At 49.0% G+C, this 71,062-nt stretch overlaps 2 protein-coding genes across 2 annotated transcripts; one reads left to right on the forward strand and one right to left on the reverse strand.

Moving 5' to 3' along the window:
• Positions 1–5,914: 5,914 nt before the first annotated feature.
• On the forward strand, positions 5,915–20,183 carry LOC308502035 (cytokine receptor common subunit beta-like). Its single transcript, XM_081059249.1, has 14 exons — positions 5,915–6,082; positions 6,732–6,922; positions 7,865–7,988; positions 9,828–10,018; positions 10,542–10,693; positions 10,779–10,947; positions 11,580–11,718; positions 11,883–12,040; positions 13,082–13,221; positions 14,161–14,320; positions 15,408–15,498; positions 15,702–15,759; positions 16,552–16,655; positions 17,274–20,183. Exons 2-14 carry the CDS (start codon positions 6,847–6,849, stop codon positions 18,046–18,048), a joined length of 2,337 nt encoding a protein of 778 aa, XP_080915375.1. The 5' UTR covers positions 5,915–6,082; positions 6,732–6,846; the 3' UTR covers positions 18,049–20,183.
• A 2,723-nt stretch (positions 20,184–22,906) lies between these two features.
• LOC308501803 (cytokine receptor common subunit beta-like) lies at positions 22,907–39,828 on the reverse strand (the record flags this gene model as incomplete). Its single annotated transcript, XM_081058875.1, has 13 exons — positions 22,907–26,250; positions 26,869–26,972; positions 27,765–27,822; positions 28,026–28,116; positions 29,202–29,361; positions 30,299–30,438; positions 31,502–31,659; positions 31,824–31,962; positions 32,550–32,718; positions 32,804–32,955; positions 36,000–36,190; positions 38,687–38,810; positions 39,753–39,828. 13 exons carry the CDS (start codon positions 39,826–39,828, stop codon positions 25,122–25,124), a joined length of 2,691 nt encoding a protein of 896 aa, XP_080915001.1. The 3' UTR covers positions 22,907–25,121.
• Between the last annotated feature and the right edge of the window lie 31,234 nt (positions 39,829–71,062).

Consider the following 71,062-nt stretch of genomic DNA (forward strand, 5'->3'; position numbering starts at 1 on the left):
CCTCTCCTCCTCCATGCCCTTCTTCCCACCAGGAAAAAGGCACAGAAAAAGGCAGGTACCAATGTCTGAATTCGGAGCAGCAGGACTCAGGGTGCCCATCCTTGTGGTCTACACACTACACTGAGCTCCACATAGCACCAGGTGAGGGTCCCCAATTCGTGTACCCAGTCCTGGGCCTGGCTGGATAGAATCTGAGAGAGAAAGGAGGGGGCGTGGGCTCTAGAGTCTCTGTCCTCAAGGAGTGACTCATTCGTTCATTCATTCGTTCATTCATTCATTCCACACAGTCCTGAGTACCACCTCAGTGCCAGGGCATGTGTAGACAACCAAAGAAAGAGATGTTAACAGGTTGGGGGTGAACATGAAAACTGAGGACCGTGTGGGAATGTGCAGGGCAGAAGAGGAACTAAGAGGAATAAATGTAATTTCAGCTAACCCCGATTGCGGCTTATCACGTGGCAGGCATCATCTCATTGGATTCCTTCCAAACCTTCCTGAGGTTTGTAGATGACCATCTCCAAGTAACAAGTGAGGAGCTTGAGGCTTGGAGAAGCAACGTGCAGGCAGTTTTCATAACCTCACTGTCTGAGTTTGCTCGGGCTGACATAACAAAATACGCTGGACTGTGTGGCTAAAACAGTAGAAATTCATTTTCTCATAGTCCTGGAGTTTGCAAGCCCCAGATGAAGGTGCTGGCCGATTCAGTTCCTGGTGAGATGTCTTCCTGGCTTGTAGACAGCCACCTTTTCCTTGTGTCCTCATGTAGTGGACAGAAGGGTAGGAGGAGGGAGAGAGGAAGGAAGCGGCGGAAGAAACGAGAGAGAGAGAGAGAGAGAGAGAGAGAGAGAGAGAGAGAGAGAGAGAGAGTTTATTGCCTATTCTTATAAAGACACTAATCCTATGGGATGAGGACAACACCTTTATGACCTCATTTAACTTTAATTACCTCCGTAAGGCCCTATCCTCAATACATTGGAGGGTTAGAGTTTCACCATATAAATTTTGGGGGTCATGATTCAGTCTATAGCAACACTCACATGTGACTGTGAGCAGGAGAGGAGGTGGGGGTCCAGCCCAGGTCCACGTGGCTCCCAGCTCTCACCTGCTCTGGTTATTGCAGCCACCTCCCCCTGCACCCCGTGTGGCTTTGGCGTCAGGGAAGGATGCGTGGAGGAACTTTGCACTTGAGCTAACAGAGGATGCGTAGAAGTTTACAGGACACAAAGTGGGATAGAAGTACTTCCGGCAAAAGGAATATTTGCAAAATCATATCTTGGTGTCCACAGTTCTAAGAAGCTGGGTGATCTTGTGGAGTCACTTGTGCAGAAACAGGCCTGGGCATCACTTCCGCTTTCTGCTTCTCCATTTCCTAAAGAAACATAAATAAAAAGCATGAGAAACTTGCTGCCATCTGGAGACTCCAGCAGAAGGTTGGTCTGTGTGCCTGGCATTTGGGGGCAGGCTGATGGGTGAGATGGGCAGCAGGAGAAGGTGGGGAGACTGGGACGGAAGGGACAGAGAGAGTCTGGGGGTGTTGAGTGGGCAGGTGTGTTCTGGGGACTTGGGGAGGTAAGGGCTTGGCCTCTCAGTCAGGTATTGGAATGAGTGTTTGGAGGAGACAGCGCAGGAGTCAGATATTTGTGTTCTGTCCCTTGCTTTGCCACTAAGGTGTTGCTGACGGGAAAATAGTCCCTCTTAACTTTAGGTTTCCGTTTCCCCATCTTTAATTAATTAACGAACGAACGAACTAATTGATTAATTGGATCCACAGGTTCTGTCTCCCCATCTTTAGAACAGAAGCATTGGAGCTGACAATCTCTGAGAGCCCTTCCAGCTCTGACATACAGATTTAGAAGTGTGTGTTTGTGTGTATGGAGGTAGCTGTGTATACTGGGGGGTGTAGAACAGAGAAGAGGGATGCAGAAGGTGGAATTTCGAGACATGCTCTGTTTAGGCTCAGAGCTCAATGTGGCTTCATGAGCTCAATTTAGGAGTAGGGCAAGGTCATCCCTTGCCCAGAGTTTTATCAGGGCACTGACTCTCTTTGACTACCACCCATTCCTTTCTCCCAAATGTAGTATATTGACCTTGTATCCTCTACCTTTGCTAAGTTCACTTGGTTGTCATAGCTTTTTTTTATTTTTTGTAGATTCCTCAAAATTATCTGTGTACATAAGTATCATCTGTGAATAAAGATAGTTTTACTTTTTCCTCCTTAATATGTATCCATTTTACTTATTTTTCTTGATTTATTGCATTGGCTAAGCTCTCCAGCAAAATGTTTAATAGCAGTGGTGAGAATGGACATGCTTGCCTTGCTACTGATCTTAGGAGGAGGAATTGTAGCCTTTTCATAGATGCCCTTTATCAGGTTGATGAAATTATTTTGTAATCTTACTATCATTGTAGATTTGTCTGTTTCTCATTTCAGTTCTGTCAGCTTTTCCTTCATGTATTTAACGTTTTCTAATGAAGAGCATACTTATTTTGGTATTGTTATGTTTTCTTGGTGAATTGACCCCTTTAGCATTAGGGGTCAATTCATATTAAGAAATTTATTTATCTCACAAATATGTATTGAGCATTGCTCTAGGTACTTGAGATGTATCAGTGAAAAGAGAAAATAAAACATTCTTGGCCCTTACAGAACATGGGGAGGAGAGGAAGGTGATGGAAAGAAATGGAGCTAGTGGGGAGGAAGAAACAACAAATGCAAAAAAAAAAAGAAAACTATATTGTATAGTGTGTTAGACAATAATATGTACTATGAGGTGTAAGGGACACCAGAATTTGGGGGAAGGTGGAAGTGGGTCACCTTGCTGGCAGGCTTTTTTGGAATTTTGTCAAACGCTTTTTTGTGTGTATTAAGATCATGTCATTTTTCTCCTTTAATCTGTTAATATAGCAAATTACATTGGCTGCTTTTCAAATGACAAATCAACCTTGCATATCTGGTATAAACCCCATGTCGTAATGGTGTATTATCTTCCTTATATATTGTCAAATTCAACTTGATAATATTCTGTTAAGGATTTTTGTGTCTGTGTTGATAAGTATTGGTCTGTAATTTCATTTTCGTGTAGTATCTTTATCTGGTTTTGCTAAAAGGGTATTAATGACTTTATAAAATCAGTTGGGAAGTACTCCCTCCTCCAAGTTTGTGTAGAATTGGCATTATTTATTAGAACTTAGCAGTGAAGCTATCTGGGCCTGGCATTTTCTTTGTGACAGTGTTTTGAATTATAAATCCAACATTTTAAATAGATATAGGCTTATACAAATTTTATAATTCTTCTTGATTTAGTTTTGGTAATTTGTGTCTTTTAAGAATATTTTCCACTTTATCTAAGTTGACAAAAATAATGGCTTAAAGTTGCTCATCATATTCTCTTATTATTCTTTTAATCTGTAGTGATGCCTCTGTTTCTTTCCCAACAGTGGTAATTTGTGTCTTCTCTCTCTTTCTTTTTTTTCTTTTAGCCTAGCTAGACGTTTATAAACTTTATTGATTGAAAACAGCAAACAGCATCTGAATTGTCTCTAATTATTCTTCTATTTCACTGATTTCTGTTCTTATTTCCACCTTTTACTTATTTGTGTGTGATTTGCTCTTTTTCTCTTGCTTCTTAAGTTGGAAGTTTAGATTATTGATTTTAACTTTCTTCTTCTGTGACATAATTATTTAAAGACATGTTTCCCTCTAAGTGTTGCTTTAACTGCATCTTACACATTTTGATATATTGCCTTTCTTTTTCATTCAGTTATAAATATTTCTGATTTTCCTTGTGATGCTTTCTTTGACCCAAGAGTTATTTAGGAAAGTCTAATTTCTAAATATTTGGGGATTTTCCAGGTATTTATCTCTAATTATTATTGACCTCTGATTTGATTAGAAGACACTATGTATGATTCTAACTCAAGTTTATTAAGTTTAGTTTTTTGATATAGAATATAATATATCTTGGTGAATGGCTTGAGAAAAACATTTATTCTTTTCTCGATGGGTGGAGTATTTAGTAAATGTCAATTAGATCCAGTTTGTTGATAGCATTGTTTTAGTCTTATATATTTTAACTCATTGTTTTATTAATTATTGAGAGAAGAGTTGAAACCTCCACCTATCATTGTAGATTTATCTGTTTCTCATTTCAGTTCTGTCAGCTTTTCCTTCATGTATTTAAAGTTTTCTAATGAAGAGCATACTTATTTTGGTATTGTTGTGTTTTCTTGGTGAATTGACCCCTTTAGCATTAGGAAATATCACTCATATTAAGAAATTTATTTATCTCACAAATATGTATTGAGCATTGCTCTAGGTCCTTGAGATGTATCAGTGAAAAGAGAAGATAAAACAGTCTTGGCCCTTACAGAACATGGGGAGGAGAGGAAGGTGATGGAAAGAAATGGAGCTAGTGGGGAGGAAGAAACAACAAATGCAAAAAAAAAAAAAAGAAAACTATATTGTATAGTGTGTTAGACAATAATGTGTACTATAAGGTGTAAGGGACACCAGAATTTGGGGGAAGGTGGAAGTAGGTCAAGGCATGTTTCATTGAGGAGGTGCTTTTTGAGCAGAGACTTGAAAGAGGCAAGGCAATTAGGCATGTGGCTATCTAAAGGAAGAACATTCCATTCAGGGGGAACAGCCAGTGCAAAGACTCTGAGGAAAGAGCATGCCTGGAGTGTTTGAGGACTACCCAGAAGGCCAGTGGGACTAGAGCACAGTGGCTTAGAAGGGGAGTAGTAGGAAAGGAGATCAAAGAGGCAATAGGGGGCTAGATTTTATAAGCCACTGGAAAGACTTTGCTTTTACTCTAACTGTGACAGGGGAAACATTGGCTAGTTTTTATTGGCATCTGCTTATGGCTTCCATGAATAGAGGATGAGGGGAGGCGAGGATGGAAACAGGGAAATCTCAGGAGGCTTTCTCACAATGCTAGATGAGATATGATGGTGACTTGGGCCACCGTGTTGGCAGTGAGGGTGGTAAGAAGTGGTTGCTGGAGTGGGCAAAATCCTAATACGAGTAGGCATAAAGACAGAATGGATGGAGAGAAAGAGGGGTGCTGAGTGCAAAAAATCTGAAGGAGTTTTACTGCAAAGAAGACAAGAGAAATAAGATGGAAGATGGTAGGAGGAAGGTGGACCAAGAAAAAGTGTTCTTTTAAAGAAGGAAGAAATTACAGCGTGTGGTAGCTCATGGCAGTAATCCAATAGTGAGGCTCAAACTGAAGCTCTAGGAGAGAGAGAGGAGGGAGAATTTGTGGAGCCATGGCATTGAGTCAGGAAGCCTGGATGGATCCTGTGTATTAGCTGGGGAAGGTGGGGTGGGGTGGGGTGGCGGCTTTGGAGGGCAGTATGGAGCGTGCTTTGAGGGCAGCAGGTAAGGGAAGTGTATAGGTACAGGTGCTCATGACGGGAATCTGTGGGGCGGGATCTTTTGTTTGTTCCTGATCAATTTTCCCAGTGAGGGAGAAAGCAGGTGGAGGCTGAGAGTGGGAACAGGTACAGTGGGATTTTAGGTATAAGGGGAATAGAGAAGGTGTGAAATCACCTCCTAGGAGAAGCGGAATGGAGAGAGCCAATGGCCTGGGGAAATGTCATGTGGGGTTTGGCAGCACTTCATAACCAGGAACTTAAAGTGAGACTGGTTGGAGTGGTTGGTTCAGCTGTGCAGGGGCAGCTGCGTGAAGAGTTAGTCAGTCAAGATTGCAGGTTTGCCTAGATGGAGAGAAAGGGGGAGAGAGTTGAGGATAGATGCTGATGGTGTACAAAAAGGACCATTTTCTGTACCTACACCTTGCCCCCTAGCAAACTCCATCTCAACGGGTCCTCCTTCCTCCCCTCTTCCTGAGGTAGGAGATAACTTTTACACCGAATTCTATATTAATCTTTCCCTAGTTTTTCCTTATAGGTCTACCATGTATTGCTAAACAAGACGTTATTAATCTAAGTCTGGAAAACTGACAGGCAACCACAAACCTAACTGATCAGGGAAGGACTGTTCTCCTTCTGTCGGGAAGAAGCTCCCAGGAGAAGCAGAGTCGTCCCTGGGTCAGGGACCAGCTCCAGCGTCCTCCAGGTTTGTAAGAGATTTTGCGGAGCACTTAGTTCTCGTGCGGGGGTCCGAACGCCTCTGTGTGGGTGTGTGTTTATGTGTTTTGTAGGTTTTAGAAATTTTCAGGAAGAAAAGAAGCCAAGACACCTGAACTGCTCTTTTCATAGCATATCAGGGAAGGCAAAAGGCTCAGCCTCCTGCAGAGGAAAGGGAAGAGACAGGACGAAATGGGCAGGAGACACGGAGTCCATGGTGTTGGCTGAGTGTGGCCCAGTGGGTGCGTGTGTGTACACGTGTGTGTGTGCACGCTTGTCCTTAAGACCAGGGAGATGAAAGTCTCCATCTGTTGGAGGTAGTTCCCCAAAACTTATCCACCAGAAACACTTAAAGAACTTTATGCAAAGCACACGGGCATCATCCCCATAGCAGACTTTGGGAACACGCAGAATTCACTCCAAAACCCTGATGACCGCTATAAAGCTGCAGGTCAGGAGACCCCCCAGGCATGGAGAAGGTGCTAACCCAGGGCCCCGGGTGAGGACACAGCAGGGACTGGAGAACAGGGCTCCTGTCTCTCTGGCATCAGAGCCTTCACTCCCTCACCACTGGCTGTACCCATGGGCATGGAGAGAAAGGTGGGTGGCCTGACCCTCTTCCATATCTACCCCTTCAGGCATTGAAGAAGGAGCAGCAGTGGGTGGGAGACCACAAGGGCTGGTGAGATAGGCCTGGCCCCTGGCCTACAGCCAGAACCCTCTGCCGGCCTTGCTCGTCCAGCTGACCCGGACATGGCGCTGACCCCACGGCTGCCCCCCGTAGCCCTGCTGGCCCTGTGCTGGGGGCTCAGTGTGGCAGGGGCCCAAGGTGAGCCCGACTGCTCTCTCCCCTTTCCTCCCCTTCCCTACCCACTCCTTACTGCTGGGCCCCTTGGGCCAGGCCACCCCATCCCCAAAATGTCCCCCAGGAAGCTCCCAGACCCCGGCAGCTCTGGCCTTGCCTCCCTCCCCTCCTTTCCTCATTTCTTCTCTCTCCCTGCTCTTTCCTGGCACCCCATGTCCTCCTCCCACACTCCTGCTCATTCTTCTCAGGCCTCCTATACAGTCCTTGTCCTCTGTGTCCCTTCCTGCCCACATTTCTCAGCGTGGCATCCAAAGCCTTTGCCCTCCAGGCCGGCCCTTCCCGCCTTTTCTCTGCCCCTCCTGCTCCCTCAGACGCTGCTCCTCTGACACTGACCGTGACCAGTTCCCACCTCCCGGGGGCCCTTGGCCTGGGAGTCTCTCCCTGCTTCAGCCCCAGCGACCCCTTCGTGCTTGGAGGCCCAGCAGGGATGCTCCTGAGGCCCATGAGCCCCCTCCCCAAGGGCTCCCAGAGAACGTGACTTCTCTGATCACCATGGGAACCATGGTGATGGTTCCCTTTCCCAACCCTCAGGCCTGGCAGCTGACCAAGGACCAGGGTGGGGCGGTCCTAGAGCAGGGCTCTGCCCATCGACTCTTAGGGGTACATTGGTGCCTCTCCTCCCGGGCTGCGCCTGGGGCACATCCCTGTCCTGGGGTGGCAGGGCCCCTGTTCCAGGAGCAGGCACAGCAGGGACTCAGGAAACATACTGTGAATCAGCTGGAACAGTGTGTGTCTCTCCAGACGGAGGGTCCACAGCCAGCACCCTCACGCCCTCAGGCCCCTAACCCGCCGGCAGCCTCTAAAGGAGTCTGGGAGATTCCTCCCCAGTGCCAGGCACCCAGGGGTGGTGACAAGGGGCACCTGGAGGGGAGAGGTGTGACCCCCTTCCTGCCTCTCCCGGGTCAGGGACTGTCCCGATGCAGACGCTGCGTTGCCATAACGACTACACCAGCCACATCACCTGTAGCTGGGCGGCCACCCAGGATGCCCAGCGGCTCATCAACGTGACCCTCCACCGCAGGCTCAATGAGTGAGTGACCCTCCAGGAGGGAGCCCAGGGGCCGGAGGGCAGGGAGGGCATTGCTGTGTGGGGCTGTGCTGGGTGGGGGCTGCATGGAGGACGGAGGAGGGGGACCCTGCCAAGGGGCTCCTGCTCCGTCAGGTGACCTGCCAGGCCCGGTGCTACTCTGTTTCCCTGAAAATGAGACTTAGCCAGAAAATCAGCTCTAATGCGTCTTTTGGAGCAAAAATTAATATAAGACCAGTATTATGTTGTTCTGTTACATTACGTTACGTTACCCTTATAGTAATATAAGACCGGGTCTTATAGTAATTCTTGCTCCAAAAGACGCGTTAGAACTGATCGTCCTCCTAGGTCTTATTTTCGGGGAAACACAGTAGCATGTGATGCCGGGGCTTCCGGGAAGAGCATGTGCGTTAATGTGATTGATGATGGTGATAATCGCCCCTTATTTGGTCACAACTTCACAAAATCGCCCCACACAAGTCCATCTTAGGTCAACCTCACTGAGAGGTGGGCAGGGAGGGGATAAGATGCCCAGTTCACAGATGAGGAAACCGTGACCTTGGAGCTGAGGTCCTTCTCCGGCCACACAGTGGCTAGCGTCCTGTGTGTGGCCTGCAGGCCTGGGCTCCAGCCCTCCCCGAGGCCCTGCCACCTCCAGAGAGAGGGGTTGTCTTTGCTCCTTACATGGTCTCTGGGACATATGCCATTTGTGCAGGTGCCTCACACCATGCTGGCGTCTTGTGAGAATGTAACTCACAGTAACAGAAATAATTACACAGCTGGTGTCACCAGGTTTGGGGAGCCCTCTCAGGGCTGCCCTAGGGAGGAGCCAGCTCTCACTCCCACAGCACGGCCATTCAGCGCTGTCCTGCTCTCTGGGAGCCTTTGTCTTCCCTTCTCCACCCTCCTCACCACCACCTCACCTCCTACCCTTGGCTGTGACCTGCTTTCTCCTGCGCTGGGACACCAGACCCCCCGGAAGAGAAGCCCCAGCCCCCTGCCCGCTCTCCCCGCAGGCTCACAAGTCTGCAGCTTCCCTGGATCTGCCTGCAGGGATTTCCTGTCCATCCAGTCTGAGGCCGCAGCCGGGGTCCCATCTGGTCTTGCAGCTCAAGGACATTGCTGCCACCATGGTCCCCACTCACCCTTGTGCCATTGATGGGCCCTCTGGCAGGATCATTCCCAGTCACTGAACCACTGGGCCCAACCACTCTTACAGAGGTCAAGCAGGGCTGCAGCTCCGGGTGCCTCCTGCCTCCCCCCCTCCCCCCGTCTCCTTCTCCTGGGGCCCATCCTCTGCCTCCCTTTGTGGTGACACTACTCTACCTTTTCCCATCTAACCTCTTAAACCCACTCTGATAAGAATTTCACCCCTACCAGACAAGTTCACCTGTGACCTCATGTTGCTAAACCTAAAGTTCGATCTTCAACCTTCTTTACCTGACTTGTTGGCCTCACCTGGCACCGGTGACCCACCGTTCCCACTTGACCTCCAGGACAGTCACTCCCACATGTGCCTCTCTGCTCTCACACTCTGCCTCGGGGCAAATGTCACATGCTCACATTGCCTTCCCCGGACACCCATGTCTAGTTGTACTCCACCGCCCCTTTCCCTGTGTACTTTTCTACATAAAGTTGCCTCCATTTGACTCATGACCTATTTTATTCAGTTGTTTCATGTGTATCTCCCTCCGTCAGGATGTCGACTCTGCGTTGTGCGTGTTTTGTTCACAGCCAGGCCCACTGGCCCCAGACAAAGCCTCACACAAGGGAACAACCCACTAATGCTATGAATGTGTCATTCTTTATCACTCTGGACTAACCCATGTCCTCTCCTGGCAGGGACACCCGGAAGCCAGTGTCCTGTGACCTCAGTGACAATATGCTCTGGTCAGAATGCACTCCTCTCCCCTGTGTGCCCAGAAAATGTGTCATTCCCCAAACGATTTTTACAAATATGGACAGAGACTACTTCTCATTCCGACCAGACAGGCCTCTGGACACCCAACTCACCGTTATTCTGACCCAGCACGGTGAGGCCTGGGGTCCGTGGCCAAGGGTGGTCCCCATGTGGACAGTGGGCCCCGGGGAGGCCAGAGACTGTAGGGAGAGGACATTTTTATGCTGAGCACTGAGAGTTGCCAGATTCTGGGCAGGTGGAAAGCAGGAGGAGGAGGGTGGAGAGCACAGAGGGAATAACATTAGCCACAGGGCCCTCTGCTGGGCAAGAGGCCACGCAGGCTGCCTCCTGGCCAGTGGGCACATGGGGACACGGAGGCTGCATTTAGAGTTTAATTGCCAGCACCTTGTATCCAGCTTAGGCTATAAGGGCACGGCTACCTGCACAGCCTTATTCCTGGTCACACTGAATCCCCACGATTTGGCAGATGAAGGGCCTAAGGCCTCTAGAGGAGTGGGGTCATATCCAAGGTCACTCAGCTCCTCAGGGCAGCTGGGCCTGGAACCCAAGAACGTCCACACAGAGGCCCTGCAGGCTCTTAACCAGGCCCACGGCTGTCCAGCCCCTCATGGGCTCTTGACTTCCTCTCCCTGCAGTGCAGCCCCCCGCACCCCAGGACCTCCATGTCAGTGCTGCTGGGGACCAATTCCTGCTGAACTGGAGTGTGGCCCTCAGTGCCTCCCAGAGCCAGTGGCTGTCAAACCTGCAGTTTGAGGTGGTCTACAAGCGGCTTCAGGACTCCTGGGAGGTAGGGACCTCAGCCCACTTGGCCCAGAGCGCACAGGGACCTGGCCCAGCAGGCGCCTGCTCCAGTGGTCACTCTCTCCCAACAGGACGCCCCCACCCTCTACTCCACGTCTCCAAAGGCCACCCTGGGGCGAAAGCAACTCATGCCCAGCAGTACCTACGTGGCCCGAGTGCGCACCCGGCTGGGCCCGGGCTCGGGGCTCTCGGGACGGCCCAGCCAGTGGAGCCCAGAGGTTCTCTGGGACTCCCCACAAGGTAATGAATCCATAGGGCTGACGGCCCTCTGTGGGGAGGACAGCTAATTACACCCTGGGCAGAAGGGGTTCAGGGGCCCACACTGCGGATTCCTACAACCATCTGTGCCACGTGTTTACAGTCGCCTCCCTGAGCCCACCCTACCCTCACCCCTCCCCACCCCTCCCCTCCCAAACCTACTCTCACCCCATTCCCACCCTTCCCCACCCCCCCACACCCACCCCTCCCCACGGTGACTCTGCAGAGGCAGAAGCAGCATCTTGCTCAGCCTGGGCCCCAGGGCCTGCAAACTTTCTGGCCAGAAATAATTACAACGACCATCACAATGGTGGGACGAGCAGCTGTGTTTTCATGAGAGCTGTATTACCTGCAGACAAACCACCATTCTTGTGTTAAGTCCCCCAACACTGAAACTAGATGCTGATTCATTTTACGTGGGGGTATGACAGTCCACAGATTCCACTCTCTGACCTGTGGTCACAGAGCAGGCAGGGTCAGGCTGAAGTTTAACCCCTGGTCTTTGGGGTCCCAAAGCCCTTCATTTCTTGGTGATGAGTCTCATGCTGGGCAGCCACTGAGAGCTAGGGAACGAATGAAGGAGGGAATGAGTGAAGGACTGTCTCCATTTCCAGGGGATGAGGCCCTGCCCCAGAATCTCCAATGCTTATTCGACGGGGGCACCGTGCTCAGCTGCTCCTGGGAAGTGAGGTCTGAGGTGACCAGCTCGATCTCCTTCACCCTCTTCTACAAGTCCAGCCCCAACTCTGAAGGGTGAGTGTCCCCTCTTCTGTGCCTCCCCTCCCCTAGGCACTGCCCTCTCCAGGCCACCAGTGCCTTGGGGACCCCACCCCCACAGTAGCTACAGCTCATCCACAGGTCTCATCCCTCCTGTCGTCCCTGCCTCCCCCTGCCCTCACCTCTGCCGTGACCCTCAGGGAGCGAGAATGTTCCCCAGTGCTGATGGAGAAGGCGAGCGGCCCTTACGTCTGGCACCGATGCCAGATTCCCGTGCACGACCCCTGGAACCACAGCCTGTACGTCATCACGGTTAGGCCAAAGGAGGAGGAGAAATTTATAAAGAGCTCAGACAACAGTGAGTTTGTCCCCAGCCCTCTAAGGGGGATAGGTCCCAGGATGGCAGTGTTTCATTGTGTAACCCCTATAACTCAGGGTTCCCCATGGCTCGTGCTCACATTTGTCATGTTCAACAAAATGCAGTCCAGTGAACAAACGTAATTAGAATCTCTTCTTGACGTTCTCAAGAAGCAACACTGGAACAATGACCTTGGCAAATAAAATGAAGGAACGTGGAATTGATATCCCCAGGATTACGTCCTCAACACCGTTTCCTCCATTCTTCTGGCTGCCCTTTCCTGTCCAGCTCTGCAACTTCTTTGCTAAAGCTCCTGCTGCTGGCCAGGCCCTCCCGGAACTCCCACCAAATTCTCCTTCTATTCCCTGACTGGGTTTTTCTCATTCCAGTTTCTAAAGTCCTTTTCAGCCTTTAACAATTGACCCATGATTTCCTTCACCAGCTGGGGACGAGGGTGTGTGAAAACAAGATGCGGTTCCTTGCAGGGTAATAACCCTGGTTCCTGTTATGTAGCAAGGGCCCCGTGCAAAGGATCCCCCACTTGGTCCGGATGACCAATTTCTCCCACCCAGTCTTTGGTGTGTGTCACAGGCAGCCAGCTCGGTGTCCTCAGCAAGGGACTTCTTGGTTCTGGCTCAGGTTCTCCGTCTGTAAAACGTGACAAGCTGATAGCACCTACCGCTGAGGGTTGTTAGAATTCAGCGAACTAACCCATGCAGGCTCACGTGGCCAGCAGAGCCTAGAAGAGTCACTAGTCCAGAACTGAGTTCATTATGGTGATTTTGTCTTCACCTGAATACTAGCAGTAACCCATCCTGTGGTCGCCTCACTACGAAACAGGTGTAACTCAGTGTCAACCAAGAACAGGGCTGCTCAGGTCACAATGGATGACAGAGTGAAGTGGGGTTAAGGCCCCGAGATGGGCGGGACCTGGGGCCCACTGCCAGGGGAGACAGCACCTGTGACCAGCATGGAACACAAGGAATGTTCCACGGGACGGATGTTAGGAACAATGTTCCCTGAAGATTTTGCTTCCTGCAGTCCAGCTGGCCCCCCCGACACTGAACGTGACCAAGGGCAGAGACGGCTACAGCCTGAGCTGGGAGGTGCAGGCAATGCTGTTCCCGCACATAAAGCACACCTTCGAGGTCCAGTACAAGAAGGACGCAGCCTCGTGGGAGGTGAGGGGTGTGGCCTGGCGGGGCTTGGACGTGAGGGCTGTGAGGCTAGGTACCGGGGGGCACAGCCGGCCAGCTGTCTGGCTTCACAGGGGACGAGTCAGGGTCGCCACTGGGACTTGGTGATCACGACCTGTGGGGTCAGCAGGTCACTGTCCCTTCCCTTGGTGAAGGAATCGAGGCTCAGCGGGTGAATGTGACTCGGCCGAAATGAACACATGTAACTCAGAATTGCAAAGGGATCATAGATGGACGTCAGGGCAGGGAGGGCCGAGAGACGCGGGCTGAAGGGTTTTCAAAAGTCATAAAGGGGACATTACTTTGGAGGAATCTAATCCGGAATAAAACTGTGCAGCCGCTAAGAGCAGAGCGGCTCCTGGTGAAACAGGCAGGGCTCCAGCGAGGGGCTCAGTCTCTGGATCCCACCCCTGGTCGCCCTCCGATCTGTGTGGAGGACCTCAGGCTCCACAGAAATCAGACCGGAAACGGTGGAACCAGCCCCTGACCCTCAGGCTGGAAATGGGGAAACTGAGGCCAGGAGAGGAAGGGTCAGTGGTGAAGCTGGGATTGGGCCTCCTGCCTCCCGAACCCTTGTCTCAGAGTCTAGAGTCAGTCACCCTGTACCGCAATCCTGGGAAGGTCAGAATTGGGGTCCAGGCGGCACCAAGGAGCTGGAAGGTGGAGGGGATCAAGGTGCGGGTGGGACATAGTGACCCTGCCATGGCTTCTGGGGCTCAGTGTTGTCACAGGGGTGCTTGCAAGAGGTGTGATACCCAGTCCCATCCGGAGTGCTCCCTGTTGTACGTCTATGGAGGGTCCTCCATGGTGGGCCTGCTCCTGTCTCAGACCTGGCTTTGAGGGGGAGGGGCTGTAGCTGTGCTGACGTGCGCCCTGAAAGGTGCCTCAGCCTCAGCATGCCTGCTGATACCCCTGCACCCACAGGAGAGCAAGACAGAGTCCCTCGAGAACACACATATCATGTCGTTGCCACCTCTGGAGCCCTCTACCACGTACCAGGCGAGAGTGAGGGTCAGGACCCACGATGGCTACAACGGGATCTGGAGCGAGTGGAGTGAAGAGCGCTCCTGGGACACTGAGTGGGGTATGTCTCCCCGACCTCACCCCAACCCTCTTGCTATAGCCCAGCTGGGAAGGGACAGGGGTGATGCGGGCACAGAGATGTGGCCCCACCCAGCACAGCATCCTTCCCTCCCACGTGTCACTAGTGACCCCGGGTGTGCAACACAGACCTCAGGTGAGGTCTTGAGAGAGCAGAGAAGAGCAGGTCTCATCCGCCGTCCTTCCTCAGACTGGACCATAGCCCTCTATTAATATGACCATGGTTTCATAGCCTTTGTGGCATCCACCACTGCCCAGGGACCATCAGCCCAAATTTCCAGTTACCATGGCAGCAAACATCAGGAGCTACAGACAGAGGTCTGAGAAGGGAAGGTTTTGGTTTGATTCTTAATCTTCCTCATTTCTCTGCACTTGCTCCTTTTATTTGTCCCTCACTTTTCAGCACAGTGGCCACCAGGAGACAGTACAAGACTGGGCTGGGAGGTAGTTGCAGAGAGAGAATGGAGGAGGTATTGGCAGCAGGTGCCCCAGTCCAGGCAGCCTTACCGGGGAGGAGCCCCGGGGAGATGGGCATGATGAAGCAGAAGGAGGAGCTGGCCTGCTGAGCCAAGGGAAGAACACCAGGGCCTCCTGGAGGGGCCCAGCCTCTGAGGGGATCCAGGCTGTGCAGCAGGAAGGGTGGGGGCCCTGAGAGGCCTTGGCACCAGCTGCTTCCTCCGCCACATGGTTTGGCCCATCTCTGCCTCCCAATCCTCTCTGTTGCGCCAGGCCAAGCCTATATGCTGCCTCCTTCAGGAAGTCCCCCTAGTTTCCATGGACTGCAGTCACTGTCTCCCCCAGGCACCTCCTGCTCCTGGAAAGGATCTACCCCACTGTTTCCTCTCCACACTCAAACATTCTGGGTGGGGTACAGACCATGCCCTCTTCTTTAGGCCCATGTCGGCCCCTCTGTACCCTCCGAGGCAATGAGCTTCTGTAGTACTACCCGTGCTAAGAGCAGGCTGGGCTAGGGGGACACCTACCAGGCCACACCCGCCCCCACCTGCTGAGCTCCAGCCTGTCCCTTCCCAGATGCTAACGCTCCTGTTTACTTCCTGGCTGCCTTGAAGTACTGTCCATGTGGGTTCTGGCGCTCATCCTGGTGGTCACCACCCTAGGCTTACTCCTGGCCCTCCCCTTCTGTGGCATGTACGGGTACAGGTAAGGGGACTTCATGATGGGTGGGAGTACCCCATCATGACCCCAGGGGACTTCTGGTCCCACAGCTCCTCCCTCTGCCATCCAGTCCTTGGGGGTTCTTGGAAATCCTGCTCTCTCTTGGGCCTCAGTTTCCCCCGTGTACAGGAGCCTGGGCAGCTGTCCTGAGATCTCTGGCAGCTCTCAGCTCCCTGCTCTCTTTCCAGGCTGAACCAGAAGTGGGAGGAGAAAATCCCCAACCCCAGTAAGAGCCAACTGTTCCAGGTAGGATCTGGCTGTGAGGGTGGCTGGGTGGTCAAGACTCCTGTGCCCCTGCACCCATGTCCCCATGCCCGGTCCTCTTCCCCTTCCTGGGGGCTTTGAGTTGCAGCAACAGTGGCCAGGATGGGCTGGGAAGCTCTAAGAGTTGGGCCAGCACCTGCAAGTTCAGCTCTGCAGACCCCGGGGCCCCACAGATGCAAAGTGGCCCTGGCTGTCAGGGCCCACGTGCAGCAGGGGAGAGACTTGAGGAGGGTGGGGTGGTGGGGGGCACATTGGTTCCCTGAGGACAGGACAGCAGAGCTGAGCTCTGAGGGATCAGGGTGGTGCCAGGTAGGAAAGGTCACTGAGGGCAGAAGGCATGTAGGGGTGGGGCGGAGACATGACCCTTCATGAAGGGAACGGAGCAGGTGGGCAATGAGGCTGGGGGCGCGGCACGGGCGCTGAGATGGCCACAGAGCGAAGGGAGCCCCTTGGTCAGGCAGGACCAGCTCCGCCTGTGGAGGGTCCCAAGGCCAGTGTGGGACGAGTAGGGGCCGAGCATGAAGGCAGCAACAACCCAGATGACAGACTCAGCGGGATAGTCTCCCTGTCCTCAGACGCTGGACTGGAGGATCCCAGGGAAGACCTGGCCCTCTCTGGCGACCCCTTCCTGGTGTCACGAGGCGGCCTGTCCTAGCAGGCTGAGATTCCTCCCATGTCTGGGGGCTCACTGATCCCGTCAGCCCCAGAGCTCTCACCCCACCATCACCGTCTCCAGGCCCCACACTCACGGGCACAAATGCCCTTCTCTTCTAGAACGGGAGTGCGGGGCTCTGGCTCCCAGACAGCATGGCGGCCCTCACCAGTAGGAGCCCCTCACACAAGGGACCCTGGGGCAGCGGCTTTCCTGGGCTGGAGGGGTGAGTGTCTGGGCCTGGCTCCTGGGAGGTGGGAAGGTGGCTCGGTGGAGGTGGCCTCTGGCCTGTGACTCAGTATGAAGGGATCCATGAGGTGGCTTGCCCTAAAGCAAGGGGCTCCCTTTTGGACTTGTGAAGACCTTCCTGATTCCCAGGTGAGCAAGGGCCATAGCTCAGATTTGAGCCGAGGCAGGAGACTGGAGCTGATGACCTCTCGGGCCCTGTGCCTCTCAGGGTGGCTGCGGGGCTGCACACTCTCATGGTTAGCTCCTGTGCCACCGGCTCACCACGAGCCCTCAGAAGAGGGGACTGTATCCTGGGGGACTCGCGGAACGAGGGAATGACTGAGCATGCTCACGCTGGGCACATGTGAAGGAACAGAGGCGAGCGGGCATACTGGGCCGAGGAAGACCTTGAATAAGGCCGTAGGGGCTGGAAGGCAGCCCCACAGGGAGACAGAAGGAAAGTGCGGTTGTCTGCTCTGGGCCTGCACACCACCGTGCCCTCTCTGTGCTCTCTCTGAGCTGCTGGGCCCAGGCGCCTGCTCCACAGGCCCTGGTGCATGAGCTGAGTTATCTGCCCAGGGTGGTCCCAACATCTCTGTGCCTATTCTCCCCACAGGGTGTCCCATGTAGAATACGGGTTCTGCGAGGTGTCCCCTCTCACCACAGAGGATCCGAAATGTGCCCGTGACTCAGCATCGGAGCCTGACCCAGCACTGGCTGCCTCGGACCTCCCCACGGAGCTGCCCCCCAGCCTCCAGCCCTGCCTGTCAGCTCCGTCAAGCAGGCCTGAGAGCCAGGTTTCTGGCTTCGACTTCAATGGCCCCTACCTGGGGCCATCCCACAGCCTCTCCCTGCCTGACCTCGTGGGCCAGGAGGCTCCCACACAGATAGGCATGAGTCCGAAGCCCCTGCCTCCAGGGTCCCTAGAGTACATGTTCCTGCCTGCAGTGGGGCAGCTGCAGCTGGTCCCACTGGCCCAGGTGATGAAACAAGGCCAGGCCGCAGGTATGGAGAGGAAGCTCTGCCCAGAGTCTAAGGGCAGCCCTTCCCTGGAGTCAGGAGCAGACCCTGCCCCTCCTGCTCCTGGGCTGATGGTGGGTGGTGAGGACCAGGACAGCCCCATAGCTCTGCCCACGGCCTCTGGGGGCCCTGAGGACAGCATCGTGGCATCTGGGTATGTCACCACTGCAGACCTGGCACTCATTCTGCCCTGCTTTGTGGGTTTCCCCTCTGAGGCTCCCTCAGTCCAGAATCACCGCCTCCCTCCTGGAGTCCCAGGTGCCCACCCTGAAGTCCCAGCCCCCGTGAAATCAGTGTTTGAGGGACGTGAGTATCTCCCTCAAAGCACAGGCAAGTCCCCCAACTCCCCTCTGTGCAGCCTTTCTGCCTGAACCCAGTCGAGCCCCAAGGAGAGATGACCCCATCCTCCCGCTACCCTGAGGGACTCCTGGTCCTTAGTAGGTGGGTGATCATTGTCTCCTCTCCAGTTTTGGAACGTGCCAGCTCCCTCTCCAGGACATGCTCTCACTCCTGGAAGGTGGTGGTCAGACTACAATACCCTGGCCAAGTGCCCTTGCCAGTCCAATGTGAAGGAGCAAGGACCCCTCTGTTTTTAAGCAAGGAAGCCACTGTAGGATCAGCACCGCCCAGGAATGACAAGTGGCCTCGACAGGTGTGGCCATTCCCCCTGGCTCAGCTGAGTCTCTGGAATCTGCGTTCTCGCTTTGACCTATCCCCTGGCTCCTCCCCCGGATCTTTCTGTACATCCAGAGGAGGCCACTGTGTGGAAAGGGGGTGATTCTCAAACCTCATCATGCTCCAGAGTCAACTGCAGAGCTTGTTACAAGATCGTTTTTCGTTCAGTAGATCTGGGGTGAGACCTGTGAGTTTGTACTCGAGTTCCCAGGTGGTGCTGAGGCTGTTGGCCTGGGGACCTCACTTTAAAGACCCCTGGGGTAGAAGAAAGTGTGGACATGGATACCCTCACTCATTCTGTGTCTTTGTGTGTTCAATTATTTGGATGTGATCGTCGTTCATGTCCCATATCTGCGTTGTCTAATTATTGCATACTGGGAAGGGATGGCTCGTAATTAAGATGCATTATGAGTCATTATTCAAGATTTTTCCCTTCTTTGTCATCTTTTCATTACTGAAGTTTAGTTTCATTGTATTGTGGCAGAAAAGGTAGCCTGTAAAATTCCGGCTTTCTGGAATTTCTTTAAAGTTTTCCTGTGGCTAAGTAGATCAATATTTACATATGTGTTCCCTAAGAATAAGAGAAGAAAGCATAATCTCTACTTATATGTTTTACATATATTATATTATATGTTATACACTTGCAAATATACATATTCACCTATATAACTCACTTGTTAATTACTGTTTTCATATAAGTTCTTTCCAGCGGCAGTAGAGTGAAGAGGGTAATACCTCCAATTCTATAGCTAGAGTGTGTGGGTTCCCTATATTTAGGGAAATTCCCAACCCCTCTGTGTCTCTGTTTTCTCATCTGCAAAATGGGATGATAATCGTGCCTATCTTGTAAAGTGGCCAGGAGGACTAGGAGAGTAAAGTGCCTGGCATAAATTTATATGCTATTTAAGTGTCAGCTCATATAATTCCTCTCATTCATTCACACATTTATTGAATATCTGCTGTGTGCCTTCTACTTGGCCTAGCCCCTTACATCCTTATAAATTTATTTTATTTATATGATTTTCCAAGTATGAGTATGAAACAAATGCATTAAATTTTCCAACTGGGGTTTCAGTTTTATCAAATCTCTCATATTTATAAGGATTTGCCTGATGGATTGTCCTATGCTGTTCAATTTTAAAAGGTTTGTGATCATTATGTCTTTAAGGATTGTTATTTTGTTGTGGTTGTAAATATCCTTCTCTGTCCTATTTAATACACTTGGCCCTAAATGTTGTTTAATCTGATATTAATAGTGCTCCCTGCACTGTGGTGTTGTTATCATTATTAGCATTTGCCTAATATGTCTTTTCCATCCCATTATTTTCAATTTTCAAGTCCTTTGTTTGGGGTGTTGTGGGGACAGAGTCCCAGAGAGCAGTTTCCAGGCTCTCGGCCTCACATGGAAAGGTGCTGGCTCGGTTATTAGATGGCCATCGGCTGTGGCTGGGTGGCCATCAGCTGTTACTGGTTAGCCATTAGTCACTAATGTAACTGCTGTGGCTACACTAGGGAGTTAGTTGGTTGGTTGGCAGAGAAGTGGACGGAGGATTGCGCATCGCGTGGCTCCTGCTTCCTGTGTCTCCAACCCAGCTGCCAGAGAGACTATAGTAGTGTGCACCCCCATCCATGGCTCCATGAGTGTTCCTTTTTGGCCTCGTGATATCCTGTGTTCTTATGCGAGGAGCGAGACCAGAGACCCCACGTGACAGGCATGTGTCTTGAAAACAGACTAGAGTTGCATTAAAAACGATGTGATCAGATCTGAGAATCCTTGTCTTAGTGGCTCTGTTTGCTTTTATTGTGATAATAAATAGATATTTGCTTTGGTTTCTTCTTTTTCATTGTCATTGCTTCTGATATATTAACATACTTTTTAAAATATTAGCTTTATTTTACAGAAGTAACACAGAAACATAAAAAAGTCAGTTTGAAAGTATGGAGACTAAAAATGTCCCAATTCTTCCCCTCACTAGACGGAAAAACCCCTCTTGTGGGTTGTGGCGTGTTTTTGAAAGGTTTTCCTCTTGCATTTATAAACTGGAGCTTAGATTGATTACTTCCTTCCAGCCCTCTACAACATGTGATCTATTCAAAAGACTGTTCCAGGCCTTACTTTTTAAAATTAATGTATCTTGGAGCTCTTTCCAATAATATTCTTTCTTTTCATTGGCTACATGATATTCCACAAGCTTCATACACATCTCTTCCTATCCGAGGCAGTAGTTAAGGGACTATACTATTGCTCTTCCTACGGTTTCTCTTTCTGGAAGGCAGACAATACTGATATAAACATCTATGAACCTATATTTTTGGGTGTGTATCCCAAATATTTTTACAAACAAAATTGCAAGGTCAAAAGTTATGCATTTTTCATTCTGCTTGATATTATCTAATAAACTACTCGCTAAAATCGTATAGGAGCACCTGGTCAAGAGAATGAAAAGGCAAGCCACAGCATGGGAGAAAATATTTGAAAAAGACACATCTGATTAAAAAAAATTATTATTCAAAATTTTCAAAGAACTCTTTTTTTAAAAATTAAAGTTTATTGGGGTGACAATTGTTAGTAAGTTACATAGATTTCAGGTGTAGAATTCTGTATTACATCATCTATAAATCCCATTGTGTCTTCACCACCCAGAGTCAGTTCTCCTTCCATCACCATATATTTGATCCCCCTTATCCTCATCTCCCTCCCCCCACCCCCTCTTACCCTCTGGTAACCCCTAAACTATGGTCTGTGTCTATGAGTTTTTCTTTCTCATTTGCTTGTCTTGTTCTTTTGTTGTTTTTGGTTTATATACCACATATCAGTGAAATCATATGGTTCTCTGCTTTTTCAGTTCAGAGAACTCTTAAAACTCCGCAATAGAAAAATGAATAACCCTATTGAAAAAATGGACAGAAGACCTAAACAGACACCTCACTCAAAAAGATATACAGGTCGCAAATAAGCATATGAAAAACTGCTCCACGTTATACGTCACTAGGGAATTACAAGTGAAAACAACGAGATGCCGCTACACACCTATTAGAACGGCCCAAATCCAGAACACTGACACCACCAAATGCTGGTGAGGATGTGGAGCAACAGGAAATCTCATTCATTGCTGGCGGGACTGAAACATGGTACAGACACTTTGGAAGACAGCTTGACAATTTCTTACAAACTAAACATACTGTTACCGTATGGTCCAGCAATCATGTTCCTCAGTATTGACCCAAAAGAGCTGAAAACTTATGTCCACACAAAAACCTGCACACCCATGTTTATGGCAGCTTTATTCACGAGTGCTAAAACCTGGAAGCCATCAAGCTGTCCTTTAGTAGGTAAACAGATGTGAAAGACTCAGACACCGCTCAGCTCCCCACTCAGGAAAGGCCCAACGGCCCAGCTGCTGATAGCCCCCAGCTGTGACTCCTTCCTTCTTCTCAGGGAGCCCCTAGGTGATGACCCGACACAAAGGCCCCAGGACCTGGCCATTTCTGCCCAGTGTGGGGCCCTTCGAAAAGGCACATTTTGCTCCAGAGTTCTCTGTGGGTTGGCAGATCTTTCATCAGCCCCTCCTGCCTAGCATTGCTTCGTCCCCATTCCTTTCATCCCCAGCCCAACATGTGCACGTGTACCTCCATCTCAGGGACAACTTGCTGGAGGCCTCAAGCCATCACGATTCCTTGGTCATCACCTGGTACATGCACAGTCTTCAGGGGCAGACAGGTGAGGGAGACATCGTCCTCCACGCAAGGTCTCTTAGGACTTTAGTGAACTTGCACCCTTATTATTGAGCTTCCCGGCAAATACAAACATTTTTCATGGTCACTTCTGTCACAGCCTCCCCCCTCCCCCGAATCAGCTTGGTTTATGGATTTTTCTGCTTTGCTAAGCAATGTGAATCATCTCACATCCAGGTGAGAGACCTTGCTTTTGAGGGCAGGCTCGGACCCACAAGGCCAGTGTTTGAATCCTGACTGCCACCTACTGGCTGGTTGACCCGGGACACATGATGTGACCTCTCTACTTCCTCACTTACAAAAAGAATATGATAAAGATAGTACCATCTGCCTCAGAAGGTTGTGAAGATTAAATGAGCTGATTCCCCCTACATAAATGAAGCAGGGCCTGCCAGGAATAAGCTCTCCATAATCCTCAGCTATTTTGATGGGGAATTCAGTCTCTTACTTAGCTCTCCACTCTCATTAGAGAGCCAATACAAGATGTCCAGTTAAATATGAACTTCAGAAAACAACAAATAATTTTACCACCATGAGTATGTTCTTTATACTCCCCCCACCCCCAGCCCCCCACCCCCACCACCGTCTTTCTTCTTCACTCCCTCCCTTCTGGCTTGTCCCAGGAACTCCCCCTGCTGCTCACTTATAAGCACAGCATTTCTGTTCTCATTTAAACTATCTTAAACTCACACTGGTGCCTCAAAGACCAAAGTCCCTTCTGTTTAACAGAATTCATCCCTCTTAATGCAAGTGAGGTTTCAAATAGCATCCTTCCCCAAGTATTCCAACACATCGACGTAAGCTTACGGTTTTGTTTGATTTTATAATAAAATATATTTTATTGCATTTTTTTTCCATTAACAACGTCTGAACATTTTGGAATTAAAATCTTGGACTTCTTTCTAATGCATATAGGTCCACATCATTCATTGTTAACACAGGCTACTACTTTAGAATGTAAGAAAATGTTGTTACTCATCTCATTATTGGTGAATATTTCAGTTGTTCATAATTTTGTTTGCCCACAAACACTGCCGTAATGAACGTGAACAAAAGAACATTTGCTCTGCCTTGTATGACAACATATAAAGGTAGAACAACGAAAGAGTGGGGTGCCATTGAGAGAACAGTGTAATAAAATTGAAAGGCTAGAAACTGACTAAGCGTATACAGGGACTTTCTATATCACAAAAGTGGCATTTCAGATACATGGACAAGGAACAGGAGATTCTACAAATTATGCAAGAACACCTGGGCCGCTCGTTGGGGGAAACATGAAGCTAGCTCTTCATCTCACATGAGTACATTCCAAAATCATTAAAATTTTACACGAAAAGCTTGAAACACAAAAAGAACGAGAAAAAAAATAAATTAGGACAAATGCAGTTTTGAAGTGGGGAAGGCCTTTGTAAATTCGAACCACAAGTGGGGCTGTGAAGTCGTTCCCCGGGAGATCTCGACGACACAGAAAAGTTGGCATTGTGTACGCCCACAAACCTCCTATACAAAATTAAAAGACAAACCACGAACTAGAACAACAAAATTGGCACCATGCATGAAAGACCATACTTAAATAGTCTTAAAAACTTCATCAGAAAAAGATAAACACCCAACAGAACAAAGTCCTTGATGGGCTTAGCCCAGTAAAAAAAATACCAATGCTCACAAAATATGAAAATACGTGCAAACTTGAATGTTACCAAATAATGCAAATGAAAACAATGTAATGCTACTTTTTTTGCATAGGAGGAAGGCAAAGGTGTAAAAGAACCATAATCCCATACAAGGTGTAGACATAGACCAAAAGTCCCTCCTATGTGGCTGGTGGCATCGGGAGTTGTAAGGTCTTTCTGGAGAGAGGGCAGCCAGGCGATTTGGACTGTAAAATCTACGGTGTATGTGCCCTTTGATCATTTTGCTTTTTCCCTTTGTTGAACAGTTCTTTCCAAACTTTCTACAGTAGCCTTGGATTCTGGACTCCCCTCTCCTCTTGAGTTTTCCAAGCTTTAGCAGCCTGGGTGTAGGAAGGAGATCACTTCAGCCAGGAACCAGCACTGCACACAGGTGGCCAGTCCATGGGTGTAGGTCCTGAGACTCCCCAGTAACCTTGGTGAGACCAGAAGGGCTCCCCCTGAGCTCAGAACTGTTCTTTTCTTGCACACACCCTTACCACGCCCGGTTCTTGGAGTGACAATTGAGACTGGTGCTTTGTCACCACCTCTGGGGCTGCAGTGCCCGACAAAAGCAGGTCCAGTCCTTTATTACTTTTCCAAGTCTTAAGCCCCCAAAGCCCCCTCCCTGGTGCCTCCTGCCTCCTGCACCTGGGCTGGCATCTTGTTGTTTTTCCTGCTAGGGACAGGTCCCAGAGACACAGGTCCTCCAACACAACCAGACACTTCAGCATCAGAATAGGCTCTGATTGAGACATGACATCTCAGAACAGGCTTAGCTCAGACCTCAAACTCACTCTAATACAAAATCAGTGAAAAGGAAAAGAAGAGACTAGCAAAAGCAAGGACACCTGGTAAAAAAGAAAATGAGGGCAAATGGAATGAGTACGTAAGGAGCATTCTAAAAATTCAGAACCTAAAAATACGTGAACTTGAAAGAAAGTGTGGAGGGGTATGTGTGTGGGTGTGTCTGTGAGATAAAGAGGGAGGGAGAGACTAACAGAGAAAGAGGGAGGGAGGGGGAGAGGGGGAGGGAGAGGGAGAGAGAGAGAGAGAGAGAGAGAGAGAGAGAGAGAGAGAAAAGAGAAGAGAAGAGAAGAGAAGAGAAGAGAAGAGAAGAGAAGAGAAGAGAAGAGAAGAGAAGAGAAGAGAAGAGAAGAGAAGAGAAGAGAAGAGAAAAGAGAAGAGAAGCTTGATTTTGCTGAGGGTCAAGGGAGAAGGTAGATGGTAGGTGGTTGACTCATTTTCCTTGAGTCATTGTAGAAATGAGTGTGGAAGGGACCAGAAGCTCGTGGGAGAAAAGCAGGACAGGAAGGAAGTCAGATCCTGTCCTTTCACTCGCCTTGCCCGGGGTCCACAGGGTCTCAGCACACTTCCCCAGGCCTGCTGACATCCCAGGGGGGCAGCGACAGATACTCCTGCTGCTTTAGGGCTTTAAAGTACTTAATGACTGGCACCTGGGAAACGGGCTGGCATGGGGGCTTCTTGGCCTGCAGCCCCTGGTCCAGGTCCCTGATCTCGGGACAGGGTCCTAGAGAAGAAGACTTCCTCTGGGGTGAGAGAGGACTCGAGCCCACACCAGGAAGGAAGCAATAATCCCCCACCTGCTGCAGGACCAGGAGCCCCTCAGGGTGGGGGGAGACGGGGGTAACATCTCCCTGGGGTTCTGTTGGGCTCAGGCCTGGGCTGCTGGCTGCAAGAGGGGCAGGGCTGCCTAGAGGGGACTTCAGGGTTTGGCCCATGGTCGGAGGAAGCTCCACATAACCCTGGAACTCTGGCTTCATGGGAGCTGGGGCTGCAGGGAGCCCACTGGCCAGTCCAGCACTGATAATTTGGTGCTGCAATGAGGAGAGGCCCAGAGGGGAAACCGGCGAAGACAATGTCCCTTTGGGTGGAATGAGGGCCAGGTCTGCAGTGGTGACGTACCCAGATGCCACGATGCTGTCCTCAGGGCCCCCAGAGGCCGTGGGCAGAGCTATGGGGCTGTCCTGGTCCTCACCACCCACCATCGGCCCAGGAGCAGGAGGGGCAGGGTCTGCTCCTGACTCCAGGGAAGGGCTGCCCTTAGACTCTGGGCAGGGCTTCCTCTCCACACCTGCGGCCTGGCCTTGTTTCATCACCTGGGCCAGTGGGACCAGCTGCAGCTGCCCCACTGCAGGCAGGAACATGTATTCTAGGGACCCTGGAGGCAGGGGCTTCGGACTCATGCCTATCTGTGCGGGAGCCTCCTGGCCCACGAGGTCAGGCAGGGAGAGGCTGTGGGATGGCCCCAGGTAGGGGCCATTGAAGTCGAAGCCAGAAACCTGGCTCTCAGGCCTGCTTGACGGAGCTGACAGGCAGTGCTGGGGGTGCTGGAGGCTGGGGGGCGGCTCCATGGGGAGGTCCGAGGCAGCCAGTGCTGGGTCAGGCTCCGATGCTGAGTCACGAGCACATTTCGGATCCTCTGTGGTGAGAGGGGACACCTCGCAGAACCCGTATTCTACATGGGACACCCTGTGGGGAGAATAGGCACAGAGATGTTGGGACCACCCTGGGCAGATAACTCAGCTCATGCACCAGGGCCTGTGGAGCAGGCGCCTGGGCCCAGCAGCTCAGAGAGAGCACAGAGAGGGCACGGTGGTGTGCAGGCCCAGAGCAGACAACCGCACTTTCCTTCTGTCTCCCTGTGGGGCTGCCTTCCAGCCCCCACGGCCTTATTCAAGGTCTTCCTCGGCCCAGTATGCCCGCTCGCCTCTGTTCCTTCACATGTGCCCAGCGTGAGCATGCTCAGTCATTCCCTCGTTCCGCGAGTCCCCCAGGATACAGTCCCCTCTTCTGAGGGCTCGTGGGGAGCCGGAGGCACAGGAGCTAACCATGAGAGTGTGCAGCCCCGCAGCCACCCTGAGAGGCACAGGGCCCGAGAGGTCATCAGCTCCAGTCTCCTGCCTCGGCTCAAATCTGAGCTATGGCCCTTGCTCACCTGGGAATCAGGAAGGTCTTCACAAGTCCAAAAGGGAGCCCCTTGCTTTAGGCCAAGCCACCTCATGGATCCCTTCATACTGAGTCACAGGCCAGAGGCCACCTCCACCGAGCCACCTTCCCACCTCCCAGGAGCCAGGCCCAGACACTCACCCCTCCAGCCCAGGAAAGCCGCTGCCCCAGGGTCCCTTGTGTGAGGGGCTCCTGCTGGTGAGGGCCGCCATGCTGTCTGGGAGCCAGAGCCCCGCACTCCCGTTCTAGAAGAGAAGGGCATTTGTGCCCGTGAGTGTGGGGCCTGGAGACGATGATGGTGGGGTGAGAGCTGTGGGGCTGACGGGATCAGTGAGCCCCCAGACATGGGAGGAATCTCAGCCTGCTAGGACAGGCCGCCTCGTGACACCAGGAAGGGGTCGCCAGAGAGGGCCAGGTCTTCCCTGGGATCCTCCAGTCCAGCGTCTGAGGACAGGGAGCCTATCCCGCTGAGTCTGTCATCTGGGTTGTTGCTGCCTTCATGCTCGGCCCCTACTCGTCCCACACTGGCCTTGGGACCCTCCACAGGCGGAGCTGGTCCTGCCTGACCAAGGGGCTCCCTTCGCTCTGTGGCCATCTCAGCGCCCGTGCCGCGCCCCCAGCCTCATTGCCCACCTGCTCCGTTCCCTTCATGAAGGGTCATGTCTCCGCCCCACCCCTACATGCCTTCTGCCCTCAGTGACCTTTCCCACCTGGCACCACCCTGATCCCTCAGAGCTCAGCTCTGCTGTCCTGTCCTCAGGGAACCAATGTGCCCCCCACCACCCCACCCTCCTCAAGTCTCTCCCCTGCTGCACGTGGGCCCTGACAGCCAGGGCCACTTTGCATCTGTGGGACCCCGGGGTCTGCAGAGCTGAACTTGCAGGTGCTGGCCCAACTCTTAGAGCTTCCCAGCCCATCCTGGCCACTGTTGCTGCAACTCAAAGCCCCCAGGAAGGGGAAGAGGACCGGGCATGGGGACATGGGTGCAGGGGCACAGGAGTCTTGACCACCCAGCCACCCTCACAGCCAGATCCTACCTGGAACAGTTGGCTCTTACTGGGGTTGGGGATTTTCTCCTCCCACTTCCGGTTCAGCCTGGAAAGAGAGCAGGGAGCTGAGAGCTGACAGAGCCCTTAGGACAGCTGCCCATGCTCATGTACACGGGGGAAACTGAGGCCCAAGAGAGAGCAGGATTTCCAAGAACCCCCAAGGACTGGATGGCAGAGGGAGGAGCTGTGGGACCAGAAGTCCCCTGGGGTCATGATGGGGTACTCCCACCCATCATGAAGTCCCCTTACCTGTACCCATACATGCCACAGAAGCGGAGGGCCAGGAGTAAGGCGAGGGTGGTGACCACCAGGATGAGCACCAGGACCCACATGGACAGTACTTCAAGGCAGCCAGGAAGAAAACAGGAGCATTAGCATCTGGGGAGGGACAGGCTGGAGCTCAGCAGGTGGGGGCGGGTGTGGCCTGGTAGTTCTCCCCCCAGCCCAGCCTGCTCTGTGCACATGCAGTGCTCCAGAAGCTCACTGCCTCGGTGGGTACAGAGGGGCCGACATGGGCCTAAAGAAGAGGGCATGGTCTGTACCCCACCCAGAATGTTTGAGTGTGGAGAGGAAACAGTGGGGTAGATCCTTTCCAGGAGCAGGAGGTGCCTGGGGGAGACAGTGACTGCAGTCCATGGAAACTAGGGGGACTTCCTGAAGGAGGCAGCATATAGGCTTGGCCTGGCGCAACAGAGAGGATTGGGAGGCAGAGATGGGCCAAACCATGTGGCGGAGGAAGCAGCTGGTGCCAGGCCTCTCAGGGCCCCCACCCTTCCTGCTGCGCAGCCTGGATCCCCTCAGAGGCTGGGCCCCTCCAGGAGGCCCTGGTGCTGTTCCCTGGGCCCAGCAGGCCAGCTCCTCCTTCTGCTTCATCATGCCCATCTCCCCGGGGCTCCTCCCCGGTAAGGCTGCCTGGACTGGGGCACCTGCTGCCAATACCTCCTCCATTCTCTCTCTGCAACTACCTCCCAACCCAGTCTTGTACTGTCTCCTGGTGGCCACTGTGCTGAAAAGTGAGGGACAAATAAAAGGAGCAAGTGCAGAGAAATGAGGAGATTAAGAATCAAACCAAAACCTTCCCTTCTCAGACCTCTGTCTGTAGCTCCTGATGTTTGCTGCCATGGTAACTGGAAATTTGGGCTGATGGTCCCTGGGCAGTGGTGGATGCCACAAAGGCTATGAAACCATGGTCATATTAATAGAGGGCTATGGTCCAGTCTGAGGAAGGACGGCGGATGAGACCTGCTCTTCTCTGCTCTCTCAAGACCTCACCTGAGGTCTGTGTTGCACACCCGGGGTCACTAGTGACACGTGGGAGGGAAGGATGCTGTGCTGGGTGGGGCCACATCTCTGTGCCCGCATCACCCCTGTCCCTTCCCAGCTGGGCTATAGCAAGAGGGTTGGGTGGAGGTCGGGGAGACATACCCCACTCAGTGTCCCAGGAGCGCTCTTCACTCCACTCGCTCCAGATCCCGTTGTAGCCATCGTGGGTCCTGACCCTCACTCTCGCCTGGTACGTGGTAGAGGGCTCCAGAGGTGGCAACGACATGATATGTGTGTTCTCGAGGGACTCTGTCTTGCTCTCCTGTGGGTGCAGGGGTATCAGCAGGCATGCTGAGGCTGAGGCACCTTTCAGGGCGCACGTCAGCACAGGTACAGCCCCTCCCGCTCAAAGCCAGGTCTGAGACAGGAGCAGGCCCACCATGGAGGACCCTCCATAGACGTACAACAGGGAGCAGTCCGGATGGGACTGGGTATCACACCTCTTGCAAGCACCCCTGTGACATCACTGAGGCCCAGAAGCCATGGCAGGGTCACTGTGTCCCACCCGCACCTTGATCCCCTCCACCTTCCAGCTCCTTGGTGCCGCCTGGACCCCAATTCTGACCTTCCCAGGAATGCGGTGCAGGGTGACTGACTCTAGACTCTGAGACAAGGGTTCGGGAGGCAGGGGGCCCATTCCCAGCTTCACCACTGACCCTTCCTCTCCTGGCCTCAGTTTCCCCATTTCCAGCCTGAGGGTCAGGCGCTGGTTCCACCGTTTCCGGTCTGATTTCTGTGGAGCCTGAGGTCCTCCACACAGATCGGAGGCCAACCAGGGCTGGGATCCAGAGACTGAGCCCCTCGCTGGAGCCCTGCCTGTTTCACCAGGAGCCGCTCTGCTCTTAGCGGCTGCACAGTTTTATTCCGGATTGCATTCCTCTGAGTAATGTCCCCTTTATGACTTTTGAAAACCCTTCAGCCCGCGTCTCTCGGCCCTCCCTGCCCTGACGTCCATCTATGATCCCTTTGCAATTCTAAGTTACATGTGTTCATTTTGGCCGAGTCACATTCACCCACTGAGCCTCGATTCCTTCACCAAGGGAAGGGACAGTGACCGGCTGACCACACGGGTCGAGATCACCAAGTCTCAGTGGCGACCCTGACTCGTCCCCTGTGAAGCCAGACAGCTGGCCGGCTGTGCCCCCGGTACCTAGCCTCACAGCCCTCACATCCAAGCCCCGCCAGGCCACACCCCTCACCTCCCACGAGGCCGAGTCCTTCTTGTACTGGACCTCGAAGGTGTGCTTTATGTGCGGGAACAGCATTGCCTGCACCTCCCAGCTCAGGCTGTAGCCGTCTCTGCCCTTGGTCACGTTCAGTGTCGGGGGGGCCAGCTGGACTGCAGGAAGCAAAATCTTCAGGGAACATTGTTCCTAACATCCGTCCCGTGGAACATTCCTTGTGTTCCATGCTGGTCACAGGTGCTGTCTCCCCTGGCAGTGGGCCCCAGGTCCCGCCCATCTCGGGGCCTTAACCCCACTTCAGTCTGTCATCCATTGTGACCTGAGCAACCCTGTTCTTGGTTGACACTGAGTTACACCTGTTTCGTAGCCAGGCGACCACAGGATGGATTACTGCTAGTATTCAGGTGAAGACAGAATCACCATAATGAACTCTGTTCTGGAGTAGTGACTCTTCTAGGCTCTGCTGGCCACGTGAGCCTGCATGGGTTAGTTCGCTGAATTCTAACAACCCTCAGCGGTAGGTGCTATCAGCTTGTCACGTTTTACAGACGGAGAACCTGAGCCAGGACAAAGAAATCCCTTGCTGAGGACACCGAGCTGGCTGCCTGTGACACACACCAAAGACTGGGTGGGAGAACTTGGTCATCCTGACCAAGTGGGGGATCCTTTGCACGGGGCCCTTGCTACATAACAGGAACCAGGGTTATTACCCTGCAGGAACCGCAGCTCATTTTCACACACCCTTGTCCCCAGCTGGTGAAGGAAATCATGGGTCAATTGTTAAAGACTGAAAAGCTGCATTAGAAAAGGACTTTAGAAACTGGAATGAGAAAAACCCAGTCAGGGAATAGAAGGAGAATTTGGTGGGAGTTCCGGGAGGGCCTGGCCAGCAGCAGGAGCTTTAGCAAAGAAGTTGCAGAGCTGGACAGGAAAGCGCAGCCAGAAGAATGGAGGAAACGGTGTTGAGGACGTGATCCTGGGGATATCAATTCCACGTTCCTTCATATTATTTGCCAAGGTCATTGTTCCAGTGTTGCTTTTTGAGAACGTCAAGAAGAGATTCTAATTACGTTTGTTCACTTTGTTCACTGGACTGCGTTTTGTTGAACGTGACAAACGTGAGCACGAGCCATGGGGAACCCTGAGTTATAGGGGTTACACAATGAAACACTGCCATCCTGGGACCTATCCCCCTTAGAGGGCTGGGGACAAACTCACTGTTGTCTGAGCTCTTTATAAATTTCTCCTCCTCCTTTGGCCTAACCGTGATGACGTACAGGCTGTGGTTCCAGGGGTCGTGCACGGGAATCTGGCATCGGTGCCGGACGTAAGGGCCGCTGGCCTTCTCCATCAGCACTGGGGAACATTCTCGCTCCCTGAGGGTCACGGCAGAGGTGAGGGCAGGGGGACGCAGGGAAGACAGGAGGGATGAGACCTGGGGATGAGCTGTAGCTACTGTGGGGGTGGGGTCCCCAAGGCACTGGTGGCCTGGAGAGTGCAGTGCCTTGGGGAGGGGAGGCACAGAAGAGGGGACACTCACCCTTCAGCGTTGGGGCTGGACTTGTAGAAGAGGGTGAAGGAGATCGAGCTGGTCACCTCAGACCTCACTTCCCAGGAGCAGCTGAGCACGGTGCCCCCGTCGAATAAGCACTGGAGATTCTGGGGCAGGGCCTCGTCCCCTGGAAATGGAGACAGTCCTTCACTCATTCCCTCCTTCATTCGTTCCCTAGCTCTCAGTGGCTGCCCAGCATGAGACTCATCACCAAGCCTGACCCTGCCTGCTCTGTGACCACAGGTCAGAGAGTGGAATCTGTGGACTGTCATACCCCCACGTAAAATGAATCAGCATCTAGTTTCAGTGTTGGGGGACTTAACACAAGAATGGTGGTTTGTCTGCAGGTAATACAGCTCTCATGAAAACACAGCTGCTCGTCCCACCATTGTGATGGTCGTTGTAATTATTTCTGGCCAGAAAGTTTGCAGGCCCTGGGGCCCAGGCTGAGCAAGATGCTGCTTCTGCCTCTGCAGAGTCACCGTGGGGAGGGGTGGGTGTGGGGGGGTGGGGAAGGGTGGGAATGGGGTGAGAGTAGGTTTGGGAGGGGTGGGGTGGGGAGGGGTGAGGGTAGGGTGGGCTCAGGGAGGCGACTGTAAACACGTGGCACAGATGGTTGTAGGAATCCGCAGTGTGGGCCCCTGAACCCCTTCTGCCCAGGGTGTAATTAGCTGTCCTCCCCACAGAGGGCCGTCAGCCCTATGGATTCATTACCTTGTGGGGAGTCCCAGAGAACCTCTGGGCTCCACTGGCTGGGCCGTCCCGAGAGCCCCGAGCCCGGGCCCAGCCGGGTGCGCACTCGGGCCACGTAGGTACTGCTGGGCATGAGTTGCTTTCGCCCCAGGGTGGCCTTTGGAGACGTGGAGTAGAGGGTGGGGGCGTCCTGTTGGGAGAGAGTGACCACTGGAGCAGGTGCCCGCTGGGCCAGGTCCCTGTGGGCTCTGGGCCGAGCGGGCTGAGGTCCCTACCTCCCAGGAGTCCTGAAGCCGCTTGTAGACCACCTCAAACTGCAGGTTTGACAGCCACTGGCTCTGGGAGGCACTGAGGGCCACACTCCAGTTCAGCAGGAATTGGTCCCCGGCAGCACTGACGTGGAGGTCCTGGGGTGCGGGGGGCTGCACTGCAGGGAGAGGAAGTCAAGAGCCCATGAGGGGCTGGACAGCCGTGGGCCTGGTTAAGAGCCTGCAGGGCCTCTGTGTGGACGTTCTTGGGTTCCAGGCCCAGCTGCCCTGAGGAGCTGAGTCACCTTGGATATGACCCCATTCCTCTAGAGGCCTTAGGCCCTTCGTCTGCCAAATCGTGGGGATTCAGTGTGACCAGGAATAAGGCTGTGCAGGTAGCCTTGCACATATAGCCTAAGCTGGATACAAGGTGCTGGCAATTAAACTCTAAATGCAGCCTCCGTGTCCCCATGTGCCCACTGGCCAGGAGGCAGCCTGCGTGGCCTCTTGCCCAGCAGAGGGCCCTGTGGCTAATGTTATTCCCTCTGTGCTCTCCACCCTCCTCCTTCTGCTTTCCACCTGCCCAGAATCTGGCAACTCTTAGTGCTCAGCATTAAAGTCTCTTCTTCTAGAATATTCTCCAGGCTGAATCCCTGCTTTTTTTTCTGTCCCACTATAGCCATTGTATGGTCCTTACCATGGTGGGTTTGTGTGTCCACATCTATCTCCCCAAGTGGTTGAGAAGCTTGGGGTTGGCAGAGTTTGGTTGTTGACCCCTTACCCTCTCCCCTGAGCCTGAAATATAGTGGTTCAATGAGTTTGGGATACTAAGTGAATGAAGAAATGACTAAATACATGTAGGCAACCTTCAAATTTTCATGAAATCATTCCATCAACAAACAGTAAGCGTACATCTGTTGGGACCTACAGCGGTGGGCTGGCAGATTCATTAATGAATGGCATAGCTCCTGCCTTCTGGGGATAACTTTCAAATACAAATAATTCAGTAAGAGCCCAGACAAGATGTAAATGTTTTATGCTGGACGCGGAACATGACACGTTAGAGCATGTGAGAACTGGAGCTTTCAAAAAGTCTTCAGCCCTAATGGCTAGTGCAGGGCACCTCCTTCCCACCCATAACGATGGCAGGCATCAGTAATCAATTGTTGCACTCTTAGCCTCTGAGCCTTCATGGCATGGGAGTCCTGTCAGCACGGAGCTCTGGGAAGCAGCCACCAATTGAAATGACTGGGAACCCAATGAAAAACCTATTAATCCAACCTGAGAGATTTGAGTCCACCAACCCATTCCACAGATGGAGAAACTGATCAAGGAAGTAAAACTTCCAGATCTCCAAATGTGGGAGGCTTGAGCAGATCAGATGCATCGCTCTCTTCTCCCCAGCACCTCATGACCTCTGATTCATTGCCAAAATGGTTGGGGTAGAGCTGACTTGCCGACTAACATGTGTTCCAGGAGGTAAACCCCCCTTCCCTTCCCATTTCTACGATGCCCCCGTCTCCATCATGATACCTTCCCTATTTCTAGGGCATAAGCTTCACAGGGGCAGGGATCCTGCCAGACTTATTTACTGCTTTCCTGGTATATACAGTGCTCCGTGAAGGAACAGATTCAGGAATGAATTGCATGTCTATCCTAACTTTGATTTCTATCGCCCATGTTCCCATCCCCTGGCCATACCCTAGTTGAATCCTCATCATTTCTCCCTGAGATGAATGCCTTAGGTTGCATTCTCACCTCCGATCTCCTGCCACTTCCTATTTCCTGCCGTCTACCTTGTATATCAACCCCCTCCGGCAACCTCACACCCATGTCAGATCCTGTCATGCCCCTTCAACGACTCCCCATTGCCTAGACGTTGACCTGAAAACTCCCTTGCAGGCACAGAAGTCTCTGTAGGTCAGGCCCCTGCCCCCACTTCCCCCTCCTTCCTACCACTGTCCAGCCCTCTTGAAGCTGATGCCCAGGACATAATTATTAACAGGTTTTCCAACACGCCTGAGTCTCCTAGCTTTTGCACATGCTGTTTCTTCTGCTCTTCCTGAGCTCTCCTCCCTCCCACCCTTCATAGCTCCCTGCAAAGCCCTTTCCTCTGAGAAGCCTGTCCCGACCTCTCAGGGACTCCTTGCCCACTGCCCCTCACCTGTGGCACACAGCCACCTTTAGTAAGTGATCACACTGTTTGAAATGAATTCAGTGTGGCCTAACCCACCCCTTCTTCCAGGCTACAGCTTTGTGCTGGTACGATAGACAGAGGTAGGAGACAAAGGCCCAGCCCCCTCCCCCCTGACATTTGCAAGGAGCAGCACGGGGTGGCTCAGTGTTAAAGTCCCTGGGATTGAGTCTCAGCTCTGCCACCAGCTGTTGAGAGGCCATGAGCATTCACTTCCTTCTGTCTGTTTCATCACTGGTGAAACAGCAGTATAAACAGTTTCTAATTTGATCTTGTTTTCAGAGTTAAATAAGAATCAGCAGTGTCTCTGAAAGCCTGGGACATGCATGGTTTTGCCATGTCAATGCAAACTTTTATACTACAGCTCCCCATTTTTTATTTAGCCTCATTCTGAGCAATAATTTCCTTGACTGCATGAATTGGAAGAGTTGGTTATATTTCTTTTAATATATAGTCAAATAAAACCTAACTAAATAAAACTATTGACCCATCCAAGACCATTGACTTTCTTGGGCCATGGTGTGACACTGGGAGCCACTCAGAGAGGGCAGTAAGGTGGTGAGCTCCATCTAACATGCAGGAAGCACTTGGCAAGTCTGACCCTTCACTGTCACTTCTGCTCAGTGGTGACACTTTGGAAAAGTTACAAAACCTCTCTGGGTCTTGAGTTCCTCATCTGTAAGATTGGATGAGACAACAAAGATGAGTCTGATAAATTGAGAAGTTTTTATGCAAATCATAGAATGGTTCTTCAAGAAGGCAAGCCTTCAGTGCTGGAAGGCAGGTGGTGGAACTGCCAGGGTGGTGGGGTACTTTGGCCAGGGGCTCCTCGCATTGTACCTATTCCAATGTCTCCACTATAGGAGACCATATCCTCTTCCCTCAAAAGACCAAGCCCAACCCCAAACCAGTGTCTCCACCCCTTGGAGACTCTCACTTCCTCCCAAGCCCACCATCTGCAGTCTGGCCACCACTCGGACCCACTGTCCACAATGGGGACCACCCCTGGCCAGGGACCCCAGGCCTCACCGTGCTTGGTCAGAATAACGGTGGTCTGGGTGTCCAGAGGCCTGTCTGGTCGGAATGAGAAGTAGTCGCTGTCGGCAATGACGAAAAGATTGTAGGGAATGATACATCTTCTAGGCACACAGTGGGGAACAGGGCAGTCTGACAAGGGCATGTTGTCATTGAGGTCACAGGACACTGGCTTCGGGGGGTCCCTGCCAGGAGAGGACATGGGTTAGTCCAGAGTGAAGAAGAATACTGGAGAAAGGGGATTTCAAGTAAATGGAACAGTAAGTGCAAAGGCCCTGGGGCAGTCTTGGGTTTATAGTGTTGTATGCCTAGGCACTTAAACATTGTGCATAGAGTGGAGTATGTGAGAATGGGAGATCTAGGAAATAACTGAGAGAGGTAACAAGAGGCCAACACTTTCCAGGAATTTCAGGAAATTGGATTTCATGCAAGTGAAGAAAATTTAGAGAGTTACGAGCAAAGAAAGGAGTGACATATTCTGACGTATGCTTTGAAAGGATTCCTCTGGTTGCTGGGTTGTGGGCAGATTGGGTGAGGGGCAATGGCAATAGTAGAGGCATAAGGACCAGTTAGGAGGCTTCTAGAATATGCCAACTACTAGGAAGTGGTTTGAACCAGAGTGGTGGTATTCGCATTAGCTAGATTCATTTCTACTTAAAGATAAAGTTGACCGCATTTGCTGATGGATGAGATGCTCTGATGGGGAAGGAAAAGTGGTAAAGATATTTAAACAACAATAAAGACCCCACAGTTGTTTGGCTTGAACCATTAGGGGGCCCCATTTAGTGAAGTGAGATGTCAAGACTGGAGCAGAAGCTGTCGTTTGGGAGCAGAGCAGGAATTTGGTTTAGGACATTAGGGATTGAAGACACCTATTTTCTAAGGGACAACATAGAGAGGCGAGCGTGCCTATTGGTTTGGAGCTTAGGGGGGTGTCTGGGCTGGGGAGAGCAGGGGGAGTCATTAGTCCAGAGCCTGAGGCTGCATCTCAAACCTAAAGAGTGGAGGTCTAAGAACTGAGCCCTGGGGCACTTCACCCTTCAAGTTCAAGACAAAAGAAGAGAGCAGACAAGGTGTCAGAAAAATGAGGGCCAGGAAGACACAAAGAGAAGGGGGGAGTGTGGTGGCCGAAGTCAGGAGACGGAGGGGTTTCAGGAGGATGCTGTGGTCGGTCAGAGTCAAGTGTGCCCACAGGTCAAGGAGGGAAAAGGCTGAGACATAGATTTAGCACCCAGGAGGGCTTTGTGGCGTCAGCAGGAGCACTACGGGCGGCCTGGTGGGGGCAGCAGAATCTAGGGTGAGTGGGTTCAGGAGAGAATAACTGGAAAGACATTGGATAGCAGGTCTAGACAACTCCTTAGAGTAGTGTCACCACAAAGGGAGGCAGAGGATGGGCCCCAGGAGGAGGAGTGGGGGGGAAATGGGGGGAGGCAGGAGGCACCCGGAGCTGCAGCCCTGCTTGACCTCTGTAAGGGGGGTTGGGCCCCGTGGTTCAGTGACTGGGAATGATCCTGCCAGAAGGCCCATCAATGGCACAAGGGTGAGTGGGGACCATGGTGGCAGCAATGTCCTTGAGCTGCAAGACCAGATGGGACCCCGGCTGCGGCCTCAGACTGGATGGACAGGAAATCCCTGCAGGCAGATCCAGGGAAGCTGCAGACTTGTGAGCCTGCAGGGAGAGCGTGCAGGGGGCTGGGGCTTCCCTTCCGGGGGGTCTGGTGTCCCAGCGCAGGAGAAAGCAGGTCACAGCCAAGGGTAGGAGGTGAGGTGGTGGTGAGGAAGGTGGAGAAGGGAAGACAAAGGCTCCCAGAGAGCAGGACAGCGCTGAATGGCCGTGCTGTGGGTGTGACAGCTGGCTCCTCCCTAGGGCAGCCCTGAGAGGGCTCCCCAAACCTGGTGACACCAGCTGTGTAATTATTTCTGTTACTGTGAGTTACATTCTCACAAGACGCCGGCATGGTGTGAGGCACGTACCCAAATGGCATATGTCCCAGAGACCATGTAAGGAGCAAAGACAACCCCTCTCTCTGGAGGTGGCAGGGCCTCGGGGAGGGCTGGAGCCCAGGCCTGCAGGCCACACACAGACACTCGCCACTGTGTGGCCGGAGAAGGACCTCAGCTCCAAGGTCGCGGTTTCCTCATCTGTGAACTGGGCATCTTATCCCCTCCCTGCCCACCTCTCAGTGAGGTTGACCTAAGATGGACTTGTGTGGGGCGATTTTGTGAAGTTGTGACCAAATAAGGGGCGATTATCACCATCATCAATCACATTAACGCACATGCTCTTCCCGGAAGCCCCGGCATCACATGCTACTGTGTTTCCCCGAAAATAAGACCTAGGAGGACAATCAGTTCTAACGCGTCTTTTGGAGCAAGAATTACTATAAGACCCGGTCTTATATTACTATAAGGGCAACGTAACGCAATGTAACAGAACAGCATAATACTGGTCTTATATTAATTTTTGCTCCAAAAGACGCATTAGAGCTGATTTTCTGGCTAAGTCTCATTTTCAGGGAAACAGAGTAGCACCGGGCCTGGCAGGTCACCTGACGGAGCAGGAGCCCCTTGGCAGGGTCCCCCTCCTCCGTCTTCCATGCAGCCCCCACCCAGCACAGCCCCACACAGCAATGCCCTCCCTGCCCTCCGGCCCCTGGGCTCCCTCCTGGAGGGTCACTCACTCATTGAGCCTGCGGTGGAGGGTCACGTTGATGAGCCGCTGGGCATCCTGGGTGGCCGCCCAGCTACAGGTGATGCGGCTGGTGTAGTCGTTATGGCAACGCAGGGTCTGCATCGGGACAGTCCCTGACCCGGGAGAGGCAGGAAGGGGGTCACACCTCTCCCCTCCAGGTGCCCCTTGTCACCACCCCTGGGTGCCTGGCACTGGGGAGGAATCTCCCAGACTCCGTTAGAGGCTGCCGGGGGGCTAGGGGCCTGAGGGCGTGAGGGTGCTGGCTGTGGACCCTCCGTCTGGAGAGACACACACTGTTCTAGCTGATTCCCAGTATGTTTCCTGAGTCCCTGCTGTGCCTGCTCCTGGAACAGGGGCCCTGCCACCCCAGGACAGGGATGTGCCCCAGGCGCAGCCTGGGAGGAGAGGCACCAATGTACCCCTAAGAGTCGATGGGCAGAGCCCTGCTCTAGGACCGCCCCACCCTGGTCCTTGGTCAGCTGCCAGGCCTGAGGGTTGGGAAAGGGAACCATCACCATGGTTCCCATGGTGATCAGAGAAGTCACGTTCTCTGGGAGCCCTTGGGGAGGGGGCTCATGGGCCTCAGGAGCATCCCAGCTGGGCCTCCAAGCACGAAAGGGTCGCTGGGGCTGAAGCAGGGAGAGACTCCCAGGCCAAGGGCCCCCGGGAGGTGGGAACTGGTCACGGCCAGTGTCAGAGGAGCAGCGTCTGAGGGAGCAGGAGGGGCAGAGAAAAGGCGGGAAGGGCCGGCCTGGAGGGCAAAGGCTTTGGATGCCACGCTGAGAAATGTGGGCAGGAAGGGACACAGAGGACAAGGACTGTAGAGGAGGCCTGAGAAGAATGAGCAGGAGTGTGGGAGGAGGACATGGGGTGCCAGGAAAGAGCAGGGAGAGAGAAGAAATGAGGAAAGGAGGGGAGGGAGGCAAGGCCAGAGCTGCCGGGGTCTGGGAGCTTCCTGGGGGACATTTTGGGGATGGGGTGGCCTGGCCCAAGGGGCCCAGCAGTAAGGAGTGGGTAGGGAAGGGGAGGAAAGGGGAGAGAGCAGTCGGGCTCACCTTGGGCCCCTGCCACACTGAGCCCCCAGCACAGGGCCAGCAGGGCTACGGGGGGCAGCCGTGGGGTCAGCGCCATGTCCGGGTCAGCTGGACGAGCAGGGCCGGCACAGTAGGTCCAGGTACGGGCAGCGTCCCAGCTTTACTGTCCTGGAATCACGTGTTCCTCCATAGAAGGTGGCAACGCCAGATCCATGTCATCTGCTCTTGTTCACCCTCCCTGCAGGACTCTGCCTTCTCCAGGCCTGTGGAGGACAAGTCACCTGGGATGTGCCTCCTCCTCATCCTGCAGCCCCAGCGACTGGGCCCACGTTTGGGGTAAACCCAGCAATGGCCTTGATGCATGGCTCCACCCCCCACTGCTGCCTCAGCCTGACACCCGGACCGTCCATTTCCCATTAGCCTCAGTGTCTTCCTGACCGAAAGGTACAAATGACCTCTAAAGAAGTCGGTCCCCACTGGGTCAGGCATCACGGATCTCTGTGCAGAAAACCTGAGAGAGAGGCCTGGTATTTGATTTTCCCTGAGCTCCCTGTGAGCTGGTGATGGACATCTGCTTTGGGGGGTCACTGGTTGTTGGGTCCTAGGGCCCTATGCTGGCTGCAATCACACACAGACTCACTCACACACTTGGAGCCTGATGCTCTCCCTGCCCTGCCCCACTTACTGGCACTCCTCCCACACCACTCTCTGAATGCCAGTTCCCTTTTCTTAGCAGGAGGCTGGGGATTTCCTCTTTTCATTTAGTCAGTCCCTGGGAAGTACCCATAAGAGTAGAACAGTAGCTGAGTCTCCTTTTCTCCCTGTAAAATAGTCTGAAACTTCACTCAAGCAGCACGCACACACACACACACACACACACACACACACGCACACTAGCAGCTGTCTTCCTGGGAAAAGCACTGGCTCCGGACACAGCTGACCTGACCTTCAACACAGGCTCTGCCCCACCCTTGACGGTGGCCTGGGCTAACTCACTCATGTTCCCTGAACCTCACTCTCTACATCTGTAAAATGGGCACGAGGACACATCACTCACATAAGTATCACGAAGAGAAACAAACACAATGATGCTTATAGAGTGCTCAGGAAAAAAGAGCAGGCTTGTTTGGAGCTGAAGGAGTGTTTGTCCACTTAAGCTCCTGCAGACAGAGCAATGCCCTAGGGTGGGCAAGTGCGAGTCTGTGTGGGCTGGTGCATCTTTGTCTGCCTACTGGGACTAGCCTGAAAACGCAGAGCTTCTCTTGAGGTCTTATTACAGATAGAAATGCTACATGTGTGAAGAGAGCAATACTTCCCCAAATAAGTTATAGGTTTAACACAAAAATCTAAGATTTTTTTTCCAAGAACTCAGAAGAGAAAAAAATACATGTGAGGTGATCATGAGATATTTAAAGATAAGGGGGCTTTGTCCAATAGCAAAATTTAGTAGAAAGAGTCAACAAAAAAGCAGTGTGTTGCTATCTCACACACACACACACACACACACACACACACGTGCTCGCGATAGAGCAATGGACATACTGACCATTGGACAAACGCTATTTTACTCAAGAATATGCTTTATGATGAAGAAGGAATCATGAACGTGAAGTGGTTGAATAATAAAAAGTGCTAAGATAATTGAATAACAACATAAAACATATCAGCCTAAATTCCTCTCACACCGTTCCCAAATAACAATCAGCTCAATTCAAAATTTAAATGTAAGAAGTCAAATCGTATTAAACTTGCCAACCACAGAAGTGAATACCTTTATACTTTTTAAGCTTAAAGGCAGTGGAAGAAATTAGAAAGACAAAGGCTGAAACATAGAAGTACATAAAAGCAAAATTGTCTCTATTTTATAAAAATAACCAGACCATATAGCAAAAGACAAAGTGCAAAAAAAGTTTGCAGCGAAATTATGCAGAAAGGATTACTATCATTACATCGTAAAGCGTTAGAACAAATTAATGTCATCAAAGAACACTGCATAAAATTCACATACACGCAGAAAGTTCATATTAGTGAATTTTAAGTATAAAATGCCGACCATGAGCCAGGCACTGTTCAAAGGGCTTTACAGCTATCAATACATCCATGTGTAGGTTACTTCTATTAAAGTCCCCATTTTGTAGACAAGGACACAGATAGAGGGTCCACAACCACATAGCTAGTAAGGGCCATGCTGGGACTGAAAGCCACAGTAGGAGGGAACTAGAGTTTATGCTTTTAACCATGACGCCAATAGTGGTTGTTATTTCCCAACCATCAGTATTGTACGTGTCTATTCTGATGTATGCTGACCCAATAAGCGCGTCTACACATGCAGACAAATACAGCAAAAACAAAACAAAACTTTAAAATGTCTTAATTAGCATTCTCAGGGAGATTTGAGAAACAGTCATTTAAAAGAACAGATTGCTATGCAAAGAACAAATAAACAGAAATCTTAGCATTTCTTAGGTATGTGAGCCATAATTTTTAAAAAAACAACAAACCTCAGTAATGGGCCAAATTCCAGAGTAAACACTACCAACAGTCATGTTACAAAAGTACATATTGAAGAAAGGGCAAATGGGCAAAGAGATGGAAAGTCTAAGAGAAACACTGAGACCTAGAAAAGAAATCCAGGGCTTCCAACATCTAAAAGCAGAGGACAGAAAGAATTAAGGGCAGCAATGGCAGAGAGTGTCAGCCACTAGCTATCTCCTTCCTTCTTGGTAATAGAAGCTCAGATTTTAGCTGTACTTTTGGCTTCACAGAATAAAAGATTATATTTCCTAAGCTAGGTGTGGTCATGTGACTAAATGTTGTCCAAAGAGATGTGAATGGAAATGTTAGCTGTGCCTTCCAAAAAAGGCTGCTTAAAAGGAGGTGGTTTGGGTGGGAGGGGTCGATTTTTTCCCCTCCTACATTTCCTTCTTCTTCCAGCCTGCAACTTGGAAGTGATGGCTGGAGCTCCAGCAGCCATTTTGGACCATAATGTTTATCTTGAGGATGAAAGCCATATGCAATAGAAAGGAAAGAAACCTGGATCCCTCTTGTCACTGTGGAGCAATCATACCAGCTTGTGACTGCCTAACTCTGGACATCTTTTACGTGAAGGGAAAAAAAATAAACTATATTGTTAAGCCACAGGGGATTTTCCATGTATAACCAAACAGATATAATTAGAAATAGAAGAAAATGTCACAGGGCTTTAAAGGAGGCAACAGTTCACTAAGTGAAGAGCAAGAATAATTTTTAATAGTGCTATACTCAGTCACATGCTGGTGACCTTTCAGTCATCCATGAATAAAAGGGCAAGCCTAGAAACTTCCCAAAGGAAAGAAAAAAAAAGGTTATTTTCAATGCAGCAAGGGTCAGGTTGGCAAGATTTTCTCAAAAAGTTAGTGACCCTAAACTCTATACAAATAGTGATGTCTTGAAAATAACGGAGAGAAAATGTGTTTAAACCTAGCATCATAAAAAGTCAAACTTACTTTGAAGTTTGTTATGTTAAAAACACAAGGGTTAAAAATTACTAAGAATGAGGGATAAGCATAGGGGCAAGAGGATGATAGAGAGAAGGGAGAAAGAAGGAGAGAAACAAGAGACAATCCAACACCTTCTCACTCAGACTTAATATGCACACGAAAATCCCCAAACTCGTGAAGCAATTTAATGGTAGGAATAAAAAGTGGAAATGAAAATTTAAAAAAGGCAAACACAAATTCACTCCAGACAAAAACAATTTCAGAGAACAATCTGACAAAGGCTTTTAAAGGAAGAATGCATCGTGGCTATGTAGAGATTATTCCAGAAATGAACAGAGAGCCGGTAAGAAATCTATTCACGATTAAAAGAAACAGATGAACAGATTAAAGGAAAAAAGGATGTTTATCTAGACACACGCTCCTACATATTACAAAAGCCATTCCCGATTAAACAAATAAATCTCAGCAAACGAGGAGTTGAAGGGAAGGTTGGCATTTCTGGCACCTACTAGAAACCTGTAGCAACCTCAGAGGCAAAGGGGAAATGTTGTGTCCTTCTCATCAGAGGCACAAACAGCAGGAGCTGCCCACAGCTGTCAGTCCTCCCCCAGATAAACTCTAAATTCAATGCAATCTAAATCAAAATTCCAAAAATCTTTTAAAAGGATTTCTAATGGGCTTGACAAACTGATTCTAAACTCTAACAAACGAAAGATGAGACTGGCTCTCTTAGCTACACATCTAATGAGGAATATAAGAGTAGACAGATGGGACAGAAAACAGTAAGGAAAATAACCCAGTAGGAAAAGGTGAAGTAATAATGGTGCTTCAAATCACTGAGGCAAGGATGGACTGCTTACTCATAAAATGATATTGAGACAATTAGCTGATAGACTTTTAAAGCTAGATTCATACTTTATATTACTGATCCCTCAAAGTACTAGATAGATTAAAGATCTAAAAGTCAAAACTAAAAATTATGAAAGCATCCCAAATATTTCTTTAATCTTAGGGGTTGAACAAAACACCAAATCCAGAAAGCACAAAGTGAACAGAAAAGACAGATTTGAATGAGGAGCAATTAACACTTTTTTTTTTTAACATGAAATAAGATATCTTAAACATGGTGAAGAAAAAAGACCAGTGATAATCTGGAAAGGTATATTTTCAACATACATGAATAAACTGTTAATACATGTAATGAATGACTCACTCGGAAAGGGAATATGTGAAAGACAAAAAGAACCCATCAGACAATGGACAAAGGACATTTTCATGGCCGACATAAAAAGAACCCGAATGGCTAATAAACTTATGGAAGATGTACAACTTCACCAACAATCAGGGAAAGAAAAATCCAAGCAAAAACCAGATAATTTTCATCCATGATATTGGACCCAATTAATTAAAAGATTGTTCCTTTCCCTAAAAAGAAATCATCCTTTTTATGCACGACTGTGGAGACATATGTTAATTCTGCTATTTGGAGGATGTTTTGACAGTAGCTATCAGATTTTTAAATACACAATCTCTTGCCCAGCAATTCTGCTTCTAGGAATCTGGGTTATAGAAACACTTTCATAGATGTGGAATAATTGGAAATAACATAAGTGTCTGGGATTGCGTAAATCGTGGTGTGCCCATACTAATAAATGCCACCTTTTCTTAGGGTTAATAAATATGGTACATCTATATGCATTATTGTGCAAAGTTGCTGAAACATAACACGAGGTGAAAAAATGAGTCATAGAACAGTATGCATGTAATAATCCCATTTACGTACAAAGAAAACCGATATACTTGCAGCATGCTTAGAAAATGTTTTGGAGGGCATATTTTGAAGAAGTGAAGGGGGTGAGACATGAGACTAGTGGATAGAGATGATTGGAACTTGGTCTTTTATGTTGCATAGCTGGATTTTTCTAATTTTTCATAGAGTGATATCCACACATTTACTAAGTACTCCCATTAACTCACAAACTAGTCTGTAATATTGGTAGATACAGTACAACATAAGTAATGCTGATGAATAAAAAAAAAGTGACCTAAAGCTAGTAGGAAATGTTTTACTTGTTATAAAACTATTAGAAAACAGGAAAGATAATAGGCAGAGGAGAATTAGAATCTGGTTATGGAAAAACGTAATCGCTATTGAAGACTGAAACTTGAGCGTAGACAGCCTGTCGTTGGGGGCTATCTGCCAGAGGCTCCACAGGCTCGTACCCCAGTGCGAACCCATTAAAACATCTTTCCTCCCACCCACAAGACAAATGCATACACCAGCACGTACCTGCACACACATGCAGATACCCCTAGATGCCCATCCAAGCAACCAACACACTCAGGGGCAGAACACACACACCTGGGTCCAAACCCAGCTAAGTGATGTGGTTTAGGGTGGAGTATGGTACTGAAAACATTCTTTGAGGGAGAAAACTATGTCTGTGGGCGAAGGACTGGCCCCTTCTCATCTTCCCAAGCCACCCCATCCCTAGGCCTGAGCAAAGCAGGGTCCCAGGTCTCAGTCACCCTCCGTCTCCCAGTCTCTCCACATCCCTGCATTCCTCTGGTCTCTCGGACTCTCCCCACCCCCAACCCCCCAGGATGTCAGGGACTATCATTGCTCTTCCCATTCCAAAGATGAGGACACAAAACTCAGGGCAGGGAGGGAATGTTCTCACTTCCACCAATATGTCAGTGACACCTCAGTAAACAAAGCAAAGACAGGCAGTACATAGGAGTCTGACTCCCAGGCCTGAGCTCTCCACCACCCTGGGCGGCCTTCCTGCTTCCAGGACAGTTGGATGCCACCAGCGAGGTCCGCCCTCCCCCCAAGCCCTTCACATAGCACCCAAGCAGGTTGGCACCCCTGATGGACTCCTCACCCACCACCTGCCCCAGGATTCTGGGCTCAGGTCTTCCCAAGAGGCCAAACCCTTACCTCCTCAAGTCCCCAGAGCACACCTGCCCACTCAACACCCCCAGACTTTCCCTGTCCCTTCTGTCCCAGTCTCCCCACACTCTCCTGCTCCCCACCCCACCCGTCAGCCTGCCCCCAAACGCCAAGCCATACCTCTTTGTGGTGGGACAGACAAACCTTCTGCTGGAGTCTCCAGGCAGCAGTGAGCCGCTGGCGCTTCCTATTTATGCTGATGTCATTAGGAAATGGAGAAGCAGAAAGCGGAAGTGATGCCCAGGCCTGTTTCTGCACAAGTGACTCCACAAGATCACCCAGCTTCTTAGAACTGTGGACACCAAGATATGATTTTGCAAATATTCCTTCTGCCGGAAGTACTTCTACCCCACTTTGTGTCCTGTAAACTTCTACGCATCCTCTGTTAGCTCAAGTGCAAAGTTCCTCCACGCAGCCTTCCCTGACACCAATGCCACAGGGGATGCAGGGGGAGGTGGCTGCAATAACCAGAGCAGGTGAGAGCGGGAGCCACGTGGACCTGGGCTGGACCCCACCTCCTCTCCTGCTCAGAGTGTGACTTTGTGCAAATTACCTGCGTGTAACTTCGCCAGGTCTCAGGACCTCACATCTGTTACTTACAAGCATCTAAAAACACCAAAGGCTCATTGAGAGAACGAAATGAGATGCAGCGTGGCCAGACCTTAGCACAGACCTGGCCACGATAACCCCCAAGGGTTAGCTGGTATTGTTTTGATTCCCCCGGTGTCCTGTTGTCTTGTCTCTCCCTTTTTTCTTCCACTGTCTCACGCTCCTCAGTGTCCATGGCTGTCTGTCCCCAACACTGACTTGTGTGTGGCTCACATTTCTTTCCCCAGCACATGCCCTGGCCCAGAGGGGCCTCTTAGTGACTGTGTGTGGAATGAATGAATGAATGAATGAATGAATGAATAACTCGCTGAGCATAGCAAGGCTGGGGTTAAGACAAACTGAATGAGGCACCCTCTTGGCTACAAAATTTCAGCGGGCACCCAAACACTTAGTCATCAAGAGAAATAATATTTAAATGCAATATCGTAAAAACTCAAAATTAATGCAAAGATATTCACGAAGAACAAGACATGAAATTTTAAATAAAGACAGGCCTTGGAACAGTGCCCTACAGAGCCATATTGGAGTCTGAGGCAGAAGGAAAAAGCAGTGCCACTTCTCCAGAGCAGAGACAGAATGAGTGAAGACGAGGCCCTCCCAGGAAACAGGGCTCAGTGGCTGGGCGGGATTAAGGAGTGAGGAGGTCCGGGAACTTGTAACAGAGCCACTGCACCCCTAGCCTCCCTCCTGCCAGGAAGGGTTGGCCTGGCCAGGAATAGCTTGGAATGTGTGCCTGGGCGCAAGCCCAGGCCGGAAGGCCAAGTAGTGGCTGCAGGACCTGAGTCCTGTCGGAACTTTTGTGAGAAATCCCTTCCTGGTGTGGAGAGGTCATGCAGGGGTGTGTCCAGGGCCATAGAGGAGGGAGTTAAAATAACGTCCAGGGCCTTTCTTCTCTCCTAGGTGCTCCCGACCCAGCTCATCCTCCCTGCACTGAGGGCTGGGGAACCCAGAAGGGGCCACACCGGGCCTGGTCACCAGGAGCCCAGTTTAGGGGAGCTCTCCCTTCTGGAGATTAAAGTAGGTGGTGTTCTCCCACTGTCCACTTGGCCCATCACTGGCCCGGAGCACTGGGGCCTGAGAAGACCAGTGGGGCGCTGAGCTGTCCAGGTCACCAGGGATCTCTGCAGCTGGGGAGCTCCACCTTGTTGCCCAGAGGGAAGGTCTAACCCTTGCAGTTCAAGAGGGGGGCAGGAGACCCACACTGTGAGGAGTGCGGCTCCCAGTTACACAACTGCGTGTGATTTCCAGGCCTGACCACAGGCAGTCGAAAGCTTTCCCTGGAGGCCCCATGGGGAATCTGCCCTCCACACGAGCTCCCTGACACACAGCGCAGGGCTGTCAGTCATGCTCATCCACAGGCCTCTTACCTGAGACCAAGGGCAGAGGTCTTCTTCAAGCACCTCTAAGGAGGCCTCCTTACTGGGGAAAACGCAGCTGTTTTCCCCACTCAAAGCATCCAGCTCTTTTCTACTTGTAGCCCTCTCCTCTCGCCCTCCTCTGACTCCATCCAGGGAGCCTTTTGTCCTGGCTCCTTCCACAGTGGGAGGATCCCTCTGACCCCCCACAGACTCTCCGTCTGTTCTACGGGGGAAAATGGAAGAAGGGTGAGTCAGGGCTCCCTTGGGCTTTCCACTCTTGCTTATCCCACTGCAGTAAGTGATCGAGGCTTAACTCTTTCAGTTTGGGGCTTGTTGCTTTAACGGGCTGCTCCCACACCTGGCAGCTCAGCTCCCTGTCCCAGCGTGCCTGAGCTCCTGACAAGGAGTCAAACCCTTCCCCCGTAGGCAGAGGTGCACCTCAGCTTCTGGGCCCCCCGTGTGATGAGGGCTCAGCCGTGAGTTGGCCTGAATATGGAATAGCAGAATTTAACAGTGTTCAACTTTGAACCAAAAAACTGCCAATGATGTAAAAACAAGTCAAGTAAAACTAAAAATAAAACAAGAAAAACTTAATCGTGTTCTTGGGGATGGCTTTGAAGTGGGTGTGAGATCCCCCCGGGGAGATGGGTGCTGCTTACTCAGTGTGGTTCTGCTGAGAGGGGTGGGGAATGCATGGGCCCGCCTCACTCACAGGAGGCTTGCTTTTCTCAGTTCCGTGATTCCTGGACAGCTGCCGTCAGGGTCGTGCAGCCCAGCTCCTCTTGGCCTGGGACTTAGGCAGTTTTGCTCATAGAAGTTTTTTTAAAGAAAGTTCTCTACTGTATCTGCATTTAATTTTTTAAAATTCCCATATTCTAAAGTGCACCAATCTTACGTGTACAGCACAGTGACTATTTATTAATCTATGTAAACACCGATGTTACCACCACTAGATCAAATATAGAACATTCCAGACCTCAGAAGCCTTCTTTGTTCCCCCTCCCTGTCACGATCTCTCCAAGGTAACCACGACTCTGATTTCTCTCTCTAAAAATTAGTTGTGCCTGTTTTGTTTTTAACTGTGGTAAAATATACCTGACATAAAACTTGCCATTTTTATCATTTTTAAATGTACAGCTCAGTGGCATTAAGTACATTCAGTGTTGTGCAACCATCACCATTATCCATCTCCGGAATTTTTTCATCATTTCCAACTGAAACTCTGTCCCCATTAAACGCTAACTCCCATTTCTCCTCCCTCAAGCCCCTGCCACCCACCATTCTCCTTTCTGTCTCTATGAATTTGACTCTTCTTGGTACCTCACATAAGTGGAATTATAAATATTTGACTTTTTGTGTCTGGCTTATTTTACTTATCATGATGTCTTCATGGTTCATCCGCATTGTTGCATTTGTCAGAATTTCCTATTTTTTAAGACATATATGCCATTACATGGATATACCACATTTGTTTATCCATTCATGTATGAATAGACATTTGGGTTGTTTCCACCTTTGGTCTGTTGTGAATCATGCTGTATGAACCCAGGTGTGCAAATATCTGTTCAAGTCCCTACTTTCGTTGCTTTTGGGTGTGTACTCAGAAGTGGAATTGCTGATCGTATGGTACTTATGGGGGGTACTGTCGGGGAACCGCCGTACTGAATTGTTGCGCCTATTTTTGAACTTCACTCGTATGGAATTATTTTATGTTTGGTTGCATCTTAAATGCTTCAATGAAACAAACCGACTGGGCAAAGCCTTTCTGACACTAACATTATTCACAAGCCTGCTCTGTTCTGCTTATTCGTTCCAACTTTATTACGGCACAGGTGACCCCATATCTGACCGAAATTATGGTTCAAGACCACCGGCAACTTCTGAGATGCTGTTAAAAACGCAGATGTTAGACTTCTAGATTAAATGAGGAAATAAAGCAAAAGCATAGACTATAGGTCCTGGGTACTAATCAAAATGAACAAAAAATTCGTTAAGAAATTCAGACCAAAAGGTACCAGTAGCAACCAAAGCAACCAATCGAGGACATGGCAGTGAGCTGCTCTCAGTTTTACAATGCAGAAGTGAAAGTCATGGAGGAAGCAGGCAGGCCAGCACAGGTTGGTCCTCTGCCCCTTCGGTCAGAAGGAGTACAGAGAAAGAGGGCGAGTCATCAAATCCTGACAGAATACCCTTCAACATGGACAAAAGCAGGGGAAGGGGTGAAATGGACACCCAGCAAAAATCTGGGGAAAGGCCCGTAAGCCCCCTGCATACGACCTGCATGGGATCAAAAAATGGTAGTCCAGCCCCTGCTGCTCCACGGCGACTTTCCGAGGTTAGTCAAGTGCCTGAAGACAGTGGCGGGTCTGTGACTTCAATTGCTGTGACCACCTACACACGCCGAGGGATCCTTTACTAGAAAACCCTGAGATCCTGGCTAAACTTGATCTTCAAGTGCGTTTTGCTGGGCTCTCAAGAAGTGAAGAACTTCTCGAAGGCACACCCACTTTTGAAACAAAAACTAAAATCAACAAAATCATGAGTTGAAACTTGAGTATTAAGCAAACAGTTCTCGAATTTGCTATCAGTGCAAATGCTGAATTAGCAGTTCTGACCACCTGAAATGGAAGCTTTGGGCTCCTAACAAAACAGGCAGCTGAACTTAAGATTTTTCACCTTGAACTCAGGGCCCTGGAGGGACTGAAATCGATTCCAGGGTAGTGGTGTTCCTGGCTTCCAGTAGAAACGAATGCAGATCTCTTTGGGGGAAGAGTTCTCAATTTCCCATCTATAAGCTCACAATAGCCAATCTCAAACTCACAAGAAACTATGAGGAGAGTAAGCAGAAACAACAAACAATAGATACAGACCCCAGGAAACAAAGATATTGGAATAATCAGATATTAGCTATAAAATAAATGCATAAGAAAGACAGATAAAATTTGTAGCCACTCTCTCCTAACCTCCTTACCACTCTCTTTTTTTCCTTCCTTCATTTTTCTCATATAACAATTCTGACCATATGCAGAGTGGTGGGTATTAGAGGCTGGAAAGAAAATTCCGGAGGTAATGGTGCTTTCATGTAAGAGACACTGCATCGCTGATACCCTCGATGGCTCAGGGAATGCTGTTAAATGGAAAAGCAAAGACACGGAGTGTCTGAATCAAACCATTCAGGAGCTCTAGGCTCCAAATGTAATGAAGACTTAGGCACACTTCCACCAATTCATTTTACCTATAATTTCCTTTTTATGTAATCACTAGAGTGACATAGGATTAAAAAAAGTCTACATTTAAGTAAGTCTAAAAGAGCTCTCTCAATAAGCATTAAAAATTCTAAGTGAGAAGAATCACTTTGTCTGCTTAGTTGGCCCAGCTTTTATTTTCCCAGTGGCATATAAAATAACAATGTAGCTTGCCACGCATGATATCTTAGATTCTATGAAATACAGTAAAACATTGACAAAAACATAACACTAATGATGACCATGGATTGAGCATTTACACTGGACCCCATACTTCACGCACACAATTTCTTCTATTCCTCACAGTATCCTTTAGGTACCTGTTATTATTTTCATGTTACAGATGAAGAAACTGAGGCATAAAAAGTGAAATAATTTGTCAAAGTGACATAGCCAGTCTGTGGTAACACCGCATTTTTTCTTTTTACTTTTATTCTGAAATGATTTCAAAATACAGAAAATGTTAAGGGCTGTCCAAAAAACTCCAATACACCCTTTACGTGAAAACCCCATTCAAGCTTCACTAACTGTCTCAATAATGTCTTTTATAGCAGAGGATCCCGTGCAGGACCGCCCACTGCATTGAATTGTCACTCCTCTCCAGTCTCCTTCAGTCTGGAAGAGTTGCACCAGGTTTCCTTGACATCCGGAAGTCTGTGGGACAGCCATTTTGCAGAACGTCTCTGGATTTGGGTTCGTCTGATGTTTCCTCATGATTAGACCCAGGTTATGCATTTTTGGCCAGAATAACATAGAACTGATGCTGGATTCTTTGCAGCATGTCCTCTCAGTTTTCATTTTCAATTTGTCCCGTTATTGGTGATGTTCACGCTGGTCACTTGATTAAGAGTGCATCGAGTTTCTCCATTGTAAAGTTACTCTGCTCCGTTTTGTAATTAATAAGTATTTGGTTGCGAGATACTTTGAGACTATGTGAAATTCCATCCATCATCCTACTTTCACCCATTGATTTAGTATTCAATGATGTTTCTTAACTAAATTAAATATTGTCATGATGGTTGCCATTTTTTTAATTGCATCATTCCTTCTACATTTATTAGTTGGCATTCTGCTGTAAGAAAGATCTTTCCTCTCCATGTCTTTATTCACTTATTTAATCAATGTGGACTCATGGATTCCTATTTTATTAAATGGATTGCAATCAGTTACTATTATTATTTGTTTAGATGTTTTAATCATCCCAGGTTTGGCCAGTGAGAGCTCCTTCAAATTGGCTCCTGTGTTTTTTGGACATACCCCATCATTCCTTAAGGCCTTCCTGATTTCCAAATGTCGTAAAATATTCTCATCTTATCTTGCACTCCTCCTACCCCAGCCTTGGACTGGAGCATTTCTCCGAGGGACTCTGTTTCTTTTTAGTAGAGAATGGCGTTCTGTCCTCAGAACTTCTCAGTGGACAGAACCAGGAAATAAATGAATGAATAATGATTGAATGAATGAATGAACATACATAGTTACAGCTATATGTATTTCTATACCATTTTGAAAATGATACTCCCAATCCTAATTCAACAGTGCAGGGTCCATTCCAGCTTTCTCCCAGATGTCTCTGTACCTCTCCTCTTGGCTGAGAGAAACCAGAATATTGTCTTCACTGTGTTTACTTAGTTGCTCACCCATCCACTCGCATGTAGGCCCCTCTCTGCTGGGCTGTTACCCTGTTCAGACACACATGTTATTCGTTGAACTGTGCCCCCCCAAACGATACGCTGAAGTCCTGACCCCCACTCCTTCAGAATGCGACCTTACTTGAAAATAGGGTCTTTACAGAGCTTCAAGTGAAAACGAGGTCATGAGGGTGGGCCCTAATCCAATATGACTGGCGCCTTTATTAAAGGGAAATGAGGACACAGAGGCACCCAAAGAGGGAGGAAGATGCGATGACACAGAGAGAGAAGACAGCCGTGTGACTTAAGTGACACATCTATAAGACAAGAAACACCAAGGATTGCTGGCCAACACCAGAAGCTAGAAGAGGCAAGGAAGAATTTCCCCCTAGCTCCATCAAGAAAGCATGGTCTGCGGACGCCTTGATTTTGGACGTTCAGTGTCCAGAACTGTGAGAAAATAAACTTCTGTTGTTTTGAGCCACGCTGTTTTTGGTAGTCTATTATGGCAGCCCCAGGAAAGGAACACACCCTCCTTGCATCAATCCTGGCTGCTGTCCTGCCTTGTGGGGCCTGCCTTGGGACTTTGAGAATGAAAGAAAGGAGGGAGGGAGGGAGGGAGGGAGGGAGGAAGGGAGGGAGGGAGGGAGGGAGGGAGGGATGAAGGGAGGGAGGGAAGGAGGGAGGGAGGAAGGGAAAGGAAGGAGGGATGGCGGAGAGAGTCTGGAATCAGAATTTGACTAGAGACCCATCTCTCTCCATGTTCTTAATTATTATACTCTTTTTATAGAATAATAGGAGAGACCAAAATAAGCATATTAGTAATCAGGTCTTAATAAATTCCAAAGCAGGTGTTGATACACAATGGCCTGCAGGCCAAATATGAATTATAGCTTGTTTTTGTTCAGCCTATGAACTAAAACTGGTTTTACATTCTTTTAAATTGTTGGAAAAAATTAAAACAAAACAAATTTTGTGACCTACAGAAATTATGTGAAATTGAAATTTCAATGTCCATAAATAGTTGTGTTGGAACACAGCCATGCTCATTCATTCACGTGTGGTCTATGGCTGCACTGTGTTTTTGCACTACAATGGTAAAGTGCAACTGAAACCGTGAGGCCTGCAAAGCCGTAGTCACTATCTGGGCCTTTACAGAGGATGTTTGCCAACCCCGTTCTGTAGTCAATATTCAGAGAACATCCGATGAGAGAATGAGGAAAAGAGAGATGATGAGGTCTACCCAGGGACGCAAGGCAAGGCTTCCAGGGGCAGTGACGTTGGCTGTGGGGAGTGAAAGAGGATGTAAAATTTTGACATTCATTCATGTTTTCATCCATTCAATAGGCATTGAGCACCTGCTGTGTGCTAGGTAATGGAGCACAAGGAGGAGAAAACAGTGCTGGATCACATGGAGGGTGATGTGCAAACCTCTCCCTCCAAGGCTCTGTGAGAACCCCCGGAGCAGTGGAAGGAGCGGAAGCCAGAGACTCATCGCCTGGGAGGCCACAGGAGGCTCCACTGAGGAGCTGGATCTTGGAGTTTATGGAGGCTCTTGCCAAGCAGAGGGAAAGGGCTATCTGGAAAACCTTCTTGGAAGTGAGGGCTGTTGCCCTTGGACTCATCACCCCTGAGACCTACTCAGCTAGCTAAGGAGGGTACCAGGCAGTCAAAAGGGCCTCCACATAGGATTCAGCCTACACCCCCCACTTCCCGTCTCCCAAGCAGTGGGTAGCACCCCCCGGTCACTGCCAGTTAGTGGCTGACTTGAGGCCAATGCTACTTCTTACGACTTTGAGCACAGTAAGGGATCTCAGGAGTAATATGAAATCCTGAGCTCTCTGTACCTTTTCGTTCCTCTGCACACTCCGGTTTCTGGGACTTTGGGTAGAAAGATGACTAAGGAAAGCTCACCATTGCTTCATCTCCATAGGAAACTCAGCAAGAGGAGGAGCCTTAGTTCGCCCAGCCTTCTCCTGCCCCCCCTCAGTGACCTGCAGAACCTACATTTTAGCATCTTCCAAGTTCTGTTGTAGATTCTTGCATTTTTATCTCCTTGTTCTCCTGACAACCAGTCAGGAGCAGAAACCACACCATTTATTTCTTATCTCTGGTGCTAAGGAGTTGTGGATTCTTAGTTAACATCTGTGGAATGCATTAGAATGTAATTGAATTGAATAGAATGGACAGGATGGGATTGGATCAAATAGGAATGTAAAGGCACCAAAGATGACCTCAGTAGGACATAGGTGGCGTCCCTCCATCGATCTCAAAAGCCACAGACTCTTCCAATAGTCCTTTTTTGGGTGTGTCATGAATTCATTTTGTGAGTCATGTCTACCTAACTACGTTTACCTACAACCATATATATATTTTAAGTGTTATGTTATCTAAGTGGACTTCCTTTTTCTTTCTTGGGCAACTGCAATGACCCAAACATCAGTTTGTTATCTCTGCATCACAGCCAACCCCGGTCCTGAAGGTCTTTCTATGAGCAATTTAAATTCAGTATTTCTGACCCTCTTACATTCCCACCTGCTGTTAGATCTGAATTTGTGTTAATTTTCCTCTGGCAAAAACTCAGGCTTCTGTACCTTTCTACCTGTCCCTTCTGCCACCCCCTAGTCAGGTCTTGCTATGTCCCCAAGAGCTTCTGATTGGATGGTCCTGCCTTGTACCCCTGTTGGCGCCAGCCCTTCCTCACAGGGCCGCCATTTGCACAACTTCAGGGAGCGCCATTTACACGGTGCTTTATCAGATTGTGAATGGTGTCTCCTGAGTTGTGCAACACACTGACCCCGGGTAGTCACCAGATTGATCTGTCACTACCTTGCTCCAAAGAGACTACCAACCCTGGGATTTCCATTATCCAGGGCATTAACTCTGAGCCCGTCAGAGACTTTATTTAGAAGACTCCATGAACCTACTCTGCTGCCTATGTGTTACCTCTCCCAGCTTCCCCAAACCAAGCCATTCTCTCCAAGTATGCTCTGAAACTCCTAATTTCCAAGACCTCGAATCATCAAGTCTCATTTCTCTCTCCTGTGTTTTTAAAACAAGAGTTTCCCTCAGCCATAAACATAATCAGGCTGCTGCCATCCTGAGAAACAAAGCTCTCTTTCCCCTCACCCCCGCATTCTTCTCAAACCCCATCCTTCTCCTCTATTCATTAATTCATCCAATCAATATGTTTCAACATTTACTGGGTGCCAATCCCTTGTTCTAGGCACTGAGGATATATCTATCAGTGAACAAAACAGTATCTGTTTTGGGATACAGGTCTCTGCCTTTGGGACTCTTATAAGTCCCACAAAGGAGATACAGGACGTCTACAAGGAGCATACTAATTTAGTAAAGAATGGGATGTATAGAGTATTTGGGAAGGGGGTATGCGCTGTAGATAAAAGACACAGAGCTGTTTGAGGGGACTGCGTGGGTGAGAGAAGAGCAGGTTGGAGCATTAACTGGAATGGTCAGGGGATACCTCCTCAGGCAGAGAAGATCCTTGCCATTTCTAGAGTCTTGTCTACATTCGTCTTGTCATCACGTCTCACCTCAGCCCTTATTCCTCAGCCCAGGGAAATCTGATCCGTGAACGCTGCTTCTGACAAGTCCAACAAGGCCCTCCATTTTGCCAAAGCCAGGATCACCTTACAGCACCGTGGAAGCTAGAACTTCATGCTGTTGAACGTTGAGTGCTTGACACATGTTTGTGCCTTGGCCTCCAGGACAACATGCGTTCTGATTTTCTTCTATTTCTCCTTTGTCATCTTGTTTTTCTGCCCATCCTTTAAGTGATGATGGGGTGTCCAAGGCCCATCGATGCCCTCGGCTCATCTCAAGCTGCATTTCCCCTAGAGAGTTCCATCCACACACATGCTATGAAACCCAAATCTCGATTTCAGCCCTGTCCTCTGGAGAGTTCTGTAAGCTTTTATTTTATTTTTTATTTTTTTTTTATGAAAAGTGAGGACCCTGCTTTCCTGCCAGAAACACTCTCTGCTTAACTAAGTTTCAGGAATCTGGAGAGACCCCGGGCAGAGCAGGAAGAAGACAATGGAAACTTTGGGTTACAGCCAGAGGTCTGGGGTAAAAGAAAGAATAGGAGAAGGCCTGTGGTGGGGTGTGAAGACCCTGGAAATATGCCCACAGGTGAAGCCCAAAGAGAGAGACCACCAGTGAGAACTCCTTGGGAATGGGACTGGCCATGTTTGGTGGTGGTAGCCTGTTCTGTGTGCACCTACCAATCCTGGAGTCATGGTAAGGGCAGGCCTACTTTGCCCTGAACAGAACAGGGTGTTAGGTGAGAGAGCACCTTTCTCTGCCTGTCTTGAGGTCCTGTTTCCTATGGTTTCCCTCCAGGCAGCCGTGATGATAGAGGGAGCATGTGTGACAGTGTGGACATGCAACCATATGACTTACCTTAAACACATAGACAGTCACCAGGAGGAGCAGCAGGACAGTTGGACCCCAAACACCTCTCAATCACCAAGCTCTAGTTAACTGTTTGTAGAAGACACCTTTTTTTTTTTTTTGGCCAAACCATGGGTTTTCAAAAAAACCCATAATTAAAAATCATTAAATGCACAAGGAAACAAACCACCACGGGTGAGAGTAAACAGAAACAATAAGCAATAGAAATAGACCCCAAGAACCAAAGATATACCAAAGATCGTGGACATATCCCTTCCCCGGTCCCAAGAAGGCAGAACATGATTAGTCTGAACTATCCATGGTAATTCTCCTCTTTCCAGCCATTGGCTTGGGAAGGGGCATGTGTACTCAGTCTGGCCAATGAGATCTGAAGGGAAACCTTTCCTTATGAGAAAAGATGTCCTTCCTACCTCTGGACATTGTCCTCTGCCTGTGACACCTGGAGCCACCTCAGCCATCATCACCTGCATTTTTAGCTGTCAGAGCAGAAGGAGGGAAGTATGTAGGTTGATGATGTGGTTGAAACCTTGGGCTGCCCCACATCCAGGCTCCATGTCTTACTGCTCAGCCACTCTCAGTGGTTTTTGGTTGCTTGCAGCTAATAGGGCCCTCACTGTTGCACCCTTTCCATATTATATATTCTTTCCTCTTCATGACGCCCTTCTCTGTCCACTCCACAAACCCTCTCAGATCTTCCAGCTTCTAGGGGCTCCTGGTGTCCCGTGGCTTGTGGCTGCATAACTTTAATCTCTGCCTCTGTCTTCACATAGTCTTCCCACCTTCTCCCTACATCTCTCCTTGGCCTTCTTCTTACAAGGATACTTGCCATTGGATTTAAGACCAACTTGGACAATCCAAGATGATCGCATCTCAAGATCCTTAACTTAATTACATCTGCAAAGACCCTTTTTCCAAATAAGCTCACATCCAGATGTTTTGAAGGTTAGGCTGTGGACATACCTTTTGGGGGGACCACCATTAACCCACTACACTATGTGTCCAGTACAAATTCTTTTATTAGAAAATTGGGAAGCACAGAAACTGGGGGACAATGGGCAGTCTGCCCCATGCAGGAAAATGGGAATCCCTGGGAAACAACAGAGCCAAATTTTGCAGAACCAAGAATGGAGTTGGGGAGCTGCAGGTGGCTGAGAATTTCAGCCAGCTCCGGGGACTGAGTACATTGTCAGGGGCTCCGTAGCAGCACCTGCCACCAGGGTGACCACTCCCCACTATTTCAGCTCTATTCCTCGTGGCACTGCTGTTAGCACCTCCGCCTGATCCCCAGCACTACTCATAGTTCCGGTGGGCTCTTCCATCTCAGGATCTCTGACACCTGCGTTCTCTCTCTATGTCACAGGTGGGGATCCCTGTTTGATAGTCTCTGAGATAGAGTTTAGAGCGTTGAGGGTGTTTATTAAGATGTGCCCTTGAGATCAAAACCTATAAGAGAGAAGGAGAGGAAACAGGACAGGCAGCGGAAGCTGAGCTGTGATGCAGGCCCAGACACAGCCTCGGCTCATGAGTCTATATTTATTCTAACCTTGGTCCACTTTTCTTTCCACAGAAAGTAAATGATTGGATGCCCTGCCCAAAGCTCTGCCCACTGGGAGGACTTTTCCTTGACACTCTCTTCCAAGACCACTCCTAGATGGGTTGCAGTCCAGCTGCCAAGCCCTGCCTGCTGACCCACATACCCAGCTGACCCATATACGAATCAAGCTTAGCTTTTTCTTCCTCTGTCAGCTTGTCCTAAGGGGCCCTCCCACCCTATGCAGCCCAATTGTGAGCTAAGGGACAGACACTGATGCAGACAGGACAACCTATTCATGCAACTTGTTTATTATATCTGAGAGCCTTTTCATGCTTGATCTCAGGGGCACCACTTCCCCCGATGATACTCTGGGCCTGCCCTACACCATGACTCGGTGTATTTGATGAACCCAAATCACTACAGGCTAGTTGTGGCTACGTGGTCACAACCATGTGTCTCAATCATGTGTCTCTACTAGGGCCCTATACTGTGTATAGAGACTGCCACCCCTGTATCCTTTAGATCTCTAAGAGTGACACTGCTGTCTGCCATCACAATTTGCTACTGGTGAAAGTGTTCACACTTTGTGCTGCATGCTCTTTATGCTCTGCCTACCGCCAGTGCTGGGTCTCACTGCCAACTGGGCAGATCCAAAACCTCACCTTGCTTTCTGGAACCATTGCTGCTACCAATTGTCATAGGTCAGCTTTCTCAGGAAGGAGACTCTGAGACAGGTTAGTGTGTAGGGTTTTTACTAAGGAGAGCCCTTGGAACAAAAAACTGGAAGGGAAGGGATGGGAGCAGGATGAAGAAGAACGGGAAGTGAAACTGTGATTAAGACTCACAACCGCCCTGTCTGATCCCACAGTAGCCAGAATGTCCCTTCAGAATTGTCTTGAGTTGGGCCCATTAGTGATTGGATATGCCCCCTCACCACCTCTCCTGGGAAAGGGCATGACCTTGGGCAAGGTGGAGCTCTGTTGCTGAGGCTGTCCCTGAAGAGGCTGTCAGCTGAGCCAACAGCACGCCCAGCCCCTGGGGTAACAAGTCTTTCATTGATGGGGAGTCTCAGTGATGTATCAGTGTCCACCAGAGTGTGGTTCTCAGCTTGCGTTCCCACCACCAAATCCTCACTCTTTCACCAAATCTCCCTTGTTCTAGTTCACAGACGAGAATCAGACTCAACTAATCCAAGTATCACACACAGATAACCAGCTGTGGATGAGGACGGCTTTAGAAGGGGTTGGGTGCAGGGAATGCGTGCCAAGGTCTGGCCTCCCTGCTGCTCTTATCTATATAATGGAGACATCCCCACCTCGTTTTCATAGTGCTGTTGGGGAAAGTCAATGAAATTGCCTATGTACATGGCTAGTGTATAGCGGGCATGATATTAGTGTAAGCTTTCTTTTTTTTTTTTTTTTTTTTTTTTTTTCCTGTTCCCGATCTTTTTTTTTTTTTTTTTTTTTTTATTAATTAATTTATTTATTAGTTTCAGGTGTACAAAACAAGGTAATACTTAGACGTTCATCATCTATATCCCTCATACTGTGAACCCTCCTCCCCCCATCCACCATCCCTCCGACCCCACACCGAACCATCACACCATACATATAAAATTATAGTTGGCATTCATCAATGCCTAGCCTCCGATGCACAATGCCATGACCAGGCATCCACAGCATCCCTGAGGTGGTCTCCCAAATAGGACGCATGTCCATCGGATACCCAACAAAATCCTCACAACACCATAGAATACCTTCCCCAAATTAATTTTCAAAAGAAAAACCCTGAGGCCATCTTGTGGCCACCAGCTGCCTCCAAATCCCTTCACCTTTCCCCTTATCCCCAACCCCCTCCCACACACCCATCTAACCACTCTCGGTTTTTTCTCTGCGTCCCCAAAACTGACTCTGATTAGTTCATTCACATAGTCTTTTCTTTAGATTCCATATATAAGTGAGATCATATGGTACTTGTCTTTCTCTTTCTGACTTATTTCACTTAACATAATGTTCTCTAGATCCATCCATGTTGCTGCAAATGATAAGATTTCTTTCTTCTTTATGGCTGCGTAATACTCCATTGTATAAATGTACCACAGCTTCTTAATCCAGTCATCTACCGATGGGCATTTTGGTTGTTTCCATATCTTGGCTATTGTGTAAAGTGCTGCAATAAACATAGGAGTGCATACAGATTTTTGAATTGGAGTTTTGGATTTCTCCGGGTAGATGCCTAGGAGTGGAATTACTGGATCATAGGGTAGTTCCATTTTCAGATTCCTGAGATACCTCCATACTGTTTTCCATAGTGGCTGCACTAATCTGCAGTCCCACCAACAGTGCACTAGCGTTCCCTTTTCTCCACATCCGCGCCAGCATTTGTTGTTTGTTGATTTATTGATAATAGCCATTTTGACTGGAGTGAGGTGGTATCTCATTGTGGTTTTTATTTGCATTTCTCTGATGGTTAGTGAGGTTGAGCATTTCTTCATATGTCTTCTTGCCTTCTGTATGTCCTTCTTAGAGAAATGTCTCCCCAAGTCCTCTGCCCATTTTTTAATTGGGTTGTTTGTTTTTTTGGAGTTGAGTTGAGTAAGTTTTTTATAGATTTGTGATATTAATCCCTTATCAGATATATCATTGGCAAATATCTTTTCCCATACAGTAGGATCCCTTTTTGTTTTATTGATGGTTTCCTTTGCTGTGAAAAAACTTTTTAGTTTGATGTAATCCCACATGTTTTAGTGTAAGCTTTCTTATCCTGTTCCTTCTCTTCACCCTGAAAACAGGAACATTTAATTTCAACTCATTTCCTTCATTTTAACTCAGTTCAACTCAACAAACACGCAATGTGGCAGCCAAGGTCTGTTGTCTACAGGTTTCATTAGCCGTCTCCAAAATCGCCCCCAATGAGTCCCATTTCCTGAATTCACATCCATGTTGTGCTGTGCCAGGGTCAATCTGTGTGACCAATCGGACAGAAGATTGCATGTCATTTCTGATACTAGGTTATAAAAGACACTGCGGCTTCCATCTTGGCCCTTTCTCTCCCTCAGAGAAGCTATGAGAATTTCAAGCAGAGGAGTGATATGATCAGATTTACTTTTTGAACAGATAGCTTAGGCTGCCATGCTGAGAACAGACTGAAGACAGGGACACAGCTGAGCGGGCAGTCACCAGAAGGAAGATGGTGCTGGGTGGGACTTTGGTGGTGACAGCAGGTAGAAAAGAGCAAATAGCTTCTAGACATATTTATAGGGTCTGGCAATGACATTATCATGTCACCCTATGGAGCTGGGAGGGCCACCAGGTGCTTCTTCGTGCAGCTGGGTGGGTACTTGAAGGGCAGGAGCAGATGTGGGGTAGACGAGGTCTTCAAGAGCAGTTGCTATGAGCCCTGCACACAGAAAATGTTCTTTCAGGAAGGAACCTGTGTTCCTGGGGAGCTGGTCTGACTTCCTGGAGTTGGAGAATTTGTGTTTTGAACCCTCAGGATTCCACCCCCCATCACTGGACCATCTCAGTGGCTCTGCTCTGGACCACTAGCTCTTCCAAGGCCAGAAAAGTGACCAACACTCATCTCCTCACTGGCATGAGTGTCCTGAGCCAAAAATGGAGAACTATAAAGGAGGCCCCGAAACCACCTGCTGTTGTTTTTCAAGGGTGGGCCAAAGCGGTAAAGGCGATACCAGGAACCGAACTGTGTGTGGTTTGGAGTCATGAGGAAGATAAGAGCCTATCAGCATTTCATCTGTGCAGAAACAGATAAAGCAACTGTTCTCATGTGAGGAGTTACAGGAAAATCCCTACCCAACAAAACGCTCCCTCCTGAGAGTTGGGTCTGTTTCACCAGGTCTCCAGGGAGGAGAGTTCAGAGCCAAGAGACTTCAGTGTCAGGCAGCAATTACCCAAGGAGAGGTGTCCCCTCCCCAGGCTGATTACAGCGACAGGGAAAGCAGGTTTGTTCTGAGGGTCAGGCTAGCGACACACTTGCTGGAGGGGGGCCAGGAGCACGAGATGCAAGGTGAGGAAGCCAGCTAGGGAGGAGCAGAACAAGCCAGGCCTTCATCTTCAGCTTAAAAAATATTTTTTTAAGACTTGTTTTTTTTTAAGAGAAGTTCTAGGTTCACAACAAAATTGAGAGGAAGGTGCAGAGATTTCCCATATACCCTCCCCCCACCATCAGCATCTTGCACCAGAGTGGTACATTTGTTACAACTGATGAACCTACAGTAACACATCATTATCACCCAAGGTCCACAGATTACATTAACGTTCACTCTCAGTGTTGTACATTCTCTGGTTTGGACAAATGTATAATGAGGTGTATCCACCATTACAGTGCCGTGCAGAATAGTTTCACTGCCCTAAAAATCCTCTGTGCTCTATTCATCCCTCCCTCTCCCTTAAACCCTGGCAACCACTGATCTGTTTGCTGTTTGCATAGTTTTACCCTTTCCAGAATGTCATATAGTTGAAATCATACAGTATGCAACCTTTGCAGACTGGTTTTCTCACTTAGTAACGTGTGGTTAAGGTTTTGCTGTGTCTTTTCACAGCTTGACAGCTCATTTCTTTTTAGCACTGACTAATATTCCATTGTCTGGATGAACCACAGTTTATTTATCCATTCGCCCACTGAAGGACATCTTGATGACTTTCCAAGAGTTGCCAATCATCAATGAAGCTGCTATACACATCCCTGTGAAGGTTTTCGTGTGGACTTAAGTTTGTGGCTTCTTTGGGAGAAACCACTCAACCATCTTCCAAAGTGGCTGCACCATTTTTCATTCCCACCAGTGATGAACGAGAATTCCTGTGGCTTCACGTCCTCACCACCACCAGGTATTCTCAGTGTTCTGGGTTTTGACCATTCGAATAGGTGTGTAGTGGCATTTCTGAATGTTTTGGATGACAGTCCTTTATCAGACGTGTCTTAGCACTATCTTTCATAGAGCAGAAGTTTTTAATTTTCATGAAGTCCAGCTTATCAATTGTTTCTTTCATGGATTATGCCTTTCGTGTTGTATTTAAAAAGTCATGTCATACCCAAAGCCAGCTAGGGTTTCTCCTGTGTGATCTTCTAGGAGTTTCATAGTTTTGCATTTTATATTTAGGTCTATGATCCATATTGAGTTAATTTTTGTGAGGAGTGTAGGGTCTGTGTCTAGATTGATTGTTTCACATGTGGATGTCCAGTTGTGCCAGCACTGTTTGTTGAAAGCCCTTTCTTTACTCCATTGTATTGCCTTTACCCCTTTGTCCCAGTTCAGTTGATTAGACTTATGTGGGTCTGTTTCTGGGCTCTGTGTTCTGTTCCATGGGTCTGTTTGTCTGTACTTTGACCACCATCACACTGTCTCAATTGCTGTAGCTTTATAGTAAGCCACGTCAGGCAGTGTCAGTCTTCCAACTTTGTTCTTCAATATTGTGTTGGCTATTCTGGGTCTTTTGCTTTTCCATATTAACTTTAGAGTCAGTTTGTCGATGTCCATAAAATGGCTTCCCGGGATTTTGATTAGGATTGTGTGGAATCTATAGATCAAGTTGGGAGAACTGACATCTTGACAATGTGGAGTCACTCACCATTGGTGAGACCTGTCCAGGACTCATGCAGTTCTCAGACTCTGTTCCTATCGTCAAACATATCTTCCCTGAGGCGCTGCATCAGATCCTGCTTCTCTAGACGGTTGTTTTAGTCTGATCTCTATCTGTAGACTGCTGTCTCTCTGTTGCATAATTTGGTTGTTTTGAATCGATAGTTTGAGTCCCACAGAGGAAGTGGCAAGCATGTGTCTTGGGGTGATTAGGATGGGAGTGGGGGTGTTGACTGGACACATGGGGTCTCTCACACCACACTGCCTCAGGTGACGGCACAGGGGGAGATTGGGTTTTGGGGAGGAGAGCTGAGCAGATTCAGAGTGCGTGGGGTCACCATCGGCCCTGGGGTCCATGGCCAGCAGGGCCTCTCCCCTCTGGGCACTGCCCCAGGGACTTGACCCCCAGCATTGTTTTTTCCTTTCAGCTTGGCCAGCGGGGTGGCCCTCGATGCAGTGGATTCTCTTGTAGGCTCCAGAAATTTTGCACATCACCGACCGCTCCCTCTGCAGCCTCGGGGATTCTTGTACTTCAGTACCCACTAAGGTCTCAAAATTGCTATAAGGGCAATCGACACGCTTAGAATTTTTCCCCCCTACTTATTACAAAATAAAACTTGACGGCAATAATCCATCTGGTGAAGGGAGGGAAGTCACCAAGGTTCTGGAACCTCCGTGGACCTTACTCTGCACAGATGCTCAGTGGTGCTCAGTGAGGCTAAGTCTGCTCTGCTGGCTGTGGGAGGGGGGAGCCTCCTGTCTTTTTATTTCTTAAATGAGTGACCCTCAACACTGCCTGAGACAGCAGGCCCCGAGGAGGCCTCAGTCCTTCGTTCACTCCCCACTAGGCACTGAACTCCCAAGAGGGCAAGACAGGGCAGCTGTCCAGCGGCTCCTGGCCAGCGGGTATTGGTGACCACCTCCCCCAAGAGACCATCAGGGCCAGGTCTCGCACACTGACTTCCTGGGTCACCCCAGTCACTGCCAGAGTCCAGATTCCTAAGCACCGCCCCCCATGACCCAGAACTTTATTCCAGAGTACCCTGTATGTTTCTGAATCAGACCCTTTGTCCGATCCCTCCGTCTGCCCAAACCGTTCCCTGTACTCATGGGAACTCAAGGGATTTATGACCTTCCCATTCTCTAGTCTCTGCTCTGACTCTTCCTGTCATTATTGTTAAGAGTTGAACTGCACCGCCACCCCCAAATTCACATGTTTAAGTCTTAACCCTCACTCCCTCGAATATGATCTTATTTGGACATAGAGTCATTACAGAGACAGTCAAGTGAAAACTAGGTGAGTATGGGTCAAATGAGGTCAAAATGGACCCCGATGGCAATGTAGCTGTGTCCTTATGAACAGAGGACATTTGGAGACAAACACACATACAGAAAGAAGCACCACGTCACATGAGTATGACTGTCTACAAGCCAAGGACAGAGGCCTGGAGACCCTTCGCTCACAGCCCTCAGAAGTAACCAACCTGCCAACGCCTTGATGTTAGACTTCTGCCATCCAGAACTGAGACAGGACATTTTGGCTGGTTAAACAGCCTGTCGGTGGTACTGTGTTAAGGCAGCCCCAGCAAACCGGTACACTTTTCTAGCTCTGCCCGCACACCTGCCCTCCCCAGAGGACACAGCTTCCTCCACATCTCTCTCCAGTGGAGGAGGCTTTTCTCCCATTCCTGCCTTTTAAAAAACTCAGCTCTTGAAATTCACAGTGCCAGGCTCTACCCCCACTCCCTTCGGCGTTGGGGGTATCTACCAACAGTCCACCTCCATCACTCACCGATGGCTTGAACACCTGGCTCCCTGGTTCCTTCCCTCCATTCCTTAGGCTGTCCTTTCGCACGATGGAACATCCAAAATCTCAGCCTCTTGGTCACTCATCGCATTAGTGGCCAAGCTGTGGTCCAGAGCCTGTTTCTTTCCATAACACCACAGCCAACAGGTGAAGCACACAGCTTCGGGAGTCAGCCTACCTGGGGCTGATTTCTGGTCCTGCCACCTAGGGCTCTGAGTCCTTGGGCAAGTCTTTTAACCTCTCTGGGTATCGATGTCTTTTGTGTATAAAGTGAGGATAATACTAGTATCTACTTTATGGAATTGTTTTGAAGGCTAAATGAGAAAATACAAACAAGGAACTATGACGTACATAAGACATTTATAACAAATGATAGTATTAGTGTTACTAGTAGGATCAGGATCAGTGTTGGTATATTAGTATTAGTGTTAACATTGCTATTAGTATATCCTGGAACTAAGAGCAGTCTAGCAGGTGGAACTTTATAACCCAAGAGGATGGGGACATGGTGAGAGGACAAGCCAAGGAATCGTTTACTTGATTACTTTATAAACTGGTGGTGAAATCAGGCCTGGAACACTGACTTTTTAAGTCCCAGACAATGACAATGGAATACATATGATTATCTTTACTGTACAAGTCACGGTGTAAGCCAGAGACAGAAATCACACCAGTTACCTGACCAGAGAGAACTTTACATAAAGAATTGTTAATTAAGTATAAAGCTAACTAGGTAACTAACATTTAAAGAGAGAGAAAGAGAACGTTAAGATGTCATGCAGGAAGCAAGCATAGGAAGCAGCTGCCAGCCCCAGGGCTGGGGGAGGAGGGGAGAGTTTGGCATCATAACAATTTAGAGCTTGAAAGGACGGACCCCATAGAGGTGGAAGGCAGACCTCTGGATGCCCAGGTTTCTGAGATTGTAAGACTTTCAGATCTGTAAGAGCTAATGTTGTTATTCCAAGGCCTCACTTTCTTGGCAGAAAGAACATGAGCCCTGGACCCAAATCACCAAACATCCCAACTGGTGTTATTTGGGTCCAAATGTACATTGTTTAAATGTCAAATGGGTGAACCAGTCAATCCTGCCCTTACAGGAAACCTGATGAATTCTCGTAAGGCTTGAGAGGAAAAGAACACAGCTTACAAATGGCCACTTAACAGTAATAGCTGCATCACAAGCCACAGTTCCTGGATGATTCAATGTACATGGGGTGGGTAGGGGGGCAGCTTTCTCCCGAGGAATTGCTACAAGACAAGTTGGGCAGGGAGGTGGTGGCACAGTATGAGCCAGGTGTCTGTGTCCCTCCAGACTCCAGCCAACCTTCCCTGTGCCCCCGTCCCCTGCCATGCCATGCTCCCCAGCTCAAATGCTGCTTCTTATGAAAGCTTAGTGACCTCTTTGTAGGTGGTCCTCTTTTTATATAAGTCTGCATTTATTGAGTGGGTGCTGTACGCCAGTCAATGTGCAAGATACATTTCTTCATTTTCACAAAACTCTATGACAAAGGAAGGTAATAGTATTATTGACCCATTTTACACATGAGGAAACTGAGTCTCTTACCCCAGTCACCCAGCTAGGCAGTGATGGAGACAGGACCCAGGTTTTCACCCACAGGGCCAGACAGTCTCCCTGGCTTCCCCTCTCTTCACAGCAGCTTCCAAGTGGGCAGTCGCCTCCCTTTTCTTTTTAGGGTGAACTCCCCTCTCCACCCTCCCATGCCCCCCCCAGCTTTCCTTCCTTTAGTCCCATTCCTCCCTGGGCCCTAATGACAAGCTTCCAAACCAAGGCTATTTTAAGGGTTTACTGTACTTGCTTGTACAGGGAAATGGAGCATTAACCAGAATTTCAAAGGTGGAAAGTCCCAAAGTTTTCAGCCTGGGAAGAGAGCTCCGAGTCCCTTCCTCACGACAGTACTAGACTCCTGCCTCAGCCTTTCTTTTCCAAGGCCAGGCTCACCAATCCACCACCTCATCCGGCCCTAATTCCAGGAAAGCCTCACTTCCATCACATCCGTCACATTCGCGGACTGCCTGTTGCAGTTTTGGGCACATAAAGAATAGAAGTCACTCCTTTTCAGAAATACCAGCATCCTCTGCAGAGAAGGACAATGTCACCCCTGGCTCCTGCCATGCCCCTTTTGGAGCCAGGAAAGAAAGAATTGATCGGTGTCAGTTCATGTCCAAAAACGTGCAGAGTGATCCAAGGCAGCGAGAGAGCGAATGCACTTTTATATGCTCGGTCAAAATAATTCATTCACACAAAATGGAGCCAAAGTTCTGAGAACTGGAAAACATGAATCTCCCACAAAACTGACTTTGAAACTTTTAATCTCTATTATATCTTTAATGTCATATTTGAAACATAGAAAAGAATATATGTAACATATATGTAAGCTACGAAGTGCAATGTAACACACAGCTTTCAACCCACCATTCCCACCCACCAGAACGTATTACCAATCATTTCTATCTACCTGTGTCTTCCTCCCCGTGCAATCCCACTGTTCTCCTGGAGAGTGTTTGGATTGTTTATATCGGTGGGGGGTTATTGCAACAAGAGCTGCCATGAATATTCCCGCTTATGTCTCTTGGTCCCATGGAAGAGCTCCTTGTTGGATTATAAAGTGCACGATTGTTCAACTTTACAAAATAATGGCCAATGGTTTTCCCAAAAGGTTGAATTAATGTACTTTCCTCTTATTATTAGTGAGCATCTTTTCATATATTTATTGGCCATTTATTTTCTCCTCTTCAGTGGGATACTTGCTTATATTTTTTGCTCATGCTTAATACAATTGCCTGTATTTTTCTTATTGATATGTGGGAGTTCTTTATATATTCTGGGTACTAGTCTTTTGTCAGTTATATGTCCTGCAAATATCTCCTAGTTTTTGGCTCATCTTTTCCTTTGCATTTTTTCATGAACAGAACTTCTTAAGTTTAATGTAGTCAAATTTATTAATATTTATGTATTTTTCGTTTTAAGAAATCAATATTACGTAGATAGTCGCCTATATATCTGCTCGAAGTATTGCTTTTCCTTCTTATGACGTAATGCATCTAAATTGCCTTTTGGAATGGTTTGAATTAGGGATCCGGTCTCATTTGTTTTGTGTTCTATATGGTTAAGCAATTTGCCCAAACACCATTCTTTGATTTTGTTCCTCCTTTTCCCCACGGATCTGTAAAGCTACCTGCATCATAACAAATACCATAACAAATACCATGCATATCAAATATTCATGGAATTTCTGGGCTCTCTCTTCTGCTCTGTTGCAGAATTGTCATTCCCTGTGCCAAAAATCCACTGTTTTCATTTTCATAGCTTTATAATAACAAGTCTTGCTATCTGGAGGGCGTGTTTCATCACTTCCTTCTTCTTCAGGAGTACATGGGCTATTCTAATTCCTTTACTCTTCTGTATACATTTTAGAATACGTTTATGAAACTCTAAACAAGCCAAAACCCCCAAAAATTATTGGAGTGTTTTTTCTAATTGCATTAAACTGATGGATATCTGTGGGTCAATGGGGAGAGCTGACATCTTTATGTATGAGCTTCCTATCCATAAACACCGGTTGTTTTTTGATTTATTTTGGTCTTTTTTAATCTTTCGGTTGAATTTTATAATTGTACACATACAGGTCTTGCACACTTTTAGGTAGATTTATTTCCAAGTATATTAAAGATTTCATTGATGTTGTAAAATCTTTCAAATTGTTTATTGTTGGTGTATAGGAAGGCAATCAACTTTTAGTATTAATATAATCTGTCATATAAACTCTATTATCTAACCAAACTTTATTATCACACCTAATAATTTGCCTGTATCTATTAGGTTGTCCATGTAGGTAATTATATCAACTGTGAATAGTAACAGACGTGCTTCTGCCTTCCAATCCTTACACATTAATGTCTTTCTATTGCCATACTGGCCTCACTAGGACCTCCAGTTTTGAAAAGATGGGCACTAATGGGCATGCTTGACTTCTTCCTGCTTTTTTAAAGGATTTAAAGTATTATTTCCTGCTATTACTATTCTAATATTTTCTTATTAAGAATGATGTTCACTGTAGATTCTTTTGAAGACGATCTTTGTCAGGTTGAGGAAGTCTCCTTATTCCCAGTGTACTAAGAGGTGTGTGTGTGTGTGTGTGTGTGTGTGTGTGTGTGTGTGATTTAATCATGAATGGATCTCTAATTATATCAACTTTTTTCTCACATCTCCATACATGTGATTGATTTATATTTTTAATTGTTTGTACTATCTTTTTTGGGCATCAGGACTATTCTGGCTGCATAGATGGGTGGGAAGCATTTTGTCTTCTACATTCTGGAAGGTTTTTTTTGTCTTGTGAACATGATCTGTTCCTTGAATGTTTGGTAGAATTTGCCTGGTGAGGCTCAATACTTCTACCGTAATTTATTTAACAGTTAAAGAAATATTCAGGCTTCCAGTTCTCTTGATTTGTTTTACTAAGTAATACTATTCTAAATGCTTTGTCTAAAATTTATATTGTACAACATACAGCATTTATAGCTTTCTCTTAGTTTCGTTTAAATCTCTGTTTTATTTGTAATTGTGCTTCTTTTTCATTCCTGATTCTGTATCTTTTCCCCTCCTTCTTTTTATCTTCATCAGTCTTGCCAGAGTCTTTCCAGAGAATCCATTTTTTTGGCTT

The sequence above is a fragment of the Rhinolophus hipposideros genome, assembly GCF_964194185.1.
Source record: "Rhinolophus hipposideros genome assembly, chromosome: 9".
NCBI classification, from domain to species: domain Eukaryota; kingdom Metazoa; phylum Chordata; class Mammalia; order Chiroptera; family Rhinolophidae; genus Rhinolophus; species Rhinolophus hipposideros.

Bases quoted from the DNA above. Each gene is read 5' to 3' on its own strand.
- LOC308502035 (XM_081059249.1), top strand. From the start codon at position 6,847: ATGGCGCTGACCCCACGGCTGCCCCCCGTAGCCCTGCTGGCCCTGTGC. The intron at 6,923-7,864 runs GTGAGCCCGACT...CTCCCGGGTCAG, and splicing joins CAGTGTGGCAGGGGCCCAAG to GGACTGTCCCGATGCAGACG. The intron at 10,019-10,541 runs GTGAGGCCTGGG...CTCTCCCTGCAG, and splicing joins CGTTATTCTGACCCAGCACG to TGCAGCCCCCCGCACCCCAG.